The following is a 54,772-nucleotide window of genomic DNA, read 5'->3' on the forward strand; positions in this document are numbered from 1 at the left end:
CAAGTCAAAATGTGGAATTAGTGGCTTCCATTATTTTGATCTTAAATGGGGACTTCGCCGTGATCAAAATGTTTTGAAATTAAATGCTCCACTACTTTTTGGGTCAAAATGTGGAATTAGTGGCTTCCATTATTTGGATCTTGAATGGGGACTTCGTCGTAATCAAAACGTTTTGAAGTTAAATGCTCCACTACTTGTCAAGTCAAAATGTGGAATTAGTGGCTTCAATTATTTGGAATTATTTGGATCTTGAATGGGGACTTCATTGTAATAAAATAGTTTTGAAGTTAATTGTTCCACTACTTTTCAAGTCAAAATGCGGAATTAGTGGCTTCAATTATTTGGATCTTGAATGGGGACTTCGTTGTAATTAAAACGTTTTGAAGTTAACTACTCCACTACTTTTCAAGTCAAAATATAGAACTAGTGGCTTCAATTATTTGCATCTTAAATGGGGACTTTGCCGTAATCAAAACGTTTTGAAGTTAAGTGTTCCACTACTTTTCAAGTCAAAATGTGGAATTAGTTCCTTCAATTATTTGGATCTTAAATGGGAACTTCGCCGTGATCAAAATGTTTTGACGTTAAGTGTTTCACTACTTTTCAAGTCAAAATGTGGAATTAGTGGCTTCAATTGTTTGGATCTTAAATGGGTACTCTGGCGTGATCAACACGTTTTGAAGTTAAGTGCTCCACTACTTTTCAAGTCAAAATGTGGAATTAGTGGCTTCAATTGTTTGGATCTTAAATGGGGACTCTGCCGTAATCAACACGTTTTGAAGTTAAGTGCTCCACTACTTTTCAAGTCAAAATGTGGAATTAGTGGCTTCTATTATTTGGATCTTGAATTGGGACTTCGCCGTGATCAAAACGTTTTAAAGTTAACTGCTCCACTACTTATTCGGCAAAAATTTCTTTCAAATTTTAATTCAAAAAACAACACAAATCTTTGTTTTTCAAAATAAAATATACTTTGAGATTGGAGATCATGAATCTTGAATGATTTGGAAAAATTAAAGTCTCACTGTTAAAGAATTTGGGCTACTCAACACTTCTTCAAAATCAGTCCAGAGCCAATAAAAAAAGATGTCATATCAGTTGCTTTCCAAAACTTTGGAATTTTGTTTACTCATTAATGCTCTCTTTCAAATTCTTTGGAAAATGAAGCGTAAAAGTTGGGATATAATGTAATTTCAACGACTTGGAATTTTGGAGTTTTCCTTTATGTCTTAGTTGAATGGGAATTGGGGACGCATGCATTGAAATTTCAACAATTGGGAGAAAAAAAAAAAAAAAAACTTCACGTCATAGATAGATGCTAAGACTTTCATTAGGAGAAAAACATGGAGTTTACTTTTCAAGTCTTCAGTGGGAAAGTTCAAATGGACCATTGATGCCAGAAAGTCAGTCATCGGACTGGTAATACTAACTCCACATGCATTTGTCCATTTTCCATCTGCATCTAACAAGTTCATTTTCCACAATTGGTCCCATCTGTTAAATTCAATCCAACGACAGCAGTGCCATTAGCATTTAAGTCCTCTCAATATCATTATTAAGGATAAGAGAGTGTTATCAATTTGGTTAAGTTGCAATACATTCTCAACCCACAAGAACTTACAAATAAACCTACTAATTGTACGTACGACATTGATAATGTTTTACATGCATGGTAAAAACGTTTATTGCACTCAACAATATTTTTGTAAAATAAAAGGATGCACGATTTAGTTCAGTGGTCGTATGATTTCAATAAAAATAATGAAAGTATCCGGATTGACGCACGACTCAATGATCCTCAAATGAAAGTGCTGGGTGAAGTTGCCCATTCGGCGGGTGCGCGATCCATAAATTTTTTCAAACTAATAATGTATTGTAAATTGATCACCACAGTACGGGAATTGCTCAATTAGTTTTTATAACCCAAGACATGTGACCCTACAAAATTTTACTTAATTAAAATAGTAAAAATTTAGGGCCGTTTGATAACAATTTCAATTTTTTGTTTTTTTTTTATTTAGAAGAAAGAAGAACATCATTTATTGAAATCAAGAGGTACAATCACATCTTTCTCTACAACGGATTTCAATTTGCATTCCTCTCTTGCATGTGAAAATTGAAAATGGTTTTGGAGCCATTTTATCTTCAACAAAAATGGATGAATATTGAACAAAATTAACAAAGTGAGGAATGAAAAATATATTTGTGTGAATTATTTAACAAATATAAAAAATATACTTTGAGATTGGAAATCATGAATCTCGAATGATTTGGAAAAGGTGAAGTCTCACTGTTAAGGAGTTTGGGGTACTCAACACTCCTTCAAAATTCAGAGCCAATGAAAAAAGATATCATATCAATTGCTTTCCAAAACTTTGGAATCAACGTGGTGCGGGTACTGATTTTTTTTTTTTTGTTCAAAGCAAACTGCTTTCATTAAAAATGCAAACACATTACAAGAGTTTGAAGGCTGAACATAGGCCCAAAGGATTACAAAAAAGATTTTGAATACAAACAAGGCCCCACATACAAAGTTTCAAACCCAAACAACCCTAAAATTGAAAACAAGTTGCAGCCGCACCACCCGCAGCGAAGCAGCCAAACCACCATAGCAAGTCCACAGCCACCAAGAGGGAGTCTCTGGTAACAAAGAGAAATAGAAGAACGAAAGGAAAGTGGGGGTGAACAAGCCACCCGCGCAAAATGCGCTCCCATAATCCAAGTAGATAGTGCATATAGCACTTTAAAGGCATCCTCATACCCGAACGCGCTGCCAAGAAAGAATGGCGGAGGAGGCATCCGTGAACACGAGGAGCAGAGGTCAGTGGTAGAGAGGTGGCGATAAGAGACCACAGTAGACGAAGAACCTCCAGAAATGAGCAAAAAGCCCATGCAAAATCACCACAGAGGGTGAGGCAAAATCACCACAGAGGGTGAGGAGGGAACCGTAAAAGAAAAAGGGGCAAAACCAAAAACAAGGTGGGAATAACATAGAAAAAGGAAGAGGAGGGAAGAGGGGGGAAGGAGAACGAAGAAGGAGGAAAAGGAGGGGAGGGTAGGAGGGGCAGACCACCTCCCCCCCAGGATGCGGCGCTGAAAGGTTGGGGGTAGTTTTTTCTCTGCTAGGGTTTTTTTTTTTGGTGAAATAAGGGAAACCCCCAGAAAACAACTAAGCCCCGCACATGAGTCGAGGCCTAGCAAGACCAAGTAAGTCATCCATCAACAAATAGCTAACCCAGACAGGAGCCTCATCAAAGAAGCAAATTCCCAAATCCAGATTATAACTCCAGTTTGCCAAACAATCGGCAACACAATTCTTTTCCCTGTAAATGTGGACAAGGTGACAAGTTCCAATTTGTCGCATGAGATCACAACAACTATGCACCAAAGCAGCAAGAGGATGGCATTGCAATGAATTGATTTGTTGAACAAGTGAGACAGCAACAGCAGCATCCATTTCAATAGCAAGGTTAGTGACACCTTTTTCAACAGCAAGTTTTAGCCCAAAATATAGGCCCCAAACCTCAGCCTCCAAGATATGACCTTGGCCCAAATTCACAGCAAACCCGGCAATCCAGTCACCTGAGGAGTCACGGATAACACCTCCTGCTCCAATAATATTAGTGGCAGCCCTTCTAGAACCATCCACATTCAGCTTAAGTTGACCAATTGTAGGAGGTTCCCAAGCCAAAAAGACAAGTACTCTATCAGGTTTCTTGCCAGAGCCAATAGCGGCTTTAACCCACTCAACAACCGCAGTAAAGATGGTTTTCCTAGGATTAAAAGGAAAATCCACTGTAATGTTAAAAATCTGCTTGTTACGCCAATTCCAGATATACCAACAAGTAATGGCAAAAACAATATTCCAACCAATACCATCAGGTCCATTAACCTTAGAGAGCAAGTTTCCTAGGAACCAAGGTTTTAGCTCAGATAGGAAGAAGTGAGGAGAGGAATGTAAATTAACAACAGAATTCCATACCATCCTAGCCCTGGGACAGTCCCTAAGAATATGAATAACGGATTCAGTTTGCCAACCACACAAATGACAAGAAGGATCAGAATTTAGATTCCTCTTGGTTCTTTGCTCATTGGACAAGATTTTACCTTGATAAGTGTTGTTAATATTATGTTAACTCGCAATTGTACGGGGCAATTAGTAGTATAGCAAGACAAGTACGAGGTCGTACCCACGAAGACTGAGAAGTTAAAACTAGTTATGTACTTAGATTACCAAATTCAAGAAAGTAGGAGGTTATGTCTAAAACAGAATTTAAAACAAGAGTGGTTGTGATTGTTGAACAAAAGAAGCAAAATGAAATTGCAAACAAAAACAAGTAAACAAATGTAACAAAGAGTGGTTTTAAGAGTTGGAAAACAGATTTTGAGACTAGGGCATTCGAATCACCATAACAATTCAATTCTGGGTTATAAAGATTCAAGTAACAAGTCTAATTCAGATTCAAAGATTGATTCTAGCTAAAGTATGATTAGGCCATGGTGTTTGGTCCTAACCTTGTGTTCCTAATTCCCTAATTTGATCATTTGTTGTCTAACCTAAAATTAAGCATTAGGAACCCATTAAGCATAGAAGAACATTTTAAACAACCAAGTATGTATCTAATCCCTGTTGTCGAATGTCCATACATACTCTTCCTATTCATAGTTCAATTCGAATTAAAGCATGGTGTATACTCTTAATTCAAACCAAGATAGTTAACAAACAAGTTCTAATGGTGATCAATCATTCAAACAAGCATGTTAACTTATAAGCATAATGAATAAGAACATGAATCATGAATCAAACTTGAAACTCCAAACTTATAAACCCAGAATATTCATGTTAGGTTACATCGAAGCCCTAGTTATGGATTTAGCTACTCATAATGGAAAAGAGACTTGAACAGAAATGAGAAAACATAATGAATACAATAAGAGTAGAAAAACCCTTTTTCTGAAGTTCTTGTGGTGTCCAAGGCTTCTCCAAGTGCTTCTCCACTTCTAATGCTTCTCCAAGAGCTTCCCCACTTCTAGAAAGATGTATGAAGGATATGGAGGTGATTTGGGATGAGTTTGAGTGAGTGGTGATGGCTAAGGAAGATGAAATTCGTAGGGAAATGGAAGAGAGGTTTGCTGGAGTTGTTTTGGTGATTGTTGGAGTGTTTGGGATTTTGAGAGTGTTTGAGGATGGTTGGAGTGAATTGTGGGGGTTGTGAATCTCAGGATTTGTTGTGTCTTGAATGTGGAATGGATGTGGTATTTATAGGGAGAGGGGAGTGACAAATCTGAATTCAATATGGCTAATGCATACAACACTTGCATTATAAAAGATGAATTGGTTGATGCACTTCACTAATGCATACAACACTTGCATTATAAAATCTGAATTGGTTGATGCACTTCACCAATAGATCCCACCAGCAGCCCTAGCTCATCTTCATGTCACCATGACCAAGCTTCCAATCAGAAATGATAGCTCATACCTAGCTCACCATGACCAAGCATCCAACCAGCACATGCTGAGGTCAGCATAACCAGCAACTTCAAGGGCTTACAACTTGGGCTTCTCTTAATCAAATTAGGACTTTAAGCACTCGAAATTGAAGTTCAGAATGTCTTCTTTCCAGCCATATATCATTTGGGCCAATCCAAGGTCGGAGGAGGAAGTTAAGGCCAAAACAAATTGCTAACTCATTTTGCGCGCTGATAAAATCCATCCTGAGCATGGCTCTGTGTTTGCTAGGTAACAGACTCCATATTTATCCAATGGGGCTGACTTTTGGATATGTTATAGTACACACCCATTGGAACAACTTTCATGAAGAATGCTGCCTCATCCGAGCTGTGTAGGTTGCTGAAACAAAGCTTGCAATATGACCTACGGAACTGGACTGGCAGGGGGCTGTAGCCAAAATGAGTTTGTCTTTTAAGCTCTTCTTCCATTCATCCAAATTAGGCCTTAACATGCTTGAATTGCATGAATTATGCTCTCTTGCTCTATTGGCCTACAAAACACACAAAGGGAGGGAAATAACTTAGAATTATAGGAACTAAGCAAAAGAAGTAAGTAAATTGGGCATGTATATGTATGAAATTATGAGCTTAACACACCCCCAAACTTAGATTTTGCTAGTCCTCGAGCAAAACAAAAGAGAAACAAAGATAAAAACAAAACAAGAAGTTAACTAGACCACTTTCGTAGGTAACTCGATTGCATTGAGCGTATGCAACAAGCCTTTAAACCTCTAGGCATCCCTAGTAGGAGGAGTTGTGTCTCCTGAGGGTTTAACAGATACGATACCCACAAACGTTTTTCTAACTCTACAAAACAAAATGGTTAGAAAAACAACTTTGAAATCAACTAATGAAAATGAAAGAAAGTTTTAGTCATACCTCCAACACCATAGAGTTGCCAAGATAGGTCATCAATCAGTGTGTACAAGTGGAAGCTATAGCTCAAAGGCACACAGTTTCAAAGCAAGCACACTCAAACCTTGAATAGAGAACATGCTTCGACTCTAATTCTCACAGATAACACTCAATCACTCAGAACCTATGTTTTAATTCTCTCAAGAAAGCATAAGTGAGTGTATGAAATAGAAGCACAAATTTGGTTAGATCTCATGAAAGGAATTAAATACTAAGAATAGAGATACACACATACTTACCAGCACCCATGAATACATCCTCAAAGATCAGCTAGGTCTTTCACAATGTTGTAATGAAAGGCTAAGGTTTAGGGGAAATGGAAGAATTGGAAGGAAAAACAAATAACTTAAGAACATACCAAGGTTGCATGCTTCATTAATCTGCAAGGCATCATTGATTTAGATTGGCATGGCAGCAAACTTCATGGTATCTCCTGGCATAGACTTTATTTTTCACACTTAGATCAAATCGAAACACTTTCATCTTCGTTGATTTGATCTGCATCTTCATTAACTTCATTGCACAGATTCACATCATCTTTATTTAGGTACATGGCTGCAACTTCCTTGCTTCAAACTTTATCTTGGCACACCTTGGTATATTTCTAAGCTATAGGGTATGGCTACAATAGGTCAAGTATCTCAGATTGAGATACAAAGGTTGGGAAATGATGAGGGTGATAGAAGAAAAGGCTTTAAGTGTTTGGCTTCAAGAGGGTTGATGGAACACACATATAGGTAGGGTGAAAAGAAAGCACATAGAATGGTTATGCACACATAGCCTAGCATCACTTCAATGAGTTCATTCATGAATGAGAGCAAGCACATGATATCTGCAAAAGAGAATCATCCTTAGTATTCAATCAAAATGGAATAATGAGATCAATTAGAGTGAATTGAAGAAAATAAGTATGGATGAGAAATAGAACACTTTAAACCCTCTCAAGAAAGCAATTAGGCTCGATATAGCTCACTAGGGTAGTCTCCACTATTTTCCTTCAAGAATTTGAGCGTGGTACTTTAGCCACCAGAATTCTAAGAGCAAAAGCTTTGTGAAGTGCAAAATTCTGATATGAAAACCTCAAATAGCAGCTCCATAGCATTGATTGTATGACATTCTTTAAAAAAAAATAAAAATAAAAAATAAAAAAAATAAAAAAAAATAAAAAAAAAATTGTGACAAGAGAACGAAAATTGAAAACACAAATGGATAAGAAAATTGAAATTGAAAACCTTCCCCCCCAGACCTGAATTGAACATTGTCCTCAATGTGAAAGCATACAAAAGATGATTGAGAACAAACAAATGATAAAGGGAAAAGTTTAGAAGAAGGTTTAGGAAAAATAAAAAATAAAAAAAATGAATATATAAGCAACTCATGGATGACCAGTTAAGGGCCTCAGAAAACACAGCCAGGGGATCCGGGAAGGTTGGAGGGGTCACAATGGTCCCGCTTAAAACCCAAACTTCTTAGACACCGAAGGTGTCGCCTAAAGAACTCCTAGACACTGTATTGACGGAAGTGCTCACTGGAGTTACCATAAGTTAGCTCATATGAAAAATCTTTTTAAATTTTTAAATTTTTTTATTTTTTTTAAATTTTTATAAAAAAAAAAACAGAAATTTAAAATAATAACAAGTAAAGAGAAAGGATTGAAATGCTCCCCCTTGATGCGATTAGGTCGATTGCTACCAAGCACCTTCTTCTTGAACACATGGGTTGCCTCCCAAGAAGCGCCTTAGTTACTGTCTTGGCAAGACATTGTGCAATCAGCTAAGTTGATGGTACGAAGGGAAGTTGATCTACCACATGGCCAGTTTGGATGCCAGCTGAAACTCCCTCATAGAATGGCTTTAAACGTTGTCCATTTACTTTGAAAGTCGAGCCATCTTTAGGGTTTTGAATCTCCACAGCTCCATAGGGAGAAACATTGACCACGGTGAATGGGCCTTGCCATCTAGACTTCAATTTTCCTGGAAAGAGACGCAAACGTGAGTTAAACAAAAGAACTGACATACCTTTGGAGAACTCTTTCCGTTGAATGTTTCTGTCATGGTAACTCTTGGTTCGTTCTTTGTAAAGCTTTGCATTCTCATAAGACTCATGTCTAATTTCTTCCAATTCATTCAGCTGAAACTTTCTTGCATGGCCTGCCTTGTCTAGATGAAAATTTAACTTCTTGATGGCCCAAAAAGCATTGTGTTCAAGCTCCATTGGCAGGTGACAAGCTTTCCCAAACACAAGACGATAAGGGCTCATTCCAATGAGAGTCTTATATGCTGTCCTATAAGCCCATAATGCATCATTGAGCTTGGCTGCCCAATCTTTCCTTGTATTGTTCACCACCTTCTCCAGGATATGCTTAATTTCTCTATTGCTTATTTCCACTTGACCAGAAGTTTGCGGATGATATGGTGTAGAGACTCGATGGGTGATGTTGTACTTCTTCATGAGTGCTTCGAATGGCTTGTTACAAAAGTGGCTGCCTCCATCACTAATGACAGCCCTTGGAGTACCAAACCTTGTGAAAATATTATCCTTCAAGAACTTCAGCACCACCTTATAATCATTGGTTTTGGTGGCTATGGCTTCCACCCATTTAGACACATAATCAACAGCAACAAGTATGTAAGTATAACCAAAGGAAGATGGGAATGGTCCCATGAAATCAATACCCCACACATCGAAGAGCTCCACAACAAGTATGTTATTCAATGGCATTTCATTCCTGCGACTTATGTTCCCCATCCTTTGGCACCTATCACACTTAACACAAAAATTAAATGCATCTTTAAATAGAGTGGGCCAAAAGAAACCAGATTGCAGAATTTTAAGTGCTGTTTTCTTAGCTCCAAAGTGACCTCCACAGGCCAATTCGTGGCTATGCCTAAGTATGCTTTCTTGCTCTTCTTCTGGAACACATCTTCTGATGAGTTGATCCGGGCAATGCTTGAATAAGAAAGGTTCATCCCATACATAATGTTTCACCATGGAAAAGAACTTCTTCTTATCCTGAGAAGTTAGATCATTTCTAAGAACACCACAAGCAAGATAATTAACAAAATCAGCATACCATGGCTCTTTTACTTGGGCAGCATATAGTTGTTCATCAGGGAAAGTCTCATTCAAGGGTAGCACAGCTCCTCCTTTTTCTTCAACCACAATTCTGCTCAAATGATCAGCTACCACATTCTCACATCCCTTCTTATCTCGAATCTCCAAATCGAATTCTTGCAGCAAGAGAATCCATCTAATCAAGCGTGGTTTGGCATCCTTCTTAGTGAGCAAGTATCTAAGGGCTGCATGGTCAGAATAAACAATTACTTTAGAACCAACAAGGTAAGAACGAAATTTTTCTAAAGCAAAAACCACAGCAAGCAACTCCTTCTCTGTTGTGGAGTAGTTGATTTGAGCATCATTCAAGGTCCGGCTAGCATAATGAATCACATGGGGCAGCTTGTTCTTCTTTTGACCTAAAACTGCACCAATAGCAAAGTCAGATGCATCACACATTATTTCAAATGGTAAAGACCAATCCGGAGCTATGATAATAGGGGCTGAAGTTAGCTCCCTCTTCAAGGTAGAAAAAGCTTCCATGCAAGCTTCATTAAACTCAAAAACAGAATCCTTAGCAAGGAGATTACACAATGGCCTTGTAATGCTTGAGAAATTTTTGATGAACCTTCTATAGAATCCAGCATGACCTAGAAAGCTTCTAATTCCTTTAACAGAGGTAGGGGGTGGAAAATTTGAGATGAGGTCGATCTTGGCTTTATCCACTTCGATTCCCTTGCTTGAAATCACATGGCCTAGTACAATGCCTTGTCTCACCATGAAGTGACACTTCTCCCAATTCAAAATCAGATTTGTTTCCTGGCATCTTTTAAGCACTAGAGACAAGTGGTGAAGACAATTATCAAAAGAGGAACCAAAAACTGAAAAATCATCCATAAATACCTCAATGAATCGTTCCACCATATCTGAAAAGATTGACATCATGCATCTTTGGAAAGTTGCTGGGGCATTGCATAAACCGAATGGCATCCTTCTATAAGCAAACGTACCAAATGGGCATGTGAATGTGGTTTTCTCTTGGTCTTCCGGAGCAATGGGAATTTGATTATAACCTGAAAAACCATCAAGAAAACAATAGTAAGCATGGCCAGATAAACGTTCAAGCATTTGATCAATAAAAGGTAAGGGGAAATGATCTTTTCTAGTGGATGTGTTCAACTTCCTGTAATCAATGCAAACTCTCCAACCAGTGACAGTTCGTGTAGGAACTAGCTCATTCTTCTCATTCTTCACAACGGTGATTCCGGACTTCTTTGGAACAACTTGCACAGGGCTCACCCACTTAGAATCTGAAATTGGGTAGATGATTCCTACATCGAGTAGCTTTAAAACTTCAGCTCTAACCACCTCTTTCATGTTGGGATTTAGCCTCCTTTGGGCATCACGAGATGGTTTGCTGTCTTCTTCCATTAAAATCCGGTGCATGCACATGCTTGGACTAATTCCTTTGATGTCTGCTATGGTCCACCCAATGGCTGTTTTATGCTCTTTTAGAACTTTAATTAAGCTCTCTTCTTCATGTGAGGAGAGACCTGCAGCAATTATAACAGGGAGAGTTTCGTTAGCACCCAAATATGTATATTTAAGATTATTGGGAAGAGGTTTAAGTTCTAGCTTTGGTGGGATGACAATGGATGGCTCCAATTTCGTGGATGATGGTCCAAGAGGCTCGATTGGTGGCCTAAAGGATGGTGGGTATGGCGGAAACACTTCTAAGGCAGCCACCACTTCTTGGAACTCCGGTTCACAAAGATCTTCCTCTTCTTGTGTTAAGACAGCTTCTAGAGCATCATTAGACTTTCTCTGCAAAATTTTGGAAGAAACCTCATGATCCACAACATCAATTGAAAAGCAAGAATCAAGAGAGATAGAAGGTTGAGATAGAGCATTAAGCATTTTAAATTCAACAGTTTCACCCAAAACAGTCATGGAGAGAGTGCTATCTTTCACTTTGATGATTGTGTCTGCAGTGGCCATGAATGGCCTGCCTAGGAGAATGGGATCAACACGATCTCCATTTGGATTGTCTTCCATGTCCATCACTACAAAATCAGCAGGGAGAATTAGTGTATTAACTTGAACTAGAATATCTTCTACAATACCTTTTGGATATTTTATAGAATGATCAGCTAGTTCAAGTCGCATTGAAGTCTTCTTCATCCCTTCTAAGCCAAGCTCTTGATAAACTGAATATGGCAAAACATTGATGCTTGCTCCCAAGTCCAACATGGCTCTTCCAACCTTCTTGCCTCCAATGTTAATGGGAATGTCAAAGCTGCCAGGATCATCTAGTTTTGGTGGAAGCTTCCTTTGCAATACAGCACTTACATTCTGGTCGAGCTTTACTCCTTCATTTGGAGCGAAATTGAGCTTGTGAGTTTTCAAGTCCTTGATGAATTTTCCATATGCAGGAATCTGTTCAATAAGATCAAGCAAAGGCAAATTGATATTAACTTTACTCAAAATATCATAAATCTCTTTAAAAGCCTTATCTTGCTTTGCTTTCTTAAGACGGCCTGGAAATGGAATCTGTGGAACATATGGAGCGGGTGGCACGTATCTATCTTCTTGAAGATGTGGTGGCACAAATTTGTCATCCCTTTTATGCAATTGGAATTGATCGGATTTCTGAGAATCTGATTTGGCCTTAGGAGCAGATTGAGAAGTTTTGAGTTGTTCTCCTTCCGTGGCCATGGTCTCCTCCTCTTCATTTTCTACAATCACAACATCATTTGAAAGATTAGAATCATCTTTATTATCAATGATCTTACCTGATCTGAGCACATGAATGGCCTTGGCTTCTGGGTTCTTTGGATTGATCTCAGTTTGGCTTGGCCATTTCCCAGGCACTCTTTGAGTTATTTCAGCAGCTATTTGGCCTAATTGGACTTCCAATTTGGAGATGGCAGCTTGTGTAGTTTGCTGAAAATTGGATTGGTTGATTGCCATCTGCTTCACTATATCTTCCAATGATGATGATGATTGTTGTGGCCTTTGGAATGAAGGGGGATTTGCTTGATTCTGGGTATTTCTCCATGAAAAGTTTGGATGATTCCTCCAACCTGGATTATAACTTTGAGAGTATGGATCATTTCTTGGACCTTGGTTGTAGGAATTTACCAACTTAGCTTGCTCTTGCACAAATTCTGGATATCCAGCCCCAAGTGGACAAGCTGTGGTAGCATGGTCATGAGATTCACAAATGCTACACACTTCCTTCGGAGGGCTTCTTGAGTTTAATGCAAGAAGAGCATCTAGCTTGAACTAGAATATCTTCTACAATACCTTTTGGATATTTTATAGAATGATCAGCTAGTTCAAGTCGCATTGAAGTCTTCTTCATCCCTTCTAAGCCAAGCTCTTGATAAACTGAATATGGCAAAACATTGATGCTTGCTCCCAAGTCCAACATGGCTCTTCCAACCTTCTTGCCTCCAATGTTAATGGGAATGTCAAAGCTGCCAGGATCATCTAGTTTTGGTGGAAGCTTCCTTTGCAATACAGCACTTACATTCTGGTCGAGCTTTACTCCTTCATTTGGAGCGAAATTGAGCTTGTGAGTTTTCAAGTCCTTGATGAATTTTCCATATGCAGGAATCTGTTCAATAAGATCAAGCAAAGGCAAATTGATATTAACTTTACTCAAAATATCATAAATCTCTTTAAAAGCCTTATCTTGCTTTGCTTTCTTAAGACGGCCTGGAAATGGAATCTGTGGAACATATGGAGCGGGTGGCACGTATCTATCTTCTTGAAGATGTGGTGGCACAAATTTGTCATCCCTTTTATGCAATTGGAATTGATCGGATTTCTGAGAATCTGATTTGGCCTTAGGAGCAGATTGAGAAGTTTTGAGTTGTTCTCCTTCCGTGGCCATGGTCTCCTCCTCTTCATTTTCTACAATCACAACATCATTTGAAAGATTAGAATCATCTTTATTATCAATGATCTTACCTGATCTGAGCACATGAATGGCCTTGGCTTCTGGGTTCTTTGGATTGATCTCAGTTTGGCTTGGCCATTTCCCAGGCACTCTTTGAGTTATTTCAGCAGCTATTTGGCCTAATTGGACTTCCAATTTGGAGATGGCAGCTTGTGTAGTTTGCTGAAAATTGGATTGGTTGATTGCCATCTGCTTCACTATATCTTCCAATGATGATGATGATTGTTGTGGCCTTTGGAATGAAGGGGGATTTGCTTGATTCTGGGTATTTCTCCATGAAAAGTTTGGATGATTCCTCCAACCTGGATTATAACTTTGAGAGTATGGATCATTTCTTGGACCTTGGTTGTAGGAATTTACCAACTTAGCTTGCTCTTGCACAAATTCTGGATATCCAGCCCCAAGTGGACAAGCTGTGGTAGCATGGTCATGAGATTCACAAATGCTACACACTTCCTTCGGAGGGCTTCTTGAGTTTAATGCAAGAAGAGCATCTAGCTTTTGTTCCAGTTTTGAAATCTGCACACTAGAAGCATCATTAGAACCACTAATAACACGTTTACCTCTTGTATCCGTATGTTGGGTCTCCATTGCTATCTCCTCAAAGAGTTCGTACGTTTCTTCTGGAGTTTTGGTTTTAAAAGAACCACCTGCAAAATTGGTGACTATATTATGACTAGAAGGGGTTAGTCCTTTATAAAACATACGCATTTGAAGCTTCAATGGAATCCCATGATGAGGACATTGGTTGAGCAACCCATTGAATTTCTCCCATGCTTCACAAAACGATTCATCATCTTGCTGTGCAAATAACAAGATCTTGTCCCTAAGCATGTCGGTCTTTTGCGTGGAGAAGTATTTTTCCAGGAACTTCTTTTGAATGGCAGACCATGTAGTGAGTGAACCAGGCTTCAAAGAATTCAACCAATACTTCGCCTTATCCTTTAAAGTGTATGGAAACACTCTCATTCGAAGTTGATCTTCTGTCACACCTGTCAAGGGAAAAGAACTCACAACATTAAAAATATCCTTTATATGAGTCAATGGATCTTCATTAGGTAAACCATAAAAGGAAGGCAGCATATTAAGATGAGAAGATTTAAGCTCATAATTTCGAGCTACAGTGGGCAGCAAAATGCTTGAAGGAGATGCTGGAATTGTTGGGATATCAAGTTCTCCCATGAACTCAATGGCAGCCATCATTTCTTCTTCTTCTTGGTCTGAACTTGCTTCCGAATTTGAAAGTGAAGAACCGGGAAGTTCAGTGTGGAGAGCAAGACTTGTAAATGTAGCAAGAGCTTGCTCTTTTGCAGTTGACAACTCCCTTTCTAGACGATTCTGAATTTCAGAGGTCACTCGTCTGGGTTGCAATGATGGTCCTGCGTTCAAAGATCTAGAACGTTGGAACGAAGACCTCACTTGTTCAAGTAATGGATTTTTAGACATAAACTACCTGAAACAGAAAATTAGATTAATTAGAAACACTAAAAAGAATAGGGTAACCTTGGGCACATAACCAGGGAAGAACTTTCGTTCAGTCCCCGGCAACGGCGCCAAAATTTGTTGTTAATATTATGTTAACTCGCAATTGTACGGGGCAATTAGTAGTATAGCAAGACAAGTACGAGGTCGTACCCACGAAGACTGAGAAGTTAAAACTAGTTATGTACTTAGATTACCAAATTCAAGAAAGTAGGAGGTTATGTCTAAAACAGAATTTAAAACAAGAGTGGTTGTGATTGTTGAACAAAAGAAGCAAAATGAAATTGCAAACAAAAACAAGTAAACAAATGTAACAAAGAGTGGTTTTAAGAGTTGGAAAACAGATTTTGAGACTAGGGCATTCGAATCACCATAACAATTCAATTCTGGGTTATAAAGATTCAAGTAACAAGTCTAATTCAGATTCAAAGATTGATTCTAGCTAAAGTATGATTAGGCCATGGTGTTTGGTCCTAACCTTGTGTTCCTAATTCCCTAATTTGATCATTTGTTGTCTAACCTAAAATTAAGCATTAGGAACCCATTAAGCATAGAAGAACATTTTAAACAACCAAATATGTATCTAATCCCTGTTGTCGAATGTCCATACATACTCTTCCTATTCATAGTTCAATTCGAATTAAAGCATGGTGTATACTCTTAATTCAAACCAAGATAGTTAACAAACAAGTTCTAATGGTGATCAATCATTCAAACAAGCATGTTAACTTATAAGCATAATGAATAAGAACATGAATCATGAATCAAACTTGAAACTCCAAACTTATAAACCCAGAATATTCATGTTAGGTTACATCGAAGCCCTAGTTATGGATTTAGCTACTCATAATGGAAAAGAGACTTGAACAGAAATGAGAAAACATAATGAATACAATAAGAGTAGAAAAACCCTTTTTCTGAAGTTCTTGTGGTGTCCAAGGCTTCTCCAAGTGCTTCTCCACTTCTAATGCTTCTCCAAGAGCTTCCCCACTTCTAGAAAGATGTATGAAGGATATGGAGGTGATTTGGGATGAGTTTGAGTGAGTGGTGATGGCTAAGGAAGATGAAATTCGTAGGGAAATGGAAGAGAGGTTTGCTGGAGTTGTTTTGGTGATTGTTGGAGTGTTTGGGATTTTGAGAGTGTTTGAGGATGGTTGGAGTGAATTGTGGGGGTTGTGAATCTCAGGATTTGTTGTGTCTTGAATGTGGAATGGATGTGGTATTTATAGGGAGAGGGGAGTGACAAATCTGAATTCAATATGGCTAATGCATACAACACTTGCATTATAAAAGATGAATTGGTTGATGCACTTCACTAATGCATACAACACTTGCATTATAAAATCTGAATTGGTTGATGCACTTCACCAATAGATCCCACCAGCAGCCCTAGCTCATCTTCATGTCACCATGACCAAGCTTCCAATCAGAAATGATAGCTCATACCTAGCTCACCATGACCAAGCATCCAACCAGCACATGCTGAGGTCAGCATAACCAGCAACTTCAAGGGCTTACAACTTGGGCTTCTCTTAATCAAATTAGGACTTTAAGCACTCGAAATTGAAGTTCAAAATGTCTTCTTTCCAGCCATATATCATTTGGGCCAATCCAAGGTCGGAGGAGGAAGTTAAGGCCAAACCAAATTGCTAACTCATTTTGCGCGCTGATAAAATCCATCCTGAGCATGGCTCTGTGTTTGCTAGGTAACAGACTCCATATTTATCCAATGGGGCTGACTTTTGGATATGTTATAGTACACACCCATTGGAACAACTTTCATGAAGAATGCTGCCTCATCCGAGCTGTGTAGGTTGCTGAAACAAAGCTTGCAATATGACCTACGGAACTGGACTGGCAGGGGGCTGTAGCCAAAATGAGTTTGTCTTTTAAGCTCTTCTTCCATTCATCCAAATTAGGCCTTAACATGCTTGAATTGCATGAATTATGCTCTCTTGCTCTATTGGCCTACAAAACACACAAAGGGAGGGAAATAACTTAGAATTATAGGAACTAAGCAAAAGAAGTAAGTAAATTGGGCATGTATATGTATGAAATTATGAGCTTAACAATAAGCCAACCAAATGAATATGTGAATTTTGGGAGGGATTTTCATTCTCCACAAGTCATTCCAAAAGGGATCAACATCTCCCAATTCTCTAAAAAAAATAGAGTATGCAGATTTAACAGAGAATAAGCCATTTGAAGACATACCCCAGATTTGAGCATTATGTACAGAGTTCCCAAACCCAACAGGGACAGCAGTGATCTTTTGAACCAAATCTTCAGAAAGAGCATTCCTCAGCTGGTCCACATTCCACCAACCATTCCTAAAAAAGTTGTCAACGTTGCAATTCAAATCTTGGATATTCAACACCCCATTATGTTGCATTAGAGGTGTATCAAATAGCCATTTATCTGTCCAAAATTTGGCCAAATCACCCTTTCCAACCCTCCAGATCATTCCCTTTGCCAGCAGCTCAGCTCCAAAAAGAATACTGTTCCAAGTTGAGGAGCACAAATTTCTTGTTTTCAAATTAGGATCAATAATAGAATGACCCTTGAGGTATTTCTTTTCAAAAATCTGAGCCCATAAGCCATTATCTTTGTTGTGCATCCTCCAACCGATTTTAGCCAACAAAGCTTGATTCATGTCCCTAGCCTTCTTGAAACCCAAACCACCTTTGTTTTTAGGTCTACACAGTAGATTCCATTGGCAGAGGTGGACTTTCATCTTCCTATCACTTCCTCCCCAGAAGAAGTTCCTATTTAACCTGTCCAAATCTTCACAAATACTAACAGGCAATTTTGTGGTCTGCATAGAATATATGGGAATAGCAGATGTGACAGCATGGATTAGAGTGGCCCTCCCAGCTGAAGAAAGCAACTTACTTTTCCAATTGGCAAGCCTGCAATGAACCTTACTAAGCAAACTGCTGTAAGTGGATCGAGTTACCCTAGAGTGCAAGATGGGCATCCCCAAGTATTTTCCTAGGTTGTCTGTTGAAGGGGAGCCACAAATGAAACTGATCTCTTGAGCCAACGCCCTGCTGGTATTAGGAGAACAAAATACAGCAGACTTGTCAAAGTTGACAATTTGACCAGAGGCTTGACAAAATAAATCCAAGCATCCTTTCATCACCCTAGCTTGTTGCTTACTAGCTTCAGCGAAAAGGATTAAGTCATCAGCAAAAAACAAATGCGATACAGCAGGCCCAGTTTGGGAGGATTTAACAGGTTTCCATTTCCCCTTATTGATAGCATCAAAGATGATATGAGATAGCTTTTCTATGCAAACCACAAAGAGGTAGGGAGATAGGGGATCTCCTTGTCGAATACCATTCTTGGAATAAAAGGTTGGGAAAGCTCGCCGTTAACACAAACTTGATATTTGACAGAAGAAACACAACTCATAACCAGCTGGATGAAATTACTGGGCAAGCCTATTTCACCAAGGACCTTTTCAATAAACTTCCAATTTAATCTATCATAGGCTTTAGATAGATCAATTTTCCAGGCAATGAAGCCCTTCTTACCCTTAGAACATTTGAACTTATGCATCAATTCCTGAGCAATGAGGATGTTATCTGTGATTTGTCTTCCAGAGATGAAACTAACCTAATTAGGACTGATGATTTTAGGCAGCATAGGCCTTAATCGAGCAACCAGTAATTTAGAAATTACCTTATAAAGAGTGCAACAAAGACTGATGGGTCTGAACTGCACCATGGATTGGGGGTTCTCAACCTTGGGGATCAGAGTGATTAGGGTATCATTGAGTTGCTCAGGGACAGAACATTCATGAAAAGCCGTACGAACCATGGCGAAGATGTCATCAGCACAGAGATCCCAATTCTTCTGATAAAAGGAGGCAGGGAACCCATCCACACGTGGTGCCTTAAGCCCTCCAATTTTAAACAAACTCTCCTTGACTTCAACCAGCTCAACACTCTTAACCAGGTAGTTCAAATCAGCCTCCTGAACAGAAGGATAAAGGTTGGGTATATCTTGAGTGGAGTCAAGAGAAACAGATTGTGAAAACAGAGCTGAAAAATAAGTGATTGCCAGCTCTTTAAGACCATCAGCATCTTCCACCCATACCCCATCACAATTCTTCAGTCTCTCAATCTTATTGCGCCTTCGCCTAATAATTGTAGTCATATGAAAAAATTTGGTATTTCTATCCCCTTCTTGCAACCATTTCAATCTAGACTTTTGTTGCCAGAATAAAGCTTCTTGATCAAGAATGCCATTGTACTCCCCAATCAGAACATCTTCAAGATTGCTCAAATCCAAATTTGGCCCTATACACAAAGCTTTCTGTATTCCAGCCAGCCTGGCTAAAATGATAGCTTTCTTCTGTCGAAGATGCCCAAAAACAGTAGTATTCCATTGTTTCAGAGGCTCAATTAAACAGCAAGATTTCTTCAACGCATCACCAGTTGCTTGCTCCCACCGTTGAGTGATAAACTCCTTGAACTCATCATGTTTCAACCACATTGCTTCAAATCTGAAGGGCCTATTAGTAGGAGAAGTAGTAAGACTGGACTTCAAACAAATTTTTATGGGGCTATGATCAGATTTGGTTCTTGGCAGATGTATCACATTAGCTTCAGCAAACAGCCCCCTCCACTGCAAGTTACATATTGCTCTATCAAGCCTTTCAAGAACTCTTTTATTTGTCCAAGTAAATTTAGGCCCAGAGTAGCCTAAATCCACCATATTGTGAGCATCAAACCAATTTCGAAAACCCCTCAGCCTAGAAACCTGCACACCACCCAATTTATCATCAGCAGCAAGCAATTCATTAAAGTCTCCCGCTAACATCCAAGGCAAGTTGTGACAGTCCGCAACAAAGCATAGATACTCCCACAGGTTTGCTCTTTTCACAGCACAAGGTTTAGCATAAATTGCTGAAAATAGCCAAGGGGCTTGACCATGCTCAGTGATACAAGCTGAGATGACCTGATCAGTTGTTCCAATGATATCTACTTTAACTTTAGTTTCGTTCCAAAGCAGCCATAAACCCCCAGAAAACCCAATCGGGTCAACAATCTCAAAACCAGAAAATCCAAGAGACTTCACCATTTTTACAGCTTTTTGACCACTAATCCGGGGTTCACAGACAAATAGAATGTCAAGACGGTGATTAGCAATTAACTCCATCATGTTAGAACGAAACTTGGTGCTACCAGCACCTCTAGCATTCCAGCATAACAAATTCATTAGAACCTTAAAACAAAGGAGAACTAAACAAAAAGAACAACTAAAAACTCCCATAGAAAGCCATAAAGGTCCACAACAGACCCAATAAAACCCACAACAAACTCAAAGGATACTCACAACAATTCAGCAAGTCCAATTGGAATTGGGGTTGAGCAACTCCATGGCCTCCCTCGGACTTTTGGTCAGAGTAAATAGGAACCCTCTGGGAATTGACAAGATTTCACAAAGTGGCACAGAGAGAAAACCAGCTGTGGGTTATTGAAGATAGGAACTGGGGTTTGGATTCAAAGTGGGGGATCTAAGGGAATGGGTCGGGGAGGGGCTGGTGGTGTAGAACAGGGAGGAGGTTGTGGGTTGTTGAGATGGCGAAAGTGAGTGAAAAAAGTGGGTCGTTGAGAGGGTGGAGGGAAGTAAAATTAGGAGAAAGGAGGAAGCCCCAAAACAGGGAACATCTTTAAAAAACACAGGGACTCTTACGAAGAAGAGGGAGGCTCTCACTAAGGAGAGAGAACTCTCACGAAGGAGAGGGATGCTCTCACGGAGGAGAAGGGTTTTTTTTCCAAAAACTTAGTCAATTGTCAGGAGGATAATACTTCGTCATGTGCTTACAAACTGATCTGCAATGTACTGTATCTCTGTAAAACTCTGCTCCCCATATGTATGTATATGTATAGGGAAATGCCACACAGAAGGCCACTGAAATTGAAGGGATTGTTGTAGAAAAGGGTGACTCTCAAAAAATAATGTCAACCCAGAAGAGAGTGTGGTAGTTTTCTCTGCTAGGGTTTTGCTCCGCGAGATTTCACACCAAAGTGAAAATGTTGGGGATGACCACCCTTAGAAAATGTGCGGGTACTGATTGATGCAAGACTTTCATTGGGAAGAAAGACTTGGAGTTTACTCTCAAGTCTTCAGTGGGAAAGTTCAAATGGACCATCAATGTCAGAAAGTCAGTCAACGGACAGGTAATGCTAACCCCACACGCATTGGTTTGGTCCCATCTGTTAAATTCAATCCAACAATAGTGCCATTAGCTTAATGATATGTGGGGTTCTTGCATAAGATATTTAAGTCCTCTCAATATCATTATTAAGGACGAGAATTTTATCAATTTGACTAAGTTACAATTAATACATTCTCAACCCATAATAACTTATAAATAAACCTACCAATTGTAGGTACGACAATGATAATATATGTCCTATGTTTTATATGCATGGTAAGAACGTTTGTTGCACTCAACAATATATTTGTAAAATAAAAGGATGCATGATTTAATTCAGTGGTTGTATGATTTCAATAAAAGTAGTGAAGGTAGCCGGATTAACCCACGACTCAATGATCCTTGGATGAAAGTGCTGGGTGAAATTGCCCATTTGGCGGGTGTGTGATCAAGAATTTTTTTGGAATTAATAATATGTTGTAAATTGATCAACACAGTATGGGAATTGCTCAATTAGTTTTTATAATCCAAGAAATGTGACCTTACATAATTTTACTTAATTAAAATAGTAAAAATTTGGGACCCATTTGATAACAATTTCAATTTTTTATTTTTATTTTTTTTAATAGAAAGAACGTCATTGATCGAAATCAAGAGGTACAATCACATCGCTCTCTACAAAGGATTCCAACCAGGGAGGAACATCTTCATCTCAAATAAGGCCATCTCCAATAGGGAAGGCCAAATGTCAAATTTTGGCAATATAGCTTGGATGGAGCCCCCAACGTATGTATAGGGCTAGGTGAAATATCAATCCAGTCCATATATTGGGTGGAGTAGCAGTCCACCTTTTGTCTAGACTGCACATCCACATAACAGCCCGTGCCCATTCATGCAATGGACATTGACTTATTCCGTCCCATGCCACCAGCACTTACCAAGAAAGACATGATGATCGTCATCATAGACTACTTTACTAAATGAATCGAGGCCGAAACTTTATCCTCTACTTAAGAAGACGATGTGGGGTGATTTGTCTAGAAGAACATTATCTGCCGGTTCGACTGCCCATAGTGGCTGGTCACTGACAATGGATCCAATTCATTGGCAGGAAGATCACCGCATTCTTTGCAAAGTATGGCATCAAGTAGCACCTGTCAACTCCTAGATGTCCGCAAGGCAACTGCCATGCACAGGTATCTAACAAGAAAGAGAAAAAGCCATTGTTCGAGTTGCAGCTTATCAACAGCAGTTGGCGTTCTACTACAATAGAAGAGTCAAAGTCAAACAATTCCAACCTATGGACCTTGTGCTTAGAAAAGCCTTCATTACATCACAAAGGCAAAGATCAAAGAAGATGAAGCCCAATTGGGAAGACCCTTACTTGATCAACCGATCTGGGGATAGAGGAAGCTATACGCTAGATATCCTTGAAGGCAAGGAAGTTCCAAGATAGTGGAATGTCCATCACCTCCGTAGGTATTACATATGAATCTCCGGCTCACTTACAGTTCAAGAAGAATGACATCTGATGTAATTTCATCTATTTATTTCCATTCAATGAAGCGACGTAATTGCACAAGCACCGATGCAAGTTCAAGTTTTCATTAAACCAAGAGTTTGAGAGAAGATTCAACCGCCAAAACATCCTACGGGAGACATAAGCAACCGCCAAAACGTCTTAAGGGAGACGTAGGAAACCGTGTAAAATGACCTAAAGGAGATGTAGGACATTAGCCAAAACATCCTAAGGGAGAGAAAGCAAACCGTCCAAAATGTCATGAGGGGGACGTTGGACATCTGCCAAAACATTCTAACGGAGACGTAGGCAACCGCCAAAACATCATAAGGGATACGTAGGCAACCGCCAAAACGTCCTAAAGGAGACATAGACAACCGTCCAAAACGTCCTGAGGGAGATGTTGGACATCTGCCAAAACGTCCTAAGGGAGATTTGGGCCACCGCCTAAATGTCTTAAGTGAGACGTAGGCCATCTGCTAAAAGGTCCTAAGGGAGATGTAGGGAACCGTCCAAAAGGTTCTAAGGGAGACGTAAGACATCTGCCAAAGAGTCCTAAGGGAGACGTAGGCCATCTGTCAAAATGTCCTAAGGGAGACGTAGGCAACCTTTCAAAACGTCCTAAAGGAGACATAAGACATTTGCCAAAACGTCCTAAGGGAGACGTAGGCAACCGTCCAAAACATCCTAATGGAGACGTATGACATCTGCCAAAATGTCCTAAGTGAGATGTAGACAACCGTCCAAAACGTCCTAAGAAAGACACAAGACATCTGCCAAAACGTCCTAAGGGAGACGTAGGCAACCATCCAAAACGTCCTAAGATAGACGTGAGAAATCTGCCAAAACATCCTAAGTGAAACGTTGACAACCGTCCAAAACATCCTAAGGGAGACGTAGGACATCTACCAAAACATCCTACAAGAGACATAGGCAACTGCCAAAACGTCCTAAGGGAGACGTAAGAAACTGCCAAAACGTATTAAGAGACACATAGGCCATTTGCCAAAACGTCCTAAGGGAGACGTCGAACATCTGCCAAAACGTTCTAAGGGAGACGTAGGTGTTGCATTCCTAAAAGGACACAAATTAATGTGCAAACAACCAATTAAAAATACCCGCAAGTGCACGAATCTAATGAAGTATAGATTATGTAAGTACGGGGTCGATCCCACGAAGAACTTGTCAGCTTCCTATAAGTTCTAGTTTGAGTACGTAAAGAACACTTAATTGACACACCACAAATGCCAATTGGAAACTAAAAATAAGTAAAGAAGTGTAAAAGAAATGAAACAACACAAGAAAACTAAAGAAAAACACAAACAGCATTTTCTATCACCATTTTATCACCTCTTTATCACTTGTGAACAGTACCGTGAACAGTGAACAGTATCGTGAATAGTGAACAGTGCACGACCGGTCGTGAACAGTGACGACCGGTCGTTTTTCACAGAGTCGAAATTCTAATTTTTGACGTGATGAGCGACCGGTCGCGAACAGTGACGACCGGTCGTTTTTTACAGAGTCGAAATTCTCTGCTTTTCAGTTTCGACCTCTGTCCAGTGTTTTGCCTATAACTTTCCAACCGTTTATCCAAATTTCATGTTCTTTATACGGTTGGATTCAGCACACAAAAACGAAGAACACAGCGCGGACCAAAAGTCCAAAACAGTTACGAAAATAAACAGATTTCAGCAAACAAGACACACAACGTATCAAACACACAACTCACACACACATTGGGGGGGGGGGGGGGTTTGGTTTGGTTCAAGTGACCTATTTCTATTGCATGAAAGTAAATGGACTTTGAATTTAAATGAGAATGGCAGAGATGAATTATCAAATTGTGAAATTAAAATGTAACAAACACTAGGGTTTCGGAATCCACCCTAAACAATTCTACCCAAGTTTATGAATACTCAAGTGATGAATTCTAAACGTGTTGATGAAGATGTTCGCAATCAAGACCATGGGTCGTGGCTCAAGACGCATTGATTCTCTCTAATATACGTAAAGTGCATGGTTCGTGCTACAATACTTGTGCCCTCCCCATAACCGAACCTAGGTATGGTTCGTACTTCGATTCAATTACAAGGAGAACCCATTAAGTTCAAAGAGAATATGAACATCACAAGAATCCTAATAGCATGGTGTTTACATTAGGTATTCAAGAAACCAATTCACATGGATGATTCTTACTTCATCCATTTATTGCTTAGGATAACATGAGGATACACATAATCCCAATAATCTCAAGAAGCATGCTTTCAAAGGTGATCAATCAAAGAAGAACATACATCAAGGATAGATTAATTTGGTGAATTGGAATTCATCAACAATATCTAGAAATTCATACACTCAAGCATCAAAACAATAAGGTAATCATGTTTAGGGCTTCAACCTAAGCCCTAGCTATGGAGTTTAGTTGCTCAAACTTATTTCAAATACAAACTCAAAACAAAACTAGAAAGAAGTTACAGATTTTGTGAACATGGGAGCTCAAGGTCTTCAATGGTGGAAATCTCTTCCACTCCTTGCTTTGTTGCCCTTGTCTTCCTCCTTGAGCTCCCTAGCTCCAAGCTTCATCTCCAGCTCCAAAATCTCTGCAAATTGTAATAAAAACTGAATGAATGATACGTTGCTTAGCTGCTGCCCTTCCAATCTGCCCAAAGTCAATTGATTCCTCTCTATGCTCCTCTCTCTCCTCCTTTCATCATGGCACACTTTTGCCTTTGTTTTCTTGTCTCCTCTCATGATGAAGTTTTGTCCTCACAAATATACTCTCAGAAAATTCCACTTAACTAAAGTAAATTATTGTTACCAAATGGCATGGTAACAAGTAGAAGTAAGATCACACTAAGTGGAGGTGAAAACTGGCCAAGTCGGATTTCCAGAGCTGTGGTAACATGCTGGATTGGTTGGATAGGCAATACTTATCCAATGGAGCTCAAATTTGGATATGTTGTAGTCAACATCCATTGGAACAAGTTTCATGAAGATCTTCACCTCATCCGAGCACCGGAGCATGCTGATCCGAGGCCAAGACGTTGACCTACGAAAATGAACAAAAACAGAATTTATCACTAATAATGCACTTTTAGCTCATTTTCATTATAACCAAGGTAAAACCTATTAAAACACAAAAAAGAAGTAAAAAGCTATAAAATATCAAGAACTAACTCAAAATAAGAGGTGAATAACATGAAAAATCATGTGTAAAAATGAACCGAACAGTAGGCAACCGTTAAAACGTGCTAAGTGAAACATAAGGAACCGTCCAAAACGTCCTAAGGGAGATGTTGACATGTGTCAAAACGTTCTAAAGGAGACGTAGGCAACCGCCAAAACGTCCTAAAAGAGACGTAGGCAACCGTCCAAAACATCCTAAGGGAAACATACGCCATCTGCCAAAACGTTCTAAGAGAGACGCATGCAACCGTCTAAAATGTCCTAAGGTAGACGTAAGACATCTGCCAAAACATCCTGAGGGAGACGTATGCGACATCTACCAAAAGGTCTTAAGGGAGACGTAGGCCACCTATCAAAACGTCCTAAGGGAGAAGTAGGCAACTACTAAAGTATCTTAAGGGAGATGCATGCCACATCGAAGCATCATAAGGGAGAAGCATAATGGCACCCTTCAAGTAAGTAGTGGGCAAACATTCAAGCATCCTAAGAGAGATGCACAACCAAGGCACCAGCAGGTCACTCAAGCAGTTCACGAGACTCAGCAAAAGTTTTAGTTTAAATAACTAAAACTTTCATAGTAAAGTGACTAACTAGCCAGAGTTTAACAAAAGAAAGATGGTTCACAAGACCAATTATTGCAAACAGAAAAGTAGATTACAGAGCTTGAAAAGATAAAAGAGTCTCCATTTATTGGTCAGCGACCTCCTCAGCTTTCGCCTGATCAACTTTGTCCTCCGTGGCTCCGCCTAGCTTAGCTACATGCTCATCAGATACAACCATTTGCTCAGTAGCTCCAACTACCTGCTTCGCCAAGTTTGCCACCACCTCATCAGATGTGCCCTTCTTGGCATCATCCTCCTCAACTGCAGTCTCATCAGCTACCTGTTCTTCGGTTGCCTCCATATCCACAACATTGATCTACACACCTTAGGCAAGGGGCATGTTAGGATAGAACATCTCCACATCGTCATCTTTGATGGAATGACAACGAGTAGCCCCAGTCTTCCAGTCCAAGTAGTCTAGCTTGTATGCATCCATGACAACCTCAGACTTGGATCGTTAAGCAGTCCTGTGATAGGTGTCAAACTTGGCGAAAAGTTTGTCATAACTCCGGAATATGTCAGCATTCTTGCGTTCAAGACGGAAGTAGGCTACTTTTCCACCATGCAGAGTAGCAGCAGAAGAGTTGAGTTCACTATCTTTTTAAGCGAGGGAACTTTTCAACACAGACATGCTCTCCTTTATTTCAAACATCCTTGTTTCATGGTGGACCTGCTCGGCCAAGAGCTTGCCAGTCAGATCAACATTCTTCTTCTCCAATAATAGGAGCTGAGCAGAAGAGGGGGCAACAGTAGACGAGTTTCTGATGGCCTTAATAGTAAAAATGACTATTTTTTCAAACAAATTGATAGTCGCTTTCTTTTGCTTCTCCAAGGAAAGACTTGAGAAATGCCAAGATCACTGATCGGTTCATAATTGTATATCATTTTGTACCCTTCTAGCTTATGATTTGGTTATGTTTTTTAGTTAAACTTGTGCTTTTAATCCTTTTTGTGTTTATCTTTCAGTTCATTGAGCTTTAGGTAATAATGATGGCTTTAGAGAGCATAATTCATGCAATTCAAGCATGTTAAGGCCTAATTTGGATGAATGGATGAAGAGCTTAAAGACAAACTCATTTTGGCTACAGCCCCCTGCCAGTTCAGTTCCGTAGGTCATATTGCAAGCTTTGTTTCAACAACCTACATAGCTCGAATGAGGCCACATTCTTCATGAAAGTTGTTCCAATTGGTGTGTACTATAACATATCCAAAATTCAGCCCCATTGGATAAATCTGGAGTCCGTTACCTAGCAAACACAGAACCATGCTCAGGATGGATCTTATCAGCGCGGAAAATGAGTTAGCAATTTGTTTCGGCCTTAACTTCTTCCTCCGACCTTGGATTGGCCCAAATAAAATATGGCTGGAAAGAAGACATTCTGAACTTCAATTTCGAGTGCTTAAAGTCCTAATTTGATTAAGAGAAGCCCAAGTTGTAAGCCCTTGAAGTTTCTGGTCATGCTGACCTCAGCATGTGCTGGTTGGATGCTTGGTCATGGTGAGCTAGGTATGAGCTATCATTTCTGGTTGGAAGCTTGGTCATGGTGACATGAAGATGAGCTAGGGCTGCTGGTGGGATCTATTGGTGAAGTGCATCAACCAATTCAAGATTTTCTAATACAAGTGCATCACCCAATTTAGATTTTCTAATACAAGTGCATCAACCATTTCAGATTTTATAAAACAAGTGTTGTATGCATTAGCCATATTGAATTCAGATTTTCACTTCCCCTAGGCCTATAAATAGGGAAGTTCTCTAAGCTTGTAAACACACCCCAAGGGGGGGAGCTCTCAAACACTTCTCTAGAGCTCCCTTCCCTTCTCTCCCTCAAATTCTCTTAGTTTCTCTTTCTAGTTTTCAATTGTTATAATGAGATCTTTGTGCTGAAATTTTCCTTTAAGTCTTTCCAAGTTCTACTTTAATTTTCATTGTTATGTAAATTCTTTTCTTTAGTTTCAAGTTTGATTAGTTTCCAAGTTTCAATTATGATTTTTGTTCTTATTCATTATGCTTATAAGTTAATATGCTAGTTTGAATGATTGATCACCATTTAGGCTTGCATGTTAGCTATCTTGGTTTGAATTAAGAGTAGACACCATACTTTAATTCGAATTGAACTATGAATAGGAAGAGTATGTATGGACATTCGACAACAGGGATTAGATACATGCTTGGTTGTTTAAATTGTTCTTCTATGCTTAATGGGTTCCTAATGCTTAATTTTAGGTTAGACAACAAATGATCAAATTAGGGAATTAGGAACACAAGGTTATGACCACACACCATGGCTTAATCATACATTAGCTAGAATCAATCCGTTAATCTAATTGAACTTGGGAACTTATCTGCTTGAGTTAGTTATTTTCTTTCTTCCTTGTTTTATTTATTTCCCTTCTTTTTCATTTCTGTTTTGTGTAGGGAAAATGAATTGAATCATTCAATCACCAATCCTCGTGGGATCGACCTCGCACTTACATACGCTATACTACCGAACGGCTCGTGCACTTGCGAGTATCACAAGTTGAGGATGCAGCTGAATCCATTTTGGTGCAGCTGTATCTACGCAACAAGTTTTTGGCGCCGTTGCCGGGGATCGGTAACATTGTTTGATTCTATTTTGCTTTCCTATTTTAATTTTTTCTTAACTGGACAATTTCAAGTTTTAAAGTTAATGACGTTAATGGACAAGTTGTGTTTGTAGTCCAACAGAAAAGGACAATTGCCCAACAAGCAAGAGAACTGGGTTTAAGTCCCAGCTTACACAACCCATTAGTGCTTGTTGCTTTGAAACATGGAATTGGACTTGTGTTGATTTTTCCTTTTCATTTTTAGTTTTTTTTTTTATATTTCATAATCCTTTAATTCCGTTTCAAGTTTTTGTGTGTGTTTGTTTTAGCAATGTAAATAGCTCAATAAAAATGGAGAGAGATGGCAACTTCAATCATAAAGATAGGAACTGTGGAGCAGTAGGAGAAGTCGCGACCTCCAAGTGCATCACGCTCGACCTAATCGCTTCAAGGGGGAGCATTTCAATCCTTTCTCTTTACTTGTTATTATTTTAAATTTCTGTTTCTTTTTTTAAAAAATTTAAAAAAATAAAAAAATTTAAAAATTTAAAAAGATTTTTCATATAAGCTGACTTATGGTAACTACAGTGAGCACTTCCGTCAATACAGTGTCTAGGAGTTCTTTAGGCGACACCTTCGGTGTCTAAGAAGTTTGGGTTTTAAGCGGGACCATTGTGACCCCTCCAACCTTCCCGGATCCCCTGGCTGTGTTTTCTGAGGCCCTTAACTGGTCATCCGTGAGTTGCTTATATATTCATTTTTATTTTTTTTTTCTTTCTAAACCTTCTTCTTAACTTTTCCCCTTATCATTTACATGTTCTCAATCATCTTTACTTTGCTTTAACATTGAGGACAATGTTCAATTCAGGTCTGGGGGGAAGGTTTTCAATTTCAATTTTCTTATCCATTTGTGTTTTCGATTTTCGTTCTCTTGTCACTAATTTTTTTTTAAGAATGTCATACAATCAATGCTATGGAGCTGCTATTTGAGGTTTTCATATCAGAATTTTGCACTTCACAAAGCTTTTGCTCTTAGAATTCTGGTGGCTAAAGTACCATGCTCAAATTCTTGAAGGAAAATAGTGGAGACTACCCTAGTGAGCTATATCGAGCCTAATTGCTTTCTTGAGAGGGTTTAAAGTGTTCTATTTCTCATCCATACTTATTTTCTTCAATTCACTCTAATTGATCTCATTATTCCATTTTGATTGAATACTAAGGATGATTCGCTTTTGCAGATATCATGTGCTTGCTCTCATTCATGAATGAACTCATTGAAGTGATGCTAGGCTATGTGTGCATAACCATTCTATGTGCTTTCTTTTCACCCTACCTATATGTGTGTTCCATCAACCCTCTTGAAGCCAAACACTTAAAGCCTTTTCTTCTATCACCCTCATCATTTCCCTACCTTTGTATCTCAATCTGAGATACTTGACCTATTGTAGCCATACCCTATAGCTTAGAAATATACCAAGGTGTGCCAAGATAAAGTTTGAAGCAAGGAAGTTGCAGCCATGTACCTAAATAAAGATGATGTGAATCTGTGCAATGAAGTTAATGAAGATGCAGATCAAATCAACGAAGATGAAAGTGTTTCGATTTGATCTAAGTGTGAAAAATAAAGTCTATGCCAGGAGATACCATGAAGTTTGCTGCCATGCCAATCTAAATCAATGATGCCTTGCAGATTAATGAAGCATGCAACCTTGGTATGTTCTTAAGTTATTTGTTTTTCCTTCCAATTCTTCCATTTCCCCTAACCTTAGCCTTTCATTACAACCTTGTGAAAGACCTAGCTGATCTTTGAGGATGTATTCATGGGTGCTGGTATGTATATGTGTATCTATTTTCTTAGTATTTGATTCCTTTCATGAGATCTAACCAAATTTGTGCTTCTATTTCATACACTCACTTATGCTTTCTTGAGATGATTAAACCTTAGGTTCTGAGTGATTGAGTGTTTTCTGTGAGAATTAGAGTCGAAGCATTTTCTCTATTCAAGGTTTGAGTGTGCTTGCTTTGAAACCGTGTGCCTTTGAGCTATAGCTTCCACTTGTACACACTGATTGATCACATATCTTGGCAACTCTATGGTGTTGGCGGTATGACTAAAGTTTTCTTTCATTTTCATTAGTTGATTTCAAAGTTTATTTTTCTAACCACTTTGTTTTGTAGACTCAGTAAAGCATTTGTGGGTATCGTATCTGTTAAACCCTCAGGAGACACAACTCCTCCTACTAGGGATGCCTAGAGGTTTAAAGGCTTGTTGCATTCGCTCAATGCAATCGAGTTACCTACGAAAGTGGTCTAGTTAACTTCTTGTTTTGTTTTTATTATTTTTTTTGTTTTTATTTTTATTTTTTTTATTATTATTTTTTTCTTTTGTTTTGCTTGAGGACTAGCAAAATCTAGGTTTGAGGGTATTTGATCGGTTCATAATTGTATATCATTTTGTACCCTTCTAGCTTATGATTTGGTTATGTTTTTTAGTTAAACTTGTGCTTTTAATCCTTTTTGTGTTTATCTTTCAGTTCATTGAGCTTTAGGTAATAATGATGGCTTTAGAGAGCATAATTCATGCAATTCAAGCATGTTAAGGCCTAATTTGGATGAATGGATGAAGAGCTTAAAGACAAACTCATTTTGGCTACAGCCCCCTGCCAGTTCAGTTCCGTAGGTCATATTGCAAGCTTTGTTTCAACAACCTACATAGCTCGAATGAGGCCACATTCTTCATGAAAGTTGTTCCAATTGGTGTGTACTATAACATATCCAAAATTCAGCCCCATTGGATAAATCTGGAGTCCGTTACCTAGCAAACACAGAACCATGCTCAGGATGGATCTTATCAGCGCGGAAAATGAGTTAGCAATTTGTTTCGGCCTTAACTTCTTCCTCCGACCTTGGATTGGCCCAAATAAAATATGGCTGGAAAGAAGACATTCTGAACTTCAATTTCGAGTGCTTAAAGTCCTAATTTGATTAAGAGAAGCCCAAGTTGTAAGCCCTTGAAGTTTCTGGTCATGCTGACCTCAGCATGTGCTGGTTGGATGCTTGGTCATGGTGAGCTAGGTATGAGCTATCATTTCTGGTTGGAAGCTTGGTCATGGTGACATGAAGATGAGCTAGGGCTGCTGGTGGGATCTATTGGTGAAGTGCATCAACCAATTCAAGATTTTCTAATACAAGTGCATCACCCAATTTAGATTTTCTAATACAAGTGCATCAACCATTTCAGATTTTATAAAACAAGTGTTGTATGCATTAGCCATATTGAATTCAGATTTTCACTTCCCCTAGGCCTATAAATAGGGAAGTTCTCTAAGCTTGTAAACACACCCCAAGGGGGGGAGCTCTCAAACACTTCTCTAGAGCTCCCTTCCCTTCTCTCCCTCAAATTCTCTTAGTTTCTCTTTCTAGTTTTCAATTGTTATAATGAGATCTTTGTGCTGAAATTTTCCTTTAAGTCTTTCCAAGTTCTACTTTAATTTTCATTGTTATGTAAATTCTTTTCTTTAGTTTCAAGTTTGATTAGTTTCCAAGTTTCAATTATGATTTTTGTTCTTATTCATTATGCTTATAAGTTAATATGCTAGTTTGAATGATTGATCACCATTTAGGCTTGCATGTTAGCTATCTTGGTTTGAATTAAGAGTAGACACCATACTTTAATTCGAATTGAACTATGAATAGGAAGAGTATGTATGGACATTCGACAACAGGGATTAGATACATGCTTGGTTGTTTAAATTGTTCTTCTATGCTTAATGGGTTCCTAATGCTTAATTTTAGGTTAGACAACAAATGATCAAATTAGGGAATTAGGAACACAAGGTTATGACCACACACCATGGCTTAATCATACATTAGCTAGAATCAATCCGTTAATCTAATTGAACTTGGGAACTTATCTGCTTGAGTTAGTTATTTTCTTTCTTCCTTGTTTTATTTATTTCCCTTCTTTTTCATTTCTGTTTTGTGTAGGGAAAATGAATTGAATCATTCAATCACCAATCCTCGTGGGATCGACCTCGCACTTACATACGCTATACTACCGAACGGCTCGTGCACTTGCGAGTATCACAAGTTGAGGATGCAGCTGAATCCATTTTGGTGCAGCTGTATCTACGCAACAATCACCAGCTAGATGGATATGATTAACCAATTTGATGCAAGCAGACGGGCTTGACAAAAAGTTAGTCTTGAGCAGATCAAAAAACGCATGCATCCTCTGTGGAGTTGGATTTGTCAACCTTGGGACTAGCTGTTCGCGTTTCCGAAGAACTCTTCGCCCGAGTAGATGACTCTTTGACCTTTTTAGCCGTCGTCATCCTCACCTCTAAAGGAGTCAACGACGTTGAATCAGCTCCATATTTGACTATTTTGGAGGCAGATCATCCGAGTCTGGGCCATACTACTTCCATCTCTCGACATCCTTAGCAGGGGGCAAACCACCAACTTTCCTCTGATACTCGCTCAACAACCAACGCCATTCACAAAACCTCGCTTGGATGTTCAGGACCAGACAGACCTTAGCCATGTCCTGCTCGAAATCCAGCTTATTGCTGATATCATTCTCTGCAAGCAGAAGACAGAAGTAAGTTACTCACACATCAAAGAATTAAGTCAAAATTGAAGCAAATCAATAGAAATTTTTGCCTTCCCACCATCCGTTGACCTCTAACACATAGGCGTACCATACACGATTTTCTTGGCTGAGACTGTCAAATAGCTTGGCTTTGGATATACGGACTTTGGCATACTTCTAGGACCTCACTTTGAAGAAGTAGAAGAACTCCCGCACTATCAAATCTAGCTTGAAGAAACGGCTCATATTCTCAAAACACATGATTGCCCAATAGATGTTCGGAGTACATTGGCTTGGGGCACACTCCATGGCAGATAACACCTTCTTGAAGAACTTCGACAATGGGAATGTGAAGCCTAAAGAGTAGTAGAAGGGATGAAATGTGATAATTCTGGCATTCGGATAGTTCTAATCCACACAACGCACATCTTCAGTCGAATGCGCCGCTAGCTTGACATGCATGTCATTGAGTATGGCAGAAGCATAGGTGGCACGCCACTTTTAGAAGTGAGCCTCGGAGGTAACATGATGCAGATTAGCAACGAATCTCTTCTTGTGCACCTTGGAACCACCCCATATGTACAAAGGCAATTGTGAACTCAGTGATTGGCTACCATCATCGGAACACATGGTCAGTGGATAATTGCAAAGAGGGAAGAAAATTGGAAGTTAGATACCGTGTCAAAATCCTAAATTGCGGCACAAAAAAAAGAGGCAGCCAGCCACCATCGGCAGCTACTGACAGCAATCAACAGCTGTCGACAGGAGCCTAGCGAAAAACGCCAGCACCAGTCCAAGCAGCAGCGCAGCCCAGACCATCACCGTCTTTCTGAGTTGCGATTCTAGCTGCAGTGCGGTAGCGGTAGTAGCCACTGCCAGCGACTGCCACTCCCGCCACCATCGCTCTAGTCACCACGTGGCGATGACAACTAGCCGGGCCCACCCAGCTAGTTCACGCTACGAGCAAAACGGGGGAAAAAAAAGCGAATTCAAGGCAGCCAGTGTCGGTCATGACGACAACTAGCCGGGACCACCTAGCTGGTCTTCATTGCGAAGAAAAAAAAATTCAGCCTACCTTGGTGTGCACGACGAATCCTCTCCTCGACAAGCAGTACACTCCTTTAATATATCTCTCACAAGTTAGAAAATAGAGGATGACAAGTTTGCAATTTGAAGAGGGGTGAAAAAAAGCTTTGTATTTATAAGGGTTGGGCATCCTAGGTCAAGGAGGAATCACAAGCCCATTCCTATTGGGAGCCCAACTCCAAGAAGAAGTCAAAAGCCTACCCCAATTAGGAGCCCAACTAGCAAAAGGCAACTCAAATAAGAAAGCCCATATGCAGTTGGAGAGCTCGATAAATATTTTTTATCTCCTCCATGCCTCCGAGTGCCATGCAGAAGTTGGGGGGCATTGTGGAAACATAAATTTCTCCAACCAATAATAAGACGACACGTGAAAAAGGAATATTCCTTAGGACAACTAATTACCCTAATTAAATTCTATTTAATTAGAGAAATTATGTTTGGTTTAAGATAGGAATATCTCCCTAAATTAATGAACTAATGGCCACCAAATCTCTTGGAGTAATTTCTATAATCTTTTGGGGAAGAATAATCCTAACCAAATAAGGATTGTTCTCCCAAAATCCTAGCACACAAGGAGACTGTAAATACATAGCTACACAAGACATTCAAGGTAATTCTAAATTCTAATCTCAATTCCAAAACCCTACCAAAAAACCTCTCTCTCTCCCCTTGCCGTCACCCCTCTCGACACACATTTATACCCAACTCTGAGAGATAGAATATGAATTGCATTTCATCCTCAGAGAAAGGCATATTTTGGAATAAGGAGGTTCAGAGCCAAGGAACACAAGAGATGATATCCTATCTCTCTTGGAGATACAAGTACACAATGACACTTGATGACTTAGAGTATATGCTCAAAAATTTTAAGTATCATCACTCTCTGTTGACAAAATATTTGTTGATTATTTTTTTGTTTCATTTGCACATCCCAGACTTAAGTGCTTAAGTGCCCAATTTTACAGCTCTTTGCTCCATATGCTTCAATCATATCACCTTATACCTTCCTAGAGCCGTGACTACATTGGTCACACTTCCCTGATTTCTTTTTTTTTTGAATTAAATAGATTGGCTAAGAGAGTGAGATAGGATAAGAGACACTGACAATGACTGTCCAAAGTCACCAAGAGGATAAGATAATAGCTCAAAAAAAGAAGGGGGATTATGCACAAATTAGGCAAAGCACAAAATCATTCAAACTTCACACCATCAGAGATGAGAGAGAGGTGTTAGACAATTGCATATCAAGTAAAAACATTTTTTAGACTTGACTAGTCAACTACATGTAAGATGACTAGTCAACAGTTTTGAAATGTGCTGAAGACAAGGAATAGACATGTTAATCAATCAATTGAACAAAGGCCAATGGACTGTCTGAGTGTGACATGTTTATGAAAGTCCAAGGCCTTGGTGAGTATATATGCCAGATGTTTCTTAGAGGGAACAAACACTAATGTCAAAATGTCGTCTTCCACTAGATCTCTAATAAAATGATGCCTAATGTATATATGCTTTGTTCTAGAGTGTTGAACAAGATTTTTGGAAATATCGATTGCATTCATGTTATCACAGTGGATTAGGAAGGATGATTGAGAAAGACCATAGTCTTCCAACATCTGTTTCATTTAGAGGAGTTGTGTACAGCAACTTCTAGCTGCAACATACTCTGCTTCAGCAGTGGATAATGACACAGAATTTTGTTTTTTGATATGCCAAGAAACAAGGTTGTTGCCAACATAAAAGACTCCCCCAGAAGTACTCTTCCTATCATCACTACAACCAGCCCAATCAGCATCGCTGTACCCAACAAGATTGACACTAGTGTCATAGGTATACCACAACCCAAAATCAATAGTTCCACTCACATATTTTATGATTCTCTTGACAGCAAACAAATGAGACTCTTTGGGATCACTTTGGAACCTAGCACAAACTCCTACACTATAAGAAATGTCTGGTCTACTAGCAATCAAGTAGAGTAGGTTTCCTATCATGCTTCTATAAAGAGTTTGATTGATTCGACCCAAAAAAAAGAGTTTGATTGACACTTTTCCCATGTAAGTCTCTATGAACTTTAGCACTAGTGCTCATTGGATTCTTGCAGATTTTGCAGCCTCCAAACCAAATTTTTCCGCAAGATTTTTTGCATATTTGGATTGAGAAACAAAGATCCCATCATGGCTTTGTTTGATTTGAAGACCTAAGAAATAATTAAGCTCACCTACAAGACTCATTTCAAATTCACTAGTCATAACATGAATAAATTCTTGAACATGCAAATCAGAGGTAGAACCAACCACAATATCATCAACATACACTTAGCAATCAAAACATCTCTTTTGAACCTTTTTACAAACAAGGATTTGTCAACCAACCCTCTAACATAGTCATTTCCTAAAAGATGAGAGGATAGCCTCTCATACTATGCTCTAGGAGCTTGTTTCAAACCATAGAGTGCCTTTTTCAACCTAAACACATCATTTGGATGATGTGGATCTTCAAAACCCTTTGGTTGATTAACATAAACCTCTTCATTCAAAAAAGTAGTTTTGACATCCATTTGATAAAGTTTAAACTTCAAGTGACAAGCAATGGCAAGAAGTAATCTCACTGATTCTAACCTTGCAACAGGGACAAAGGTTTCATCAAAGTCAATTACCTCCATTTGATTATAACCTTGAGTAACCAATCTAGCCTTGTTTCTTACCACATTATCTTGTTCATCTATTTTGTTTTTGAAAATCCGCTTAGTACCTATAACATTTGTGTTGATTGGTCTAGGAACGAGGTACCAAACATCATTTGTAACAAACTGGATCCACTCCTCCTGCATTGCAAGAAACCATTCACCATGGTTCAAGGCCTCTTTTCACATTCTTAGGTTGTTCCTTTGAGATATAACACACATAGCTAATTTCCTTAGTTAGTTGTTTCCTAGTTCTCACTCCCTAATTAAGAGGACCAATAATGACACTCTTTGTTTGAGTGAGAGGACTACAATCAGCACGTGAGTTGTCAACCTGGACAGATGAGCTAGAATTTTGAGGTTGATTATTAAAAGTTGACAGGTCAACAGGGACATAATTGCTAAAAGTTAACAGGTCAACCACTAGATCCAGAACTAGAGATTCTCCCTCGAGCATAGGAGGTAAAATACCATCCTTATCTAATGCCATCTCAGTAGAAGCAGCAAAATCATCAACATTGACATTTATGGACTCAATGATGGTTATGGTCCTATAGTTGTACACTCTATAGGCTTGACTTGAAGTGGAATAACAAAGAAATATCCCCTTGTCAGTTTTAGAGCCAAACTTAGCAAGGTGCTCCCTATCTCTTAAGATATAACATGTGCTACCAAAGACTCTAAAATAAGACACATCAGGCTTCTTCCCTTTCTAAAGCTCATAGGGTGTTTGCTTGGTACTTGACCTCAAAAACACCCTATTTGAGATATAACAAGTTGTATTTACAGCTTTAGCCCAAAAATGTTTAGCAAGGTTTTTGCTATTCAGCATTACCCTAGCCATCTCAACAAGGACTCTATTCTTTCTCTCCACAACACCATGTAATAGTTGTAGAGAACTCATGTTTAATCCCCATCTCCTCACAAAATTTCAAAAACTGAGAATTCTCAAACTTAGAACCATGATCTGTTCTAATTCTAACAAGAGGGAGATAACTAGTCATCTTCTCTTTTTGTAAAAGATGGCAGACATATTTAAACCTTTGAAATGTTTCTGATTTTTCATGCAAGAGTGAGATCTAACGTAGAATATATTTCTTGCCACCGAAGGACAACGTTTGAATAGGACCAACAAGGTCCATGTGAACAAGTTCTAAACTTACTTTCGTTTGAATGTGTTTGACCTTCTTGTGTGACACTCTAACTTGCTTGCCCAATTGACATCCTTCACAAACATGTTGATTAGTTTTGTCAGGCTTTGGTAGACCACTCACTAACTCTCTCTTGGACAATTTGTGCAAGTCTCTAAAGTTCACATGTCCTAGTCTTTGATGCCACAAGGCACTTGTTTCATTCACTACCTTATTGCAAACCACTTCTTTTGTATCATCAACTCCATCCACGCAGTAGCAATTGTCCCTTGATCTTGCCACACTAACAATTTGATTTCCACCTTTTTCAATAATTTTGCAGCCATGCTTGAAAAATCTAACTTCCAGTACTCACTCATCACACAACTGACTTACACTAATGAGATTGGATGTGAGAACCTCAACAAATCTAACATTCTTAAGCTCGAGTAAACCAGGGATACAAACATTACCTTTTTCAACTACTTGAGACTTGTGACCTCCACCAAAAGTCACAGTGTCTCCATCAAAAGGATTGAGAGATGAGAAAACATTCTTATCACCAGACATAAGCTTGGAAAAGCTACTATCAAAGTACCAAGCATTGGTGTTTGATGCAGCTAAAGCATTTAGTACAAGAAGACTTTTGGTTTAACCTTTTGCAACCCAAGTAGATTTAGGCACAATGGATGAATTCATTTTAAGAGAGACAAGTTTGGCAATCTTAGTTACTTCACTAAGCAAATGATCAACCTGATCTTGCAAAGATCTGGGATTCCTTCTAGACACGGAAGATAATTTTTTGGTATGATCTCTTTTGTACATATGACAGACTGGTCGAATATGACCAGTCAACCCACACTTGTGACATGTTCGAACAAACTTTGGTTTCTTGACTACATGTTGTATATCAAGTGGTGCAATGACTTGAGTTGTAGACTTGACAAACTTAGTGGTAGAACTAGACGCACTAGAATCAAAGTGATTATATCCAAGACCACCTTTGTCCCCATGAAGTTTTCCCATATTCAACATTTTGTCAATTTTTGAGGCACCAATGGTCGACGATATAACCTTACCTTTTGCCTCATTCAATTCACTTAGGAGGTGTTTGTTTGAATTTTAGAAACCAATACTGCTCTCATTTAGCATATTTACTTGATTTTCAAGATTTCTCCTAATTGACACAAGCTCAACAATTTCATTTTCTAGGGACTCAAATTTGTCACTCAACTCCTTTTTGGTTTCTTTTAAAGTGAAAACTTTATGTTGGAGTTCATGGTTATTGGCCTCAAGTTTGAGATTTTCATCTTTCAAGGAAAAAGTCTCTTTGAACAAACAATCATATTTTCTTCCTAAGGACTCATATGATTGGTCATCTGAATTAGAACCAGATTTATCTGACAACAGTTGCACAGAGGCAACGAAGGCAATCTGTTGGTCATCAACAGAAGAAGAAGATGAATCCTCTTGAGATACATCACTTTCACTCTCACTCCAGCTTACTTTCATGGCTTTGTCCTTTTCTTTGGAGTATTTTTTTCTGGTTGTTTGCACAATCGGTAGTATAGTGCCCAACTTCCCTTTAGTGAAGGGTTTGACATCCTTGTTTCGCTCATTAGACCGATCAGTTGATGGTCTAAATTTTCTCTCACTTTCAGAACTATCATCTCGTGCAAACTTCCCTTTATCCTTGAGAATTCTTCTACATTTTTTGACAAATAAAGCTATCTCATCCTCAGAAGCTGAGGATTTTTCACCATCTTTCAATGAGGTATCATGCACTCTTTGTAGTGCAAATGTTTTATTTTTAATTTTTAGTGTCATTTTCCTCCATGTTCAACTTCATCTCATAGGTTTTCAATTTACTTACAAGCTTGCCAAGCTTAATTTCATTTAAGTTATGGACTTCCATGATTGCGGTTTTCTTTGCTCTAATCATAGAAGGAAGAACACGAAGAATTTTCTGAACAATAAGAAGTTCTTCAATAGGTTGACCAAGACTCATGGCTTCATTCATGATCATCTCAACTCTCCCATATAACTCAGAAATAGGCTTAGTTTCAAACATCCTAAGTTCTTTAAATTGTGCAAGCACCATTTGAAGTTTCAGTGTTCTAACTTGGTCATCTCCTTTGTGAACAACCCTTAGTTTGTCCCAAGCCTGTTTAGCATTAGGAATGTGTTGTATGTGTGAGAATTGTGTGCTAGACAGGGCTGTAACTAAGCCATTTTTGGCCTTCTTGTTGGAATGTGTAGCAAATGACTCAGATTCAGTCCATTCGGATCCTAGGTTTGGGCACGACTTTACCCTCAACAGTCTTGACTGGAGGTAACCACTCTGTTGTGAGATATTCATTTGCATACTCATCAAAAGCATCAAGCAATATCTCAATTTTTTCTCTCCATGCAGCATAATTATTTCCATCAAAGAAAAGGGGGGAGTTACAAAATCCTGCAACTTGTTCCCTTTCTATAGTGAGCACACCTAAACACCAAAACAAATCCTAGGATCTCTCTATTTGTGTTAAGAGCTGATGCTCTGATACCAATTGAAATTGGTACTTAGGTGACGAGGGGTAAATTTAAATGTTATTCAAACAGATACAACAATATTCACACACTTTAAGACTTGACCAAATATAATTATGACTAGTCAACTGCTAGTCATGAAAACCATAACCAAGATCACACACACAAAGCATAACAATCTACACATGCAAGCCTAGAAGATTACTAGTGACAACCTAGGCACTCAAAATGACCCGTCAATCTAGGCATCCCCTGTGCTAGCAACAACTATGGTGAAATTGTGTGAATACATCATAATCAAATAAACAGCAAATAGCAGATAATGATGACTAGTCAACTACACGAACACAAATCCATATGCATGAGCATTATGCGATGACTAGTCAAGAACACAAACCTAGAAAATAACGAAACTACAAACCAGAAAATTGTTTACCCAGAAACCCACTATTGGGGAAAATTGAAGGTCATCAATTGACCAAGCAATCCACTAAGCAAAGAAGATTCTTATAAAGAAACTCAAGCAAGCTCAAGAAATCCTAGGTCTATTTAGGAAGATAAGCTATACTTCCTTTGTGCAATCTTCTTCTCCAACTTAGCAATGCTAGCAGCTTAGTCCTTCATGGCAATGGCAGCTCCTTCTTCAGCTCTTTCATCCCATGGCACCAGCTAGCCAGCTCAAACTCGAACAGAAACCAACAATATGGATTCAAGGAGAAATGACCAATTTCTTGAAGAAACCAATCTTTAATCTAACCTAGATGTATATGAGAATGTGTTTGTTCTAGCTAGATGCAGATTTCATATTTCAAAAGCAATTTTTTAAAATCAATTTAGAAAACTCATAGATGAAAATGATCGTTTTCTCTTGAGGAAGGAGAGCAAAAAGGTAGCAAAAATATTTTCAAAACCTTACCTCAAAGTTTACAGCTACCAAATGAGGAATCAATGGGCTTTTACCCAAAAATTCCTAGGTCAGAATAGTACACATGACAAGCTAAGAAAATTTGTAGAATAGGACAAAAAGGTTTGTTAGGATCCATCTGGAAATCCTACTGATGCAGAGGATGACTAATCATATGAAAACAAGATGACTAGTCAAAATCTTAAGAATTCTAATGGATGATATGCACAAATTATCTTTGTCAATTTGATTGATCCTCCATAAGATAACAGCCAGATAAGAACACTTAGAGAAACAATTATTAATCTAAACTTGAGCTTGGGTAAGTACAATGTATGTCCTATTACAATATTGTCAAGGGAAGTCAAAAGAAAAACTTAAAAAGCATAAAATCAACACATCTCTCTCTCCTCACACGGCTAAGCACCACCACACACACAACTAAGGCCACCCGACTTGCCTAGTGAGAGAAAACTCAATCCATTTTAGCTATTGTCGTATCTTTTCTCAAAGATCCAATTGAACTAACTTAGGCATCGGAGGACCTTTGGTCAACACCACCCGGGTGTGGTCTATTTACTCCTATTTAATTCGCAGGGATCAAGGAAGAGAGAAAAGGAAGATCAAATATCAAAGAATCAACCCGCGAATATTCACCTGTGAGAAATTTGAACAAACAATAGCCACATACTACCCATTAGTTTCTAGGTGAATTAGTTGCATAACCACAAGAGCCACATGTCTAGCCTCTTTTCATCTGTTGGTTACATAAAAATAAACTAATAAATAGTCTTAATATTTTGGTCATCATATGAACAGTAACATTTCACCTTTTTAAGGGACAACTGCAACTAATATGTTATGTGAGTGCAATATTAGTGATTAGTGCTCAATATTATTGTAGTGAATTGTAAGGCTGTGGTGCATCCGTGGCACCCAGTGGATCGTTCGTCTATGAAAATAGCGGTTCATATGTTGGAAGGAGGAGAAAACATGACCATGCCCCCTAATCCTTTTGTCTCTGCGGGTCCTACAACAACACAAGCAAGCATCCCTGCAAAACGCCTAGAGTTGGAAGCAATTGCTTAATAGAGTAACATGTACGTATATGTATATTTCAGCTTCTACTGTGATTGTCAAACCATATAAATTTCATAGTTTGTGAAATTTAAACTCCCATAAGTTGTGGAATTTAAACCCTTAAGCAAGCGCTCCAATTTGAAATGAAAATAAGACAAAGTGGCAAGAGTTTAGTGTTTAAAAATAAGCTTATACTATTGATAGAACACAGCAAGAGTTCTTTTTATTTTATCGATAGATGAGAAATTCAATTAAATTGAAGCTCCGTACAAAAGCAAGAGTTCCTGTTGTTTTTTTTTTGGCCCTGGTCCCTCCCCATTTCCTCCATCTTTCCCTTTTTCATTCTCTTTCTTCCTCTTCCACGTTTTGGGTTACTGCTTTGCAGAGTCGTTTTCTTTCTTTTTCTTTTTTTTTTTCCTCTTAACTTGGTTGTTTTTTGTTTTAGGCGAAATTACCGGTTTTTTCGGGGTGGTGTGTTTACAAGTTTTGCTATGCTTTTTCTCTCCTTATCGCCGGAGGCTGCGTGTTATCGTTGAATCTCAACAACTATCATTGACTCATTGACTCTAGATATGTCTCTCCTGTCGGTTTTCCTCGATGGCACCTTTGGAGTTTGGGATGCCCTTAAAGTGCAAATAGCACTTATTGCTTGGATTATGGTATCACTGCTCGTTGTACTTGTTGTAGCGTGGGTGGCTTCCCCACCACCATTTTTCATTGGTTACTAGTTTCTCTTTGGTGGTTATCAACTTAGTTTGGTTGTGAGGCTTGTGGCTGTTGGATTGTGCACGGCGCATGTATCTTATTTGTCTTAGAGTTTCTTAAGGCAATGTTGTATTTTTTGGGCTTTTATCTATTATGGGCATTTGCTATTTGTGCGCTTTATGTTTTTGGTTGGTTCTGATTTGATGCCTGTTTTGGAATATGACTTTATGCCAGTTGTAGGTGTTATGCCTATTTTGAGTTTTATTTTTTTAGTGTTTGAACTCATTTTTTTTGAGTTTCTCTATACATCATCATTGACTTTTTATTAATGAAACTTGATTCCCAAAAAAAAAAAGAAAAAAAAGAAGAAGACAAAGTGGCAAGAGTTTAGTGTTTTAAAAATAGTACTCGTTCCTGAATCAAATACATCAAAACAGCATGAGTTCTTATTTTTTCCGTAAATGAGAAATTCAATGAAAATGAAGCTCCGTACATAAGAACATACTAAAATGCAGAAACTGAAACCAGATAGAGCAGTTCGGGAAAAAAAAAAAAAAAAAAAACTAGATAGAGAACCCAAACTTATCTAGACACCCAAGAAAACTAATCTAGGAGCCCAACACTACTCTAGACACCCACACGAAAAACAACTACCCGAAAACCCAACATCAGAACCAAGAAAACAAGTAGAGAAACGCTGCACAAGTGCTGGAGAGTGTTTAAAAAATAATTGCAAAAGTTGCTACCTCATCATCACCTAGGTGACAGAGTACATGTCACCTCTACGTTAGAACATGTATGGTTCAAATTATCATGAATATCTACAGGCATCTCTTGAGGGCATAGAAAAGGCTTAGGAGGCATTTGTAGGCTTTCAACATCTCCTTCGAGCATCTTTATAACTTTGTTCATTGCCGGACGATCACTTGGCTTCAATTGAATACACCACAAGGCAGTTATAACCATCTTTTTTACGATTTTCTTTTCTTCCTCTGTTATATCCTCCATCTCCAACTCCTTTCCCTCCTTATACTGATCGACCCATGAGGGGAAGTAAATTTGGCTTGAATGCTCTGCACGTGCATTTAAATTCTTTCGTTTGCTTCCCATTTCCATCAATAGCATTCCAAAGCTATAGACATCAGCTTTGTATGAGACGCCACCAATATTTTTGTAGAACAACTCAGGAGCCATGTAACCCATTGTTCCCCTCGCTGCCGTTAACGAGACAATACTGTTATCCGTAGGATATAATTTCGCAAGCCCAAAGTCAGAAATCTTTGGAACGAAATTTTCGTCAAGAAGGATGTTACGAGGCTTGATATCAAAATGTAAAATTTGCATGTCACAACCTTGGTGTAGATATTCAATCCCTCGAGCTACTCCAAGCGAAATATCATACATTTTCTTGTAACTTAGCAAGTTACTCCCTTCTTTAGAATAAATGTATTTATCAAGAGATCCATTTTGCATGAACTCATATACTAAAGCGCGCTTCAAACCCTCAACACAATAACCAACAAGTTGCACCGCATTAAAATGGTGAATCCTTCCAATGGTAGCTACCTCACTAATGAAATCTTCCCCATTAGCTTTGGACTTGCCCAACATCTTAATTGCTCCAAAACGGCCACTGCGTAATTTTCCTTTAAATACCGTGCCAAAGCCTCCTTCACCTAACTTATTCTTGAATTTGTTAGACATCTTTTTAATGTCCCAGTAAGAGTACCTTATCGGCAGAAAATTGTTATCACCATGCAGAAAATTTTCGATCGTGCTATACATTGACAAATGTCTTTTCCGCCATGTATAGATTAAAAACGCAATCACAAATGGAGCCAGTATAAATGTTACCACGAGATGTGTACTGCACAAGAGCATTACCAAAAAAAAATTCATGAGAAAATTACAGAAACTGACTAGCTTTTTGATGCATTCTTTTTACACTTTATCACATCCTTTATGTCTATCAAATAGCTATGTAAATTATTGTGCAATTCATCATCTTCTTTTTTCGTTATCAATTTAGGCATTCTATAATTACTCGTAAATGACCTCATGGGCTCTTCATGTGTGAGTGATAAAGGAGTGTAAGAAGTGAAATTGAATTGCTAAAACACGCTCTTACCGAAGATAATGATTATTAGTAGCGTAATTCGTGGCCATGGATCACCTGCGAGCAATAAGACAAAAGTCGACAAAATCAATCAAAGACTTTTGACTATATGTTTGGAAAAAGAATAAAGTAAAAAAAAAAAAAAATACAGTGTTGAATAATTAAAGAAATAGAAGCTGTTTTTACCAAAAAAAGAAATAGAAGCTGTTACCTGAGCTAAAGAGTTGCGCCTCATAATCTGCAAAAATACAACAAAAGTGAAGAAAGACAAAAACAAAAGACTTTGTACCCTTTTTTTAATACAAAAACAAAAACAAAACACTTTAAGAAAGATCATTTACCGTAAATCAGCTTCAATTGATCCAAAATACCTACAATAACAAAGAAAAACAAAACTAGCACAGTTGTAACTTTGCCGCATAACAACTGTAATATATACATATAATACTAGAAAAATCACATTTATGTACCATGATAAAATCTAGTTTGTCATTTATAAACGAACATAGTGCTTCAAGAAAAATGACAACCATTAATTGAGTGGTCTAATGGTTTCAAATTCAAATGATTTTTTAGCTGAGAAGATCTTTGAAGGCATATCTAAAAGATAGACACTATGCCAAAAAAGGGCTTTAGCATCGGATAAAATCCGTTGCCTATTACACATAAATACCGTGGTATTGGTGACTGTTGCCTATTCCTATGTAATAGGCAACGGATATTCTCCGTCGCTGTTTATTACTTACTACATCGGATATCAAGTAAACTCCGATGCCTAAATGATTTCCGGGTGCCAAAAAAAGGTTTGACTTCTGACGCCTAAACTCGAAACAGCATCAGTACTTTCAAAAGGGAGGAGGCTAAAGAGGTCCAACATCATCAGTAGTTTTGAAAGGGATGAGGCTAAAGAGGTCTAACAGCATCAGTGATATCTATTATGCTGATGCATATTATCAATTACAACATCGTAGAAACAAATAATGGTGTTGTGAATTATGTTATACATCATCGCTTTTTTTATTTTGCGGACGTGAAAAGCCTCCAATAGTGCTGGTGGTTACATAAATGCTGATGCTACTTCTCGTTTTAGGCATCAGTGATAATAGATGTCTTGTTGTTTTTATCTTTTAACTTCAGTTATTTTTGGAAAATTATAAACAATAGGCATCATTTATGTAAGGAAAAGGTAGGTATTTTGCTTGTTTCACATCACACTTTACTTAGTTACTATAATAGTATTTAAGAAAGGCCTCATTTCCAAATCATGTTGTTTTGCCATTGCTCATAAAAAAAAACATTATATCAACAATAATTTAAATATATCCATAATTGTCTATATATATATATATAAGCAAAATACTTGAATGATCCATACTTGTCACATCCAAATCACAAATTTACCAGCCCTACACCACAAATTATCCGTACTTGTCTATGCATAAGCAAAATACTAGCTAGAAAGACATGTAAAATGAAGGAATGTTTAGCTTAATCAAAAAGCCATTCTAGGACATGACTTGCCAATTCTTCTCGCACCTCATCTAATTCCATTTGGGTGTACGTGTCCTTCCTTTTAGCTCTATACTGGAAAAAAAAAACACATAGAATGTAAACACAAAATATGAACATAAGCATAAAAAGTGCAAGGTACTAAATTTGCATAAGATATGTTGTCACTTCAAATGAACCAATATGCAAATTTACAAAATCATATTGGTGAACAAGAAAATCTAATTTGTCAATCAATCTAATTAGATAACAAGAAGTCATTAATTGGATCCCACTTCATGTTTAAACTAGCAATTAAATGATCATGTGATGGGGTAGAGAGTTGGACAAGCACAACTAGCATTTTTTCTCAATTGACACAGACCTAACTACCAAAAAAACAGAGGCACATTGCTGTGAAAAAAAATTACACAAGGTTCATTATTAACACAGACCTAACTACCAAAAAAACAGAATTTGTCAACCAATCTAATTAGATAACAAGAAGTCATTAAATGGATCCCACATCATGTTTCAAATAGGAATTAAATGATTATGTGATGGAGTAGAGAGTAAGCCAAATTTTTATGTTAAGAGTAAGATAAGAGTCAATGGTGAACCATATGCAACCAGACCTCAGCATATCAAGTGAGAACAAAAAGAAGAAAAACATAATAAGAAGAATTAGGATATGCATTTAGATATAAAGAGACAGAGCATATGCAAATTTGGCACAAAAACAAAAAGAACACACAAGTCAATTCTAGACACAAGAAGTAAACAACAGAAGAATAAGAACAAATAAAATAATTCAAAACAAATAAACAAATGCCCATCAACAACATAAAGTTGTGACAAAATCTTCATTAAATTGGTTGATAGGTCCTCTTTTTGTTCTTTTTGTTCTCAGTACAGTCAAGTAAATTTTGGTAAATCAAAGCTTATTTGTGTTTGCTTTGAGAAATCAAAGCTTATTTGTGTTTGCAAGGTTTCTGTACTTAACCTTAGAAAGTAGCCTCATTTATGTTCAAGGAAACACACTACACAGTAATCAGATTGATAATGAAGTTTGTGTTTCCCTGTTTGTGTCATCTTCAAATTGCAAGATGTTTTTTCATAAGAAACCAAACCTGTAACAAAATAAAGAGGGACTCAACCAACTACTTGCTGATCTTCAGCGTATAACTCATCATAAATAAACATGAACCAAAGTCAAATCTAAAACTAAAAACTAAACAGCAATCAATATTAAACATATATAGAATTGAAATTCTCATTTAGTTAGTTTTAAAAACCTAAATTTCTGCCAATACCAAGATAGATTCGACCCCAAAAAGCAAAACAAATTAAAACTGAAATGAAAAATAAAGAATTCTTACCAAAATGTGGAGCAGTCAGTGGTCATGGGGAAGTGGCGTTGATCCTTGGCAGCAGAGAAAGAGGATTAAAGAAATTAAAATGGAAAATTAAAATCAGAAAAGGAAGCTGTATTCAGAATCATTTCTTTTCCTTTTTTTTTCTTTTTTAATGGGAAAAACAACATTACAAGAGGAAGTTGTATTCAGATTTCTCAAACTTGAAGTACCAAAGCAATGATGAGCATACAATAGTAATCTGATATGTGTTCAATCTTAAAAAGTAAAATAGAGAAAAAATGAGGTCATTATCTAGATTTGGTATCCTCTTCCTGTTTTTGAGTCTGGGCAACTTCAACAAAAATCAGCCTCCCATCAACCATCTGGACAAATTTTAACAAAAACTTCAAAAGAGAAAAACAAGACTGAAGGTGTTCACTAAAAAATACAATTTAAAAACATATGACAAAAACAAAGACTAGGAAATTTGATCAATGAAAAACACATATTCAGTACATAAAAGATTAGAATATGCAAGTATAAGGGCTATATGATCTGCAATTTGGTACAAAAACAATTATAATATGAGTCAATTTACCAAATCAGAACAAAGATGTGTTAGTAGAATGCCAAAATAGTACGATCACCGCACCCTAATGCTTAACTAACAAAATACCAAAATGGCTGTACTTTTAATAATTTAAATGCAGCGCCAAAATGAAATATCCTGCCTTTTCATCTCAAAATTATACAGAAGCTAACAAAACTGACGCATCAAGTGAAAACCAAGTATATTTTTACTCAAACAAAAAGCAACTGAAGAAACAGAAGAGAAAGAAAATAAACCTGTATTGGTAGGAACAGCCCTCCAATTTCCAGGACCATGTTCTTGAATGTAATAGACCAAAATGATATCTTCTTCAGGAGTCCAAGGTCCTTTCTTGACCCCTTCTTTATCACAGCAAGGAGGCCTGCCCTTTTATAAAAATAAAATTAAAAATTTTAACCATAGGGAAGAAGGAAATTACCCTGCCATTCATGGCCTTCAAAGCTTTTTGTGCCTCAACATCTGACTTGTAAGTGACAAAACCGAATCCTTTGGGTCTTTGAGTTATACGGTCCACAGCCATTCTAGCTACATACAGTTAAACAAAATCATCACAAAGGTAAAAATCAGTCAGTAATTTCCACAAATTACAGAAGAAAATAAATAAATAATCGGAGCAAATTAATAAGAAACGTAGAAATACCATCTGTAACATCTCCAAAAGAAGAAAACAGTCACTTGAGTTGTTCATTATTAGTGAACAATGATAATCTTAAGCAACAAACCCAATAATCAAAACACGCATTTTATAAAAAAAAACCCTAAAAATAGATTTGAGAGAAAGAAAGGGAAAGAGAGAATACTGCTGACGAAGAGCTGCGAAACTCAATCTTTTGTCAACCCAAATCCCAGATATCTACTTTTCTTTGAGCATGAAATCTGAAGAAGCAGATTTAACATTTATGGGAACATATAGGAAGAAAAACGAGATCCAGACTCAGATTGGCTTTTGGCATCACACCAAAGGTGTCCAGTAGAGAAACTAGAAAGACTCTACTAAAATTTAAAGGTTTCTCTTGCACCAAAGGCGACCTTTTGAAGCTCGCCGCGGCTGAGGGATGGGCAGGGGTGGCTGGGCTTTAGTCCTGAGGAAAGCACCGGCCATGGTGGGAACATCTGAGAGAGAAAGAAGCAGTGATGGAGGAGAGAGAAGAAAGAGAGAGTTTGAGAGGGAGAGTACAAAATTGAGAGAGAGATGGAAGTTAGGGCGAGAGTTTGAGATGGATTGAAAAAATTGAGAGGGAGATGGAAGTTAGGGCAAGAGTTTGAGAGGGAGAGCGTGAAAATTTTTGGACTAGCGTTGACTACCCTTTAGGCATCGGTGGCTTTTTAAAAAAAAATGTCCCTCTTAAAAAAAAAAAAAGGCAAATCACTTTAGGCATCTATAATTATGAGAGATGATGCTAAAGGGAATCAAAGGCATCGTCATAAAAAACCAAAACTTCATACTAATGTCTTTGTACCTGTTTAGTATCGTTATTTATAAAATCGATGCCTGATGTTCTAATAGCATCGATTTTCATTTTACCGATGCCTATGTAGTGTTGCCGAAAGTGAAATTTGGCATAGTGAGACCGTTCCAATTTTTGAAATACAATACAGAGTGTGAGCCCATAAGGGTATTCCTTATTTAAGAATCCCTCAATTGAAGCTTTCGATATATATATATATATACACACATATATATGACTAAAAATAAAGACGTACCTGTATAACACTTATAACCAAGTGGGAACCATTGGTGTGGGCCACATTCAACAAAGGCAACACCTAAGCTATGATAATAAAGCAAAAAGCCATGCGTCAAAGCGTTGTGTACGTATCTGTAACTGTAAGAAACGTTTTGGTAATTTTCCTTGTCCAAGGATTCACTCATCATAGTCGTCCACTCTATACTGCACCCGTCCTCCAGATCCGACGTCGTTGTATCGTGAACCTTGACATAACCTGTCCTACTCAGATTATTAATGCATGGAGCAGTCACTAAGTTGAGAGATGAATTCACTGGATTTGCACACTTGAAAAAAGTTACAGACTGACTTGACGGATAATACAGATCCCCCAGACTGAAGTTAGAGTAGGCTAAAGGATAACGAGGAATGGAGGAGCAATTGTTCTTTTCAAGGTCATGATCTACGACTCGGATATATGTGTAATCGTAGTTGAGGGCCAGCACCAAGTATTTTCCAGAATGTAGGTGCAATACCGTAACGTTGTTGTCGCAGTGCAACGTATACCTCTAGTCCCCGCGGTATTCTGGGTCACGGTTTAGTCGAAAAGGGTAGCTTATGTTGTGGATGTGGCCGCAGGAAAAAGGAGCACATGTGTACACTACAAGAAAAACACGTATTAGTGGCCACCCACTTCGTCACAGAAACTACCCTTTTTGGTCACTGAATGCAATCAATGTCCACATATTGGTGTCACTGGGTGGTCACTAGAAGCTCGTCACAAATTCTATTTAGTGGCCAATGTCAACTATTGGTCACTACAACACAAAGAATTGGTGGCTATCCATGTCTGGTCACTAATAAAAACGCTATTAGGGACCACAACTTTGGTCACTAAAGGGCTTACAAATTGGTCACCAAAACATGCATTTTGGTCACTGACACTGAGTCACGTGCCCACATTAGTGACCTACTTGCTTGGTCACTAATGAATTTCAAAAAATTGGTAACTAATTAGGTTTACCTCTCCATGTTCTTTATTTATTGTATTACAATATGAAATCACAATTAATTTCTTTTAAACAGTGTTGTAGATAAAATTTATAGCATCAAAATAATTCATTTCATTCAAAAGCAATCCATATATCTAACATTCTTCCAACAAATTCACAAGATATCTCAAAAACAAAATGCTACATATTTAAGTTCAACCTAAATGTCAAGTGATTCCCAAAAACAAATAACATAAGATTCATCACTAGCAATCTTTTTACTAGTGCATCTGTCTCATTTTGCCTTGTCAATAAACCTTCTAACTGATACTTTTGTGCATTGGAATTCTCCTTCATTTCAAATAACTCATTTGCTAGAAGCATACATTGTTTCTCTGCATCATCACCCCTTTTAGTTGATTCATCTGCCCTCTTTTTAGCCTCCTCAATTGTTGCATGACTGCATTGTCCAACTTAGAAAGAACTGAGTCATATGTTTCATCATCAGACATCAATTCAATAGATTCCTCATCTGTTTGTGTCAACTTCTTCAGCTTCTTCATCTCATCCTACACATAACATATACATCATGTTCATGTACAATAAGCTCAAAGGATCTGAAAAAGCTCAAAAGCAATAAAGACTTACAAAAGCATTCTTGGCATCTTTGCCAACCATGTTGTTTTCTTTGGGCAAAATCGAGTGAGCTGAAACAAGTCAATGCGGCTAGGTTCTTCTCCAGTTTCAGAATTTCTCTATTTCATGTATTCATAGACCACCATCATTTTAGTTCAATCGTCTAATAAATTCCTAGGTTGTTATATTTTAGTTTTTTTGTTTCCTATGATTCTATACAACTGTTTTTACTAGAAATCTAACCATAATGCTTTATTAATGAATATATACACTCAAAAATTATTTCTTTCATAAAACTTGACCCAATCTTTATTTACCACATACATACTTCCTACCACATCGATAACATTAACCTACCAATTCTACATGTGATTGCTCACAAATTCTACCAATTCGATATGAACATCAATTTGTTCTTGAGTGTGTGAGTTAGCTCTGTCTTCTTAAACATTTTACATGTTGTATTCCCCTCCCCTATAGCAGTATCGGCAACAGCATGTCTCTTCTTGGCACGTAAAATTAACATCAGTCTTTACAAATGAAGCTTCAGACAGAGTGGTTTAAAGAACAGTTTGTTTAAGCACCTGCCATATCAGATACAAACTTAATAATACTATTTTAGTTATTCATTGATTTTATGTTTCAATAAACATGGCCATGAGGAAAATATACATACCTGAAGGGTGCAAACAGTATCCGTAGCTGACAAGATAACACCAAGTGCTCCATGTAGAGAAGTGAAATAAAAAATATGAGCATAAAAGGGCAAAAATAAGAAGGAATAAATGTTTCAAATACAACACAAATACAAACTCAAACCACCAAAACGTGAACACTATCAACTTGAAACTGCTGTTGGTTATAGTATACCACAACAACCTATAACTTTGGAAATTACCTGGAAGCAGAGGACAAGGTCTCCAACCTTCAAATTTTGACAAAGTCACCCTAAACATAAAAGGACCACCAAGAAATCTAATGACAAAGTCACCTTTGTTTGTGTACTAACCATGCCCCATTTTTTGATCACCTTGCCTCAAATTCCAACTCTGATAGGTTTCCGGTCTTTTCTTTTGCTTTCAAATGCAGAATAGTAAAATAATAAAATGATATGTGAATGATATTATCTGAAACAGACAAAAGCAAATAAAAGCAAAGCGCAATTAATTTCAACAGATAATCTCTCCATTTTCTAAGTCTGTTCAATAGACATTTATTATTTACAAAACCAATAAAGACCAAGAAGAAAAAATTGAGAAAAACTTGAAAAAGCCAATCAATCCAGCTTTGCAAACCGACCTTGTATGCTCAATTGTTTCATAAAATTGTTATATGTCCACCAATCTTAGTAACTAGTTAATCCCAAGCTTCCTCCTCATCTCATGAAAACCAAATCAGAAAATCTAACAAGAAACCAGAAATAAAAAAACTATGTAAACAAACCAGAAAAATCAAGAGAGACATAAAATATGAAATCAGGGAGACAAAGAACGTACCAAAAACGCGAAGAGACTAATCTCGAATTCACTAGCAAGATATAGAAGGGTATTGAGAGATTAGGTGACTTTCAAATCAAACCTTTCGAAAGGAAGGAGGCTAGGGTTTCAATCTTCACAATTATCAGGAGATTAGGACAATTACAGGGCTTGGACATTCAGAGGAGTGCGAGGGCCAAGGGCCTGAAGTGGGGACGACAGCCATGGGCCTGAAGTGGCCTGCGCGACAGATTTTGATGAGTATTTCTAGATCGCGACTACAAAATTGGAAAGCTAACCGGACCAAGCCGCAGAGGTTGATGAGAGAGTTGAACGCCTAAGTTGGAGATCATCTTTAAAGAGCGTGGTGTTGGCTTCGCAAATCTCACGGCCTGGTGGTCCGGGCCGAGGGGATGTGCATTAACACGTGGCTTCCTTCTTTTGGATACGGTGCGGTTGTGCGCGGGCGTGCCAGCACGGTCTACCGTGCGTCGAGATGTGGTTTGGATAGAAATGGTTAAGTGGTGCGCCTGTTTGGATTCGACTTCTAATCAAACGACTGTGGCCGAGAGAGGAACTGATCTCGGCCGTCAGGTTCACAGCCTGAGCTACAAGGCCGTTTAGTGGTGGTGTTGGTGGTGGGTTTTGGGCGGTGCTCCAGCGCGTTGCTCAGTGAGCGACGGTCGTATGATATATGGGGTGAACGAAAGAGTAACAGAGATGGTGCTCCGGCGCCTTGAAAA

At 38.2% G+C, this 54,772-nt stretch overlaps 1 protein-coding gene, 1 long non-coding RNA gene, 1 other non-coding gene and 2 pseudogenes across 6 annotated transcripts; 1 reads left to right on the forward strand and 4 right to left on the reverse strand.

The window, feature by feature from the left end:
• Positions 1-14,174: 14,174 nt before the first annotated feature.
• Positions 14,175-14,281, forward strand: LOC148296716 (small nucleolar RNA R71). Its single transcript, XR_015834175.1, has one exon. It is a non-coding gene; the product is annotated as a small nucleolar RNA R71 (small nucleolar RNA).
• A 21,997-nt stretch (positions 14,282-36,278) lies between these two features.
• Positions 36,279-36,647, reverse strand: LOC110749022 (secreted RxLR effector protein 161 pseudogene; annotated as a pseudogene).
• A 7,796-nt stretch (positions 36,648-44,443) lies between these two features.
• On the reverse strand, positions 44,444-45,490 carry LOC110744610 (rust resistance kinase Lr10-like). Its single transcript, XM_088249398.1, has one exon. It carries the CDS (start codon positions 45,473-45,475, stop codon positions 44,444-44,446), a length of 1,032 nt encoding a protein of 343 aa, XP_088105524.1. The 5' UTR covers positions 45,476-45,490.
• A 1,638-nt stretch (positions 45,491-47,128) lies between these two features.
• Positions 47,129-50,566, reverse strand: LOC148296717 (uncharacterized). 4 transcript variants are annotated; one of them, XR_015834002.1, is made up of 4 exons: positions 50,060-50,566; positions 49,496-49,784; positions 48,674-49,032; positions 47,129-47,390 (listed from the first exon to the last, which is right to left on the reverse strand). It is a non-coding gene; the product is annotated as an uncharacterized LOC148296717 (long non-coding RNA). The 4 variants fall into 4 exon arrangements; XR_015834003.1 differs by having other exon boundaries at positions 47,129-48,424; XR_015834004.1 differs by having other exon boundaries at positions 48,298-49,032.
• Positions 50,567-50,630: 64 nt separating this feature from the next.
• LOC148296718 (uncharacterized) lies at positions 50,631-52,596 on the reverse strand (annotated as a pseudogene).
• Positions 52,597-54,772: the final 2,176 nt, after the last annotated feature.

Source organism: Prunus avium, chromosome 2 (assembly GCF_965620075.1).
Source record: "Prunus avium chromosome 2, drPruAviu1.hap1.1, whole genome shotgun sequence".
NCBI classification, from domain to species: domain Eukaryota; kingdom Viridiplantae; phylum Streptophyta; class Magnoliopsida; order Rosales; family Rosaceae; genus Prunus; species Prunus avium.

What these genes read in the sequence shown, in the direction of transcription:
- LOC110744610 (XM_088249398.1), bottom strand. Translation starts at nt 45,475, where the DNA reads ATGTATAGCACGATCGAAAATTTTCTGCATGGTGATAACAATTTTCTG.